Source organism: Pristiophorus japonicus, chromosome 28, assembly GCF_044704955.1.
Source record: "Pristiophorus japonicus isolate sPriJap1 chromosome 28, sPriJap1.hap1, whole genome shotgun sequence".
Taxonomy (NCBI): domain Eukaryota; kingdom Metazoa; phylum Chordata; class Chondrichthyes; family Pristiophoridae; genus Pristiophorus; species Pristiophorus japonicus.
In genome coordinates, this window is record NC_092004.1 from 15509238 (window position 1) to 15581326 (window position 72089).

Sequence of the window (72089 nt, forward strand, 5' to 3'; positions counted from 1 at the left end):
ATTCGATTATCTCTTATGGGGTGAATAGTTCACCCCAGACAGTCTGGGATCCTTAATACATGAATTTGCTTCACAGAGTTTAGCCCCACCTTCTGTACTCAGTAACTCTTTTTCGCAGCCAAAATGTTGTAGAATCTTAAAATTGATCTGCTCCTTTCCATAGATGTTTAGGGGATCTCAGGCTTCTGAAATTTCGGTCCATTTTGAATTCTCTTTCCTATGAGTCCAAACACTGTTGGGGGGGGGGGGGGGGGTGGGGGTCTCGCTGAATGCATTCCATTTTATCCCCTGCAGGCGTCGTCTGCCCCTTTAAACTCATTTTAAAAGCCCAGAAAGGAATTCTTCTCCTCTGCAGGGGAAAGGTACCAGGCATCTTTGCGAGATATTGGTAAATTCTACATTCCCCCCCTGTGATACCATGTCATTTATGGTATCATCTTACAGGTGAGCAAAGTTCCTGGCTCTCAAGAAATAACCTTCCCTGTAAATTAACTAAACTAATACCAAAATATGCATTACACTTATGCAACATCACCACAGATACACACTTTTCCCTTTACAGGTACAAACTTTATACGTTTACACCCTCCCAGCTTGGAGGGGGTTCCATCCCTACAATTGCATTTCAGCACAGTTACATTTCATTTCAATTGCATTATATTCACCAGCATGTAGCCAACGTACAACCACATTACAGAAGGAAGAAAATAGATTAAAATTAAACAACATCAATTGGTCTCCTGAGGTTTGTCCATCACCTGGTAATGTCTGGATCCTGTCTTTGAGAACTGCTCTCAGGCTGGCTGACACACAAGACAAACTCAAAACAATCACCTGAACATTACTGCAACATTACCCTCAATTCTAAACTAAACCTTAAAATGTAAAATGGTGCAGTCAGCTGCCTTAGACTAAAAATTAGACCTATGTACAACCGCCACCTGTCTCCGGGTGGCCTGGTAAGTCCCTGTCAGGCCCATGCCTTGTGCGGCCTGACAGCTGCCTGGATGCTAGGGTTTCCCTGCAGCCGGTGAGCTGGAGACCCTTGTCTCTGGGACAGCTCGATGATACTGCTCCTGTGAGACCCTCACCGCTGGAGGCGGCTGGCTGGGGGTCCCTACTCTGAGCGGCCTCTGTACTTCTGACCTTCGGCCTTTCCTGTCAGGCTGCCCTTCTCCTAGGGTAGAATCGCTGAGGCTCAGATGCCGGTGACCACGGTATTTTAGGCCGTGGTTTACGGAGGGTCCTTCTCAGGGCTTGGGTTACTGGGGGTGCGTCCGAATCCCAAACGATGTGTGGGATAGCCCCTCCAGTACTGCAATTCACAGTCCCGAAAGGCACGGTTTCTGAGCCTGCCACATTCCCTGTGGGCCCTCCACCGTCGGGGGCGGCCAACGGAGGATCCCTGTCCTGAGGACAGTTCACACATCCCGGCTGCCCTCTGTGCTTGGCTGACCCTGGGTTGTACAGCTTGCACTGGTTGATGTGGAACCACTTAGTACAGCGGGGCAGCTTTATGGCATCGACCATCGGGCTTGCCTTGTCGACAATGCTGTATGGCCCCATATATAATGCTTCAAAAATCCCGACCCGAGCATGGTTCCTCACCATGACCTGGTCCCCTATCTCCCATTCGTGGTGTTTGCTGGGTTCTAGCAGCAATCGGTTACTATGATGCTGTCTGCCCATGTTACTAGCAGCCTGCCAGTGAATCTGTTTGAGGTGTTCAAACAGGTTCCTGACAAACCAGTCCCAGTTCACCTCTCTGAACTGACCTTCTGTGAGCACCGGGGCTAGGACATGGGTGGGGGTCCGCATGATCCAGCCAGTCATGAGCTCGTATGAGGAATACCCGGTGCTCTTTAACTGGCTGGCTCGGAACCCCATTAGGACCAACGGTAAGACCTCCACCTACTTTTGGGGTGAGTATCCTGTCTCCTTCCGCAACCTTTCTTTAATGGTGTAGTTTAAAAGCTCCACATTACCCGATGACTGTGGATTGTGGGCAATGTGCCATTTCCCCTCAATGCCGAGCACCTTAAGGGTTGCCTGCATTACCTGCCCGGTGAAATGGCACCCCTGGTCCGACTCCACATACTGTGGGAGTCCCCACCGGGAGAACACTTCCCTCACTAGATTCTTAGCTGTCCCTAGTGCGGTGGCTGTTCGGCAGGGCAAGGCTTCAAACCATTTTGAGAACACGTCCACCAGGACTAGGCAGTATTTGTAGCCTCCCTGGGCGGTGGGTAGGGGCCCGATGTAGTCAATTTGGATTGACTGCCATGGTCCCTCTACCCTCCTGACGTGTCCTAGAGACTCCTTCCTTTTCTGGGGGTCAGGGTTGTTCGCAGCACACACCAGGCAGTTCGCACAGAACCCACGGACATCCTCCCTGAGTCCCGGCCACCATCCTGCCTGTTCCACCCGTTGCCAGGTGGTCTCAGGCCCGGGGTGTCCCGCTCCTGGACCCTCATGGGCCAGTTTTAGGAATTCCCCCTGGTGCTGCTGTGGCACGACCCATTGTCCTTCTTTAAACAGCATGCCTTCCTTAACGGTAATGGCTGCTGTGCCGTACGGACCTTCTACTCTCTCTCCTCTAGCTAGCGCGTTCAGGACAGCTTTCAGGACCGGGTCCTGTGCCTGATCTGTTTTTAAGTCCAGGGCCAAAGCTATCCCTGTACTCCCTGCTGCCCTGTTCTTATTCTTGACCGCTGCTATGCGGCCAGTGTCATAGGGGTCCCAGAACTTTACCGTGCGGGCACTTTCTTTGGCCAGTTTGTCAGCCTGTTGGTTTCCCTCTGCACGGGGTTCGGTTTTTGAATGGTCCTTCACCTTATGTATGTAGACCTTTCCTTCTTCCCTCACCGCTGACATGATTTTCTCCAGCAGGGGCTTGATTGCCAGGGGTCTCCCGTCAGCGGACGTGTATCCGCGACGGGACCATATAGCCAGGTACTCTGTACACGAATTGCAGGTGAGCATACTGTCCGAGCAAATCGTGTACGGGATAGGGAAGTCCTCGGGGTGGGACACCACGTACATTACGGCGGACAGTTCAGCATGCTGGGCGCTCATGATGCGGCGGAGCTTGATTACCCGGGCAATACCTGACCTTGGGTCATCGGCTTCGCACTCAGTGAGTCGTTTGCCAGCAGATACCATGCTGGACCCGTCCACGTAGATGTCCCGGCCTGTAGGGTGTAACCCAGCCCGAAGGCAAATGTTCACCTCCCATACCCCTTCTATGGAGCACCTGTGGGCTTTCCCTGGGTAGATTAGGTTGGCTGCGAGCCTTGGCTCATGGGGGCCTTCTACTCTGAGGTCCATCTGGGAGTGGAGCAGGGTCCAGCGAGCAATGCGGGCAGTGCTCACCGTCCCGTCCTTAATCATCCCATCTAGGAGCATCTGAATAGCTGTGTGATGGGTTAGGAGTGTTAGAGGAGACCCTCCCGTGAAGATCAAGGATCTTTTCACTGCCCAATGTGTGGCTTGGAAGTGTCTCTCACAGTTGGAGTACCCCTTCTCCACATCTGTGAGGATCCTGGAGGAGTAAACCACCGGTCTCAGCTGGCCGTGCCGCTCTTGAAGCAGCACTGACCTCAAACTGTCCCCGCTGGCTGCCACCTCCAGGAAAAACTCCTTTCCTACATCTATCGCTCCTGAGGCTGGTGCGGTCTGCAAGTCCTTCTTGAGCTGATTAAATGCTGCCTCGCAACCCTCATCCCAGTCCCACTCTACCCCCTTGTGTAGGAGCCTGAGCAGAGGGGCTGCGGTGGTTGCATAATCCTCAATGAAGTCTCTGCAGTACCCAGTGAGCCCTAGAAAGGATCTTACCCCATTCACTGTGTTGGGGGCTGGTAACTCCTGTACTGCCTCCCTTCTAGCCTTGTCTATGGCCCTTTCCCCAGCGCGCACAGTCAGCGCCAGGAATTTGACTTCCTTCTGGCCGATCTGTGCCTTATTCGGGTTTACTTTAAACCCTTCTTCTTTTAGCAGCTCCAGCAGCTCAGCCAGCAGTGGGCCATGCTCCTCCCCGTGATCGGTGAACATGAGCAGGTCATCCACATACTAACCAACTGCTGGGGTCTGCTAAAGCCCTTTAAACAGTTCGCCATGCATTGGTGAAAAATGCTGGGCTGTTGTGGAAGCCTTCGGGAAGACAGTTCCACGTGTATTGTTGGCCCTTAAAGGTAAAGGCGAACTTGTACTGGTCCTCCCGATTTAAAAGAATGGACCAGAAACCATTTGAAATGTCCAACACCGTGAAAGTGGTCGCGGATGCTGGAATACTCCCTCTGAGGTCCGCTACGGCTGCTACAGTGTGTGCACAGGCAGGGACATTCTTATTTAGCACTCGATATTTCACGGTGGCCCTCCATGATTTGTCCGGTTTCTTAACCGGCCACAGTGGAGAGTTCACATGGGTTGCTATCGGTCTTAACACCCCTTGCTCTACCAGTGATCCCAGCGCCGTTGTCAGGACTGCCTCTGCCTCCCTGGGGATGTTATATTGCTTTTGTGGTTGGGTCATGTGGTCCCCTTCTATACTAACTTCCACCCCCGTTACCCTGCCACAGTCATGTTTGTGGGTGGCGAATGCTGCAAGGTGTGCCCGTACATATGCCTGGTACTCCACTGGGGTGTTACTGACCAGTAATTCCATGTCATAACCCTCCTTTGGCTTCACGGTACACAACGTTCCCTTGGCCTCTTTTTCTGGGATCACCGCCACCTCACCTTCCCTGTCTGTCCCTGTGGCTCCCCATCGACAGTGGTTCCTCAGATCCAAAAGGATCTAGTGGCTAATGATAAAATCAGCCCCCAGGATACATTTTCCCTCCTGCTCCCATTTCATCAGGACACACTTCCATTTGGTTTTGAGTGTCCCTAACTGAATGGTGAGCGGGATGGGAAACGAACCAGTTTGCTCGTTGCCTGTGAACCCCACTAGACTGTACGGGACCCCGTTCGATAGAGGTGAGGTAGCTGGGTTATCTGCATGTACAATGGTGCAGGAAGCACCAGTATCTAGCAGGTAGGTCCCGTTCACTTTCCCCACCTCCATTTTAACGCACGGTCTCTTCCAGGCATCGTACTCTAGGGAACACAGGTACACAGGCTGCGCTGGCTCTAGTCATACACATGGGTGGGTTGGAGCAGAGGGATTTACCGTACCGGCCACTGTACCGGTTGCGGTAGCTACTGCTCCCAGTCCATTTACAAGTGTCTGTAGGGTGGCTACGAGTGTCTCATATGAGTCGGGTGTTCCTGCCCCGGCCTTACGGGCTGGGGCTGAAGTGGCCTTTCCCTTAGTCTCATTCCATGGGTTCCTACAGTCCTTCCTCCAGTGCCCACTTTTCCCACACCCAAAACATTCACCCCCTTTGTGGGGAGGGTTCCCACCTTCCTGATGCCACTCTCTCTTGCCTTGGCTGGGTTTAATCTGATGGACCTTCCCGCTCCGGTAAGCCAGGGTCAACTGTCCGACCACTGTCTCCTCGGTGGTTCTGGATTTCTTGGATCGAACCAGACCTGGGCTTTTGACTTTACTCCAGGTAAGCTGTTTGCCACCAGGCTGCGGAGCCAGTGAGCCAGCTCGTTAGGGGCCAGGTGGGCCCGGTCAAGAACCCCACTACAGGCCCTTTCGTAGACCGGCCACAACCTGTCGGCGAAAGCCTGTGGAGTCTCCCCATGGAGCTGTACTGTTTTCTCCACTCGGGAGAAAGGACTCCCGTCGTTCATACCCATGGCCTCTAGAACCTCCTCCTTAACAGGAGGGTACGTGTTTCGCCCCTTTCTGCTGTCTGCAGAGAGGGAATGGCACAGCTTGGTGTCCAGTGAGAGGAGCAACAGCTTAGCCTGCTCTGAATCATTGCACCCGTTAATATCCCCTGTGTGTTCCACTTCCAGGAAGTGTACCGAGGGATCCCCCTGTTGGGTGAGCTTACTTAGGTGGCCTATCATAGCGCTCAGTTTTTGGGTGTCATGGGGCCTATGAAATTGCTTACTAGGGGTCCTGCTGCCCCATTTGCACCAGGTGGGCCAAACGTCTGCTGCCGGACCGAGTGCATTGGCCCTGGTTCCAGCCCTCCTTGTATTGGCTTGCCTGCTTCCCCCTGCTACCAAACCGATTTAAAACTCGGGGCCGCCGGTGTTGGTAGTTCGCAATCGTTACCTGCCCTGCACTCTGGTTGACACCCCCGCTGCTCTGGGCTGTTCCCGGGAGCTGCAGGCGGTGACTGCGGGGCTTCTCCTTGCTCTACCAGGTATTCCTGGGCTAAACCCTGGTTTATCAGGCACACCATGCCTTTAGCCCGAGATAGAGCAAGGTTCAAGCCTTGGATTAGCTGCTGGCGGGGGCCATGGTCACCAGCCTCAAATTCCCTGGTACTGGCTACCTTATAGGCTACCTGAATGTCTTTCACCCTCTCCCCATAATCTTTAACTTGCTTGGCGAGGCAGGAATTATATTCCCGCAATGCAAGTTCGCTATTCTTGGCTTCAATAATCTGACACTGTAAAAGGTCCAGTTGGGTTTTGTGCCTTTCTTTAGTGAGCTCTCTACTTTCCTTTCACTGTCCCACCTCAGTCCACAGCCTTTCCCCGACTGTGTCCCTTGCACTTGACCTCTCTTCTGCCTGCCTCAATACTCCCTTTAATTTCTCATTCTCCTCATCTAGAAGCCGGATCTGTCGCTGAAGGCAAATTAGCCAAATGGCCTTCTCTATTGACTTTTTATGGTCCTTGCTCTCAGTCCATTGAGCTGCAGCATCTTCTGGACGCTCAACATAAAATAGATCGAGTACCCACTCCTCAGCCACATTTACCCTCTTAAACACATACGAGGAAATTCCCTCTTCCTTTTTGCTTCTTTTCATGAAACCACTCTCTCTCTTATCACGTCCCTTGCCCCAGAGGCCCTTGGTGGTCACCATTATGTAAGGGGTGGTTTTCGGAGGGCCAGCTTTCCCTTCTGACCTTAAATGAATCGCTCCCACACCCTTGGTTCTGGACACTTGAATTATAAAGGGGCTGTGACAGACTTGGGCAAACAATCGGTTTCAAGGTAGGAAGCAGGTATGGCTTTATTGTGTTTAAAAGGAAGTAAAAGGCACATCTTTAATAACACACACAGAATAGTAATAGAAATAGACACTAAGGGGTAGAATACGTTGAATAAATTGTCAACATACAGCCTATGGGGAAAGGAATACAGCTTAAACTCTAAATGGCGTAAAGAGGAGAATGCAGATACATTTACACGAGTTATCCTAGCCTCCCCCGCTCTCAATTCCCCTGACTAACTAAGTTATAGCTCTGGGGGTTCAGGAGCTATGCTCACCAATCGCTTTTGACAGTTGCCGGTGAATCGCGGTTTCGGGGTTCACTGCACTTGGCCATCTAGGCGAGCCATATCCCGGACGGAGGAGAGCACTTCAGACTGCGTAGTCTTCAGTTGGGGTGATGCGGTAAGTTGCGTTTTGGATGTATGGAGTAAGTACCCATTTTCTTTGGTTAGGAATAGTTTTAGTTAGTCCTTTTTGGTAATTTCTCACCCGTTGGTCGTTCAGAAGTAGATTGTAGAGTGGAAATAAATCTCGATCCTTCGGTTTTTGCTGAGTTGGTTTCGGTTGGTCGTTTCGCTGGTTGTGGTGGCCCGGGTTGTCAATTTGTTTGCTGAAAACCTTCCGTTTCGTGGGCCTCGTGCTGATTGCATGCTCGGTCGGTCCTTGATGATTTCTTGCAGTTTTCTCCACTACTCCATTTCTTCACTCCCCACCTCCGGCTGCTTGTGTTCTTTTCCTTGTAAAACTGGGAATAGATATATCCCAAAAAGGCTTCCTTATCTCCCACCAAATCTGGCCCAGCTCTTTGTTTCAAGGGAGCTGCTCATTAGTTTTGAGCTCTCTTCTTTGTCAGAATTTGTCGGGCTTGTTCAGCAGTAATTTGATTGAGTTGTGTCGTTTAGATAATGGTTGGTAATTTGATTATCTCTTAGAGGGTGAATTGGTGTTGCATGGTACCCCCAGACAGTCTGGGAACCTTAATACACGAATTTGCTTCACAGAGGTTAGCCCCATGTCATGTATTCGGTAACTCTTTTTTCGCAGCCAAAATGTTGTAGAATCTTAAAATTGATATGCTGCTTCCCAGGGATGTTTAGGGGATCTCAGGCTTCTGTAATTTAGGTACAAATTAAATTATCTTTCTTATGAGTTAAAACACTGTGGGGGCTCCATGAATGCATCCCCTTTTATCCCCTGCAGGCCTCGTCTTCCTCTTTAAACTCATTTGTGTCCCGAAGTTTGTCCTTCCATTTTAAAAGTCCAGAAAGGGATTCTGCTCCTCTGCAGGGGAACAGGTACAAGGAATCTTTACGAAATATTGGTAAATTCTACATCTCCAAAGCAAGTAAAGCAGTATTAAACATGGAAACCAAAACTGCACGCAGTATTCCAGGTCTTGCCTTACCAATCTCCTTTATAACTGCAACAATACTTCTCTGCTTTTCTACTCCATCCCCTTTGCAATAAAGGCCAAGATTCCATTGGCCTTCTGATCAATTGCTGTACCTGCATACTAACCTTTTGTGTTTCATGCACAAGTACCCGCAGGTCCAGCTGTTACTGCAGCACTGTGCAATTTTTCTCCATTTAAATAATAACTTGTCTTTGATTTTTTCTGCCAAAGTTGCACTTTCCAACATTATACTCCATCTGCCAAATTTTTGCCCACTCACTAAGCCTGGCTATGTTGTTTTGCAGATTTGTTGCGTCCTCCTCACACATTGCTTTTCCTCCAATCTTTGACTACGTTACACTCGGTCCCTTCTTCCAAGTCGTTAATATAGATTATAAATAGTTGGGGTCCCAACACTGATCCCTGCAGCACCCCACTAGTTACTGTTTACCAACCAGAGAATGAACCATTTATTCCGACTCTCTGTTTTCTGTTAGTTAGCCAATCCTCTATCCATGCTAATATATTACCCCCAACCCCGTGAACTTTTAGCTTGTGCAGTAATCTTTTATGTGGCACCTTGTCAAAATGCCTTCTGGAAGTCCAAATACATCACATCCCCTGGTTCCCCTTTATCCACCCTGTTCATTACATCCTCCAAGAATTCCAGCAAATTTGTCAAACATGACTTCCCTTTCATAAATCCATGCAGACTCTGCCTGACTGAATTATTTTTTTCCAAAAGTCGGAGGAGCAGTGACCGGAGGAGGTGTGAGCAGCGGCCTATAAAGGCCCAGCGGGAGTCCGGGAATCGGCGGCAGTCGGAGGAGCAGCGGCTGGAGGAGCAGCGAGCAGCGAGCTACAGCTGGTGCAGGGTCAAAAGTAAGAAAGAAGTCACAAGTAATCAAAGGGTGACGTCACAGCCAAGAGGGTAAGTGATTGGCTGGTTGAGTGGTGAGTAGTTTTCTGTTTCTTTGTCTTTCTTCTTGTTCTTAACAGCAAGAAACATTTGGCATGTTGCCAAATTAAGTAATCTAATGGGTAAGTCATGGCAGGAGAGCTCATGCTCCTCCTGTGCTATGTGGGAAGTCAGGGGCGCTTCCAGTGTTCCTGATGACTACATGTGCAGGAAGTGTATCCAGCTGCAGCACCTAACAGGCCGCATTGCGGCACTGGAGCTGCGCATGGTGTCACTCTGGAGCATCCGCGATGCTGAGGATGTCGTGAATAGCACGTTTAGTGAGTTGGTCACTCCGCGGGTAAAGATTACTCAGGCAGATAGGGAATGGGTGACCATCAGGAAGAGCAGTGGAAGGAAGGTAGTGCAGGAGTACCCTGGTGTCATCCCCCTGCAAAACAGATACACCACTTTGGGTACTGTTGGAGGAGATGACTCATCAGGGTAAGGCAGCAGCAGCCAAGTCCATGGCACCAGGGGTGGCTCTGCTGCACAGGAGGGCAGGAAAAAGAATGGGAGAACTAGAGTGATAGGGGATTCTATTGTAAGGGGAAAAGATAGATGTTTCTGCGGCTGCAATCGAGACTCCAGAATGGTATGTTGCCTCCCTGGTGCAAAAGTCAAGGATGTCTCGGAGCGGCTGCAGTGTATTCTGGAGGGGAAGGGTGAACAGCCAGCTGTCGTGGTACATATAGGTACCAACGATATAGGAAAAAACGGGATGAAGTCCTACAAGCTGAGTTTAGGGAGCTAGGAGTTTAATTAAAAAGTAGGATCTCAAAGGTTGTCATCTCAGGATTGCAAACAGTGCCACGTGCTAGTCGGAGTAGAAATTGCAGGACAGCTGAGATGACTATGTGGCTTGATGAGTAGTGCAGGGGGGAGGAATTCAAATTCCTGGGACATGGGAACCGGTTCTGGGGGAGGTGGTACCAGTACAAACCGGACGGTCTGCACTTGGTCAGAACCGGAACCAATGTCTCGGGGAGTGTTTGCTCGTGCTGTTAAGGAGGGGTTAAACTAATATGGCAGGGGGATGGGAACCGATGCAGGGAGATAGAAGGAAGTAAAATGAGTGCAGAAGCAAAAGATAGAAAGAAGAAAAATAAAAGTGGAGGGCAGAGAAACACAAGGCAAAAATCAAAAAGGACCACATTACAGCAAAATTCTAAAGGGAGAAAGTGTATTAAAAAGACAAGCCTGATGGCTCTGTGCCTCAATGCGAGGAGCATTCGTAATAAGTTGGACAAATTAACTGCATCAACAGCAATTAACAAATATGATATAATTGGGATTACAGAGACATGGCTCCAGGGTCACCAAGGCTGGGAACTCAACATCCAGAGGTATTCAACATTCAAGAAGGATAGACAGAAAGGAAAGGGAGGTCGGGTAACGTTGCTGGTTAAAGAGGTAATTAACGCAATCGTAAGGAAGGACATTAGCTTGGATGGTGTGGAATCTGTATGGATAGAGCTGCGGAATACCATAGGGCAGAAAACACTCATGGGAGTTGTGCACAGACAACCAAACAGTAGTAGTGAGTTTGGGGACAGCATCAAACAAGAAATTACGGATGCGTAAAAGTACAGCAGTTATCATGAGCAATTTTAATCTGCATAGACATTGGGCTAACCAAACCGAGAGGCGGGAGTGCGTGGTTGGTGAGGCCTATAAAAGGCCCAGCGGCAGCGAGAGGCGACGGCATTCCGAGAGGCGGGAGTGCGTGGTTGGTGAGGCCTATAAAAGGCCCAGCGGCAGCGAGAGGCGGCGGCAGTCCGAGAGGCGGGAGTGCATGGTTGGTGAGGCCTATAAAAGGCCCAGCGGCAGCGAGAGGCGGCTGCAGTCCGAGAGGCGGGAGTGCATGGTTGGTGAGGCCTATAAAGACCCAGCGGCAGCGAGAGGCGGCGGCAGTCCGAGAGGCGGGAGTGCGTGGTCGGTGAGGCCTATAAAGACCCAGCGGCAGCGAGAGGCGGCGGCAGTCCGAGAGGCGGGAGTGCGTGATTGGTGAGGCCTATAAAGACCCGGCGGCAGTCCGAGAGGCGTAGCCTGTGCAGCTGCAGCGGGGAGAGAAGGCAAAAAAGAAGTAGAAAGAAATCAAAAGGTGACGTCACAGCCAAGAGGATGAGTGATTGGTGAGTAGTTTTTCTCTTTTCTTTTTTCTCTTCTATATCAGTGAGTAACTTTTAACATTGTTGTTGCCAATTTAAGAGTATCTAAGGGTTAAGTCATGGCAGGACAGCTCGGTCGGGTGTTATGCTTCTCCTGTACCATGTGGTAACTCAGGGACGACTCCAGTGTTCCTGACGACTATATCTGCAGAAAGTGTATCCACCTCAAGCTCCTGACGGTCCGCGTTGCGGAGTTGGAGCTGAGGGTGGATTCACTCTGGAGCATCCACGATGCTGAGAATGACGTGAGTATCACGTGTAGTGAGTTGGTCTTACCGCAGGAGAAGGGTCCACAGCCAGCTAGGGAATGGAAGACCAGCAGGAAGAGTAGTGCAAGGAAGGTAGTGCAGGAGTCCCCTGTGTTCATCCCACTGCAAAACAGATACACTGCTTTGGGTACTGTTGAGGGGGATGACTCATCAGGGGAGGGCAGCAGCAGCCAAGTTCATGGCAGATTGGCTGGCGCTGTTGCACAGGAGGGCAGGAAAAAGAGTGGGAGAGCGATAGTGATAGGGGATTTGATGGTGAGGGGAATAGATAGGCGTTTCTGCGGCCGCAACTGAGACTCCAGGATGGTATGTTGCCTCCCTGGTGCAAGGGTCAAGGATGTCTCGGAGCGGGTGCAGGACATTCTGCAATGGGAGGAAGAAAAGCCAGTTGTCGTGGTGCACATTGGTACCAACGACATAGGTAAAAAAAGGGATGAGGTCCTACAAAACGAATTTACGGAGCTAGGAGCTAAATTAAAAAGTAGGATCTCAAAAGTAGTCATCTCGGGATTGCTAACAGTGCCACGGGATAGTCAGAGTAGGAATCGCAGGATAGCACAGATGAATACGTGGCTTGAGCAGTGGTGCAGCAGGGAGGGATTCAAATTCCTGGGGCATTGGAACCGGTTCTGGGGGAGGTGGGACCAGTACAAACCGGACGGTCTGCACCTGGGCAGGACCGGAACCAATGTCCTCGGGCGAGTGTTTGGTAGTGCTGTTGGGGAGGATTTAAACTAATATGGCAGGGGGATGGGAACCAATGCAGGGAGACAGAGGGAAACAAAAAGGAGCCAACAGCAAAAGACAGAAAGGAGATGAGGAAAAGTGGAGGGCAGAGAAACCCAAGGCAAAGAACAAAAAGGGCCACTGTACAGCAAAATTCTAAAAGGACAAAGCGTGTTAAAAAAACAAGCCTGAAGGTTTTGTGTCTTAATGCAAGGAGTATCCGCAATAAGGTGGATGAATTAACTGTGCAAATAGATGTTAACAAATATGATTTGATTGGGATTACGGAGACGTGGCTCCAGTATGATCAGGGCTGGGAACTCAACATCCAGGGGTATTCAACATTCAGGAAAGATAGAATAAAAGGAAAAGGAGGTGGGGTAGCATTGCTGGTTAAGGAGGAAATTAAGGCAACAGTTTGAAAGGACATTAGCTTGGATGATGTGGAATCTATATGGGTAGAGTTGCAGAATTCCAAAGGGCAAAACACGTTAGTGGGAGTTGTGTACAGACCTCCAAACGGTAGTAGTGATTTTGGTGAGGGCATCAAACATGAAATTAGGGGTGCGTACAATAAAGGTGCAGCAGTTATAATGGGTGACTTTAATATGCACATAGATTGGGTTAACCAAACTGGAAGCAATACGGTGGAGGAGGATTTCCTGGAGTGCATAAGGGATGGTTTTTTAGACCAATATGTCGAGGAACCAACTAGGGGGGAGGCCATCTTAGACTGGGTGTTGTGTAATGAGAGAGGATTAATTAGCAATCTCGTTGTGCGAGATCCCTTGGGGAAGAGTGACCATAATATGGTGGAATTCTGCATTAGGATGGAGAATGAAACAGTTAATTCAGAGTCCATGGTGCAGAACTTAAAGAAGGGTAACTTTGAAGGTATGAGGCGTGAATTGGCTAGGATAGATTGGCGAATGATACTGAAGGGGTTGACTGTGGATGGGCAATGGCAGACATTTAGAGACCGCATGGATGAACTACAACAATTGTACATGCCTGTCTGGCGTAAAAATAAAAAAGGGAAGGTGGCTCAACCGTGGCTATCAAGGGAAATCAGGAATAGTATTAAAGCCAAGGAAGTGGCATACAAATTGGCCAGAAATAGCAGCGAACCTGGGGACTGGGAGATATTTAGAACTCAGCAGAGGAGGACAAAGGGTTTGATTAGGGCAGGGAAAATGGAGTACGAGAAGAAGCTTGCAGGGAACATTAAGATGGATTGCAAAAGTTTCTATAGATATGTAAAGAGAAAAAGGTTAGTAAAGACAAACGTAGGTCCCCTGCAGTCAGAATCAGGGGAAGTCATAACGGGGAACAAAGAAATGGCAGACCAATTGAAAAAGTACTTTGGTTTGGTATTCACTGAGGAGGACACAAACAACCTTCCGGATATAAAAGGGGTCGGAGGGTCTAGTAAGGAGGAGGAACTGAGGGAAATCCTTATTAGTCGGGAAATTGTGTTGGGGAAATTGATGGGATTGAAGGCCGATAAATCCCCAGGGCCTGATGGACTGCATCCCAGAGTACTTAAGGAGGTGGCCTTGGAAATAGTGGATGCATTAACAGTCATTTTCCAAAATTCCATTGACTCTGGATCAGTTCCTATGGAGTGGAGGGTAGCCAATGCAACCCCACTTTTTAAAAAACGTGGGAGAGATTACAAGGAATTATAGACCGGTCAGCCTGACATCGGTAGTGGGTAAAATGATGGAATCAATTATTAAGGATGTCATAGCAGTGCATTTGGAAAGAGGTGATATGATAGGTCCAAGTCAGCATGGATTTGTGAAAGGGAAATCATGCTTGACAAATCTTCTGGAGTTTGTTGAGGATGTTTCCAGTAGAGTGGACAAGGGAGAACCAGTTGATGTGGTATATTTGGACTTTCAGAAGGCTTTCGACAAGGTCCCACACAAGAGATTAATGTGCAAAGTTAAAGCACATGGGATTGGGGGTAGTGTGCTGACATGAATTGAGAACTGGTTGTCAGACAGGAAGCAAAGAGTAGGAGTAAATGGGGACTTTTCAGAATGGCAGGCAGTGACTATTGGGGTACCGCAAGGTTCTGTGCTGGGGCCCCAGCTGTTTACACTGTATATTAATGATTTAGACGAGGGGATTAAATGTAGTATCTCCAAATTTCCGGATGACACTAAGTTGGATGGCATTGTGAGCTGCGAGGAGGATGCCATGAGGCTGCAGAGCGACTTGGTAAGGTTAGGTGAGTGGGCAAATGCATGGAAGATGAAGTATAATGTGGGTAAATGTGAGGTTATCAACTTTGGTGGTAAAAACAGAGAGACAGACTATTATCTGAATGGTGACAGATTAGGAAAAGGGGAGGTGCAACGAGGCCTGAGTGTCATGGTACATCAGTCATTGAAGGTTGACATGCAGGTACATCAGGCGGTTAAGAAAGCAAATGGCATGTTGGCCTTCATAGCGAGGGGATTTGAGTACAGGGGCAGGGAGGTGTTGCTACAGTTGTACAGGGCCCTGGTGAGGCCACACCTGGAGTATTGTTTACAATGTTGGTCTCCTAACCTGAGGAAGGACATTCTTGCTATTGAGGGATTGCAGCGAAGGTTCACCAGACTGATTGCCGGGATGGCGGGACTGACCTATCAAGAAAGATTGGATCAACTGGGTTTGTATTCACTGGAGTTCAGAAGAATGAGAGGGGACCTCATAGAAACGTTTAAAATTCTGATGGGGTTCGACAGGTTAGATGCAGGAAGAATGTTCCCAATGTTAGGGAAGTCCAGAACCAGGGGACACAGTCTAAGGATAAGGGGTAAGCTATTTAGGACCGAGATGAGGAGGAATTTCTTCACCCAGAGAGTGGGGAACCTGTGGAATTCTCTACCACAGAAAGTTGTTGAGGCCAATTCACTAAATATATTCAAAAAGGAGTTAGATGAAATCCTTACTACTAGGGGAATCAAGGGGTATGGTGAGAAAGCAGGAATGGGGTACTGAAGGTGCATGTTCAACCATGAACTCATTGAATGGTGGTGCAGGCTAGAAGGTCCGAATGGCCTACTCCTGCACCTATTTTCTGTGTTTCTATGTTTCTAAATACAGTGGAGGAGAATTTCCTGGAGTGTATTTGGAATGGTTTTCTTGACCAATATGTCGAGGAACCAACTAGAGGGCTGGCTATCCTAGACTCGGTGATGTGGAATGAGAAAGGACTAATTCGCAATCTTGTTGTGCGAGGCCTCTTGGGGAAGAGTGACCACAATATGGTACAATTCTTTATTAAGATGGAGAGTGGCACAGTTAATTCATAGACGAGAATCCTGAACTTGAGGAAAGGATATTTCAATGATATGAGATGTGAATTGGCTAGAATAGACTGGCAAATGAGACTTAAAGGGTTGATGGTGGATAGGCAATGGCAAACATTTAAAGATCATATGGATGAAGTTCAACAATTGTACATCCCTGTCTGGAGAAAAAAATGAAACGGGGAATGTGGCTCAACCGTGGCTAAGAAGGGAAATTAGGGATAGTGTTAATTCCAAGAAGAGGCATATAAATTGGCCAGAAAAAGCAGCAAACCTGAGGACTGGGAGAAATTTAGAATTCAGTCGAGGAGGACAAAGGGTTTAATTAGGAGCGGAAAAATAGAGTATGAGAGGAAGCTTGCAGGGAACATAAAAACTGACTGCAAAAGCTTCTGCAGATATGTGAAGAGAAAAAGATTAGTGAAGACAAACGTAGGTCACTTGCAGTCAGAATCAGGTGAATTTATAATGGGGAACAAAGAAATGGCAGACTAATTGAACAAATACTTTAGTTCTGTTTTCACGAAGGAAGATACATATAACCTTTCGGAAATACTTGGAAACCGAGGGTCTAGCGAGAAGTAGGAACTGAAGGAAATCTTTATTAGTTAGGAAATTGTGTTAGGTACATTGATGGGATTGAAGGCCAATAAATCCACAGGGCCTGATAGTCTGCATCCCAGAGTATTTAAGGAAGTAGCCCTAGAAATAGTGGATGCATTGGTGATCATTTTCCAACAGTCTATCGATTCTGGATCAGTTCCTATGGACTGGAGGGGAACTAATGTTACAACACTTTTTAAAAAAGGAGGGAGAGAGAAAATGTATAATAATAGACCGATTAGCCTGACATCAGTAGTGGGGAAAATGCTGGAATCAATTATTAAAGATGAAATAGCAGCACATTTGGAAAGCAGTGACAAGATCTGTCCAAGTCAGCAAGGATTTATGAAAGGGAAATCATGCTTGACAAATCTTCGAAAATTTTTTTAGGATGCAACTAGCAGAGTGGACAAGGGAAAACCAGTGGATGTAATGTGTTTGAACATTCAAAAAGCTTTTGACAAGGTCCCACACAAGAGATTAGTTTGCAAAATTAAAGCATATGGTATTGGGGGTAATGTATTGACGTGGGTAGAGAACTGGTTGGCAGACAGGTAGCAGGGAGCAGGGATAATGGGTCCTTCTCAGTATGGCAGGCAGTGACTAGTGGGATGCCTCTGGACTCAGTGTTGGGACCCCAGCTATTTACAATATACCTCAACGATTTAGATGGAATCAACGGAATTGATTGTAATATCTCCAAGTTTGCAGGTGTCTCTAAGCTGGGTGGCGGTGTGAGCTGTGAGGAGGATGCTAATAGGCTGTAGGGTGACTTGCACAGGTTCGGTAAGTGGGCAAATACATGGCAGATGCAGTATAGTGTAGATAAATGTGAGGTTATCCACTTTGGTGGCAAAAACGTGAAGGCAGAATATTATCTGAATGGTGACAGATTAGGAAAAGGGGAGGTGCAACGTGACCTGGGTGTCATGGTACATCAATCATTGAAAGTTGGCATGCAGGTACAGCAGGCGGTGAAGAAGACACATGGCATGTTGGCCTTCATAGCTGGTGAATTTGAGTATTGGAGCAGGGAGGTCTTACTGCAGATTTCAAGGGCCTTGGTGAGACGTCACCTGGAATATTGTGTATTAGTTTTGGTCTCCTAATCTGAGGAAGGAAGTTCTTGCTATTGAGGGAGTGCGGCGAAGGTTCACCAGACTTATTCACGGGATGGCAGGACTGACATATGAGGAGAGACTGGATCGACTGGGCCTGCATTCACTGGAGTTTAGAAGAATGAGAGGGGATGTCATAGAAACATATAAAATTCTGATGGTACTGGGCAGGTTAGAGGCAGGAAGAATGTTCCCGATGTTTGGGGAAGTCCAGAACTAGGGGTCAGAGTCTAAGGGATAAGTGGGAAGCCATATAGGACCGAGATGTGGAGCAATTTCTTCACTCAAAGAGTTGTTAACCTGTGGAATTCTTTGCCACAGAGAGTTGTTGATGCCAGTTTGTTAGATATATTCAAGAGGGAGTTAGATGTGGCCCTTAAGGCTAAAGGGATCAAGAGGTATGGATAGAAAGCAGGAAAGGGGTACTGAGCTGAATGATCAGCCATGATCTTATTGAATGGTGGTGCAAAACTGATACACAATATTCCAGGTGACGCCTCACCAAGGCCCTTTAAATCTGCAGTAAGACCTCCCTGCTCCAATACTCAAATTCCCCAGCTATGAAGGCCAACATGCCATGTGTCTTCTTCACCGCCTGCTGTACCTGCATGCCAACTTTCAATGATTGATGTACCATGACACCCAGGTCACGTTGCACCTCCCCTTTTCCTAATCTGTCACCATTCAGATAATATTCTGCCTTCTACGTTTCTATGTTTCTATGTCCTGCTACTGCTTTTTTTAATAATGGACGTCAACATTTTCCCAACCACAGACGTTAGGCTAACTGGTCGAAAGTTTCCTGCTTTTTGTCTTCCTCCATTTTTAAATAGGGGCATTAAATTTGCAGTTTTCCAATCTGCTGGGTCCTCCCCAGAATCCAGGCAGTGCATGTCCACAGATCCCTGAAAGTAGCAGGCCAGGTCGATAAGGTGGTTAAGAAGGAATATGGAATGCTTGCCTTTATTATCCGAGGAATAGAATACAAGAGATGTGGTCGGTGGGGCAGGTTTGGCCACTGCTGGAGTACTGCGTGCAGTTCTGGTCGCCATATTACAGGAAGGACATGATTGCACTGAAGAGGATACAGAGGAGATTTACGAGTCTGTTGCCGGTAGTGGAGAATCTTAGCCATGAGGACAGATTGGATAGGCTGGATTTGTTTTCCATGGAACAGAGCCTGAGGGGAGACTTCATTGAGGTGTATAAAATTATGAGGGGCCTAGATATAGTGGATAGAAAGGGCCAATTTCCCTTAGCAGAGGGGTCATCAACAAGGAGGCATAAATTTAAAGTAATTGGTAGAATGTTTAGAGGGGAAATTTCTTCACGCAGAGGGTTGTGGGGGTCTGGAACTCACTGCCTGAAAGCTTGGTAGAGGCAGAAACCCTCACCATATTTTAAAAGTGCTTGGATGTGCACCTGAAGTGCCGTAACCTGCAGGGTTATGGACCTAGAGCTGGAAAGTGGGATTAGGCTGGATAGCCTCTTGTTGGCCGACGCGGACACGATGGGCCGAAATGGCCTCCTTCTGTGCTGTAAACTTCTATGATTCTATGATCTCCTTCACAAAGAGTTGAGGTGCGTGTGAGGTGACTTGGGCACATCTTTCCTCACGTAACAACATTTCAAAGGCAACTCAACGACTGTAAAGCACTTTGGGACATCATGAGTTCCTGACAGACGCTGCAGAAATGCAAGTCCTTCTTTGCAAAATTCGATGCAAATTCAAAATTCGCGGCAAAATGAGGGCTCGTCCGCGATTTGAACCCGGCACCTCTCGCATATTTCAAATAACAACCCCGAAGCGAGAATCATACACCTAGACCAACAATCCAACTATGTAGTTTATTTGGAGATAAGGTGTAACCATTATTAAGCATTTTTAGTTTGTTGCTATTCCTGATTGGAGGAGCACATGAGACGGAATCAGTGACTTTGTCTTTTTGACATGTCTTCTGAAGTGCCGCACGGTCCCACTCCTGCAGTCAATGAGCTGTCGGGACGTTAATGTATCCATCATCATCATCATCATAGGCGTTCCCTCGAAACGAGGATGACTTGCTTCCACACCAAAAAAGGATGAGTTCATGATAGTATGGTGTTACTCCTCCCTGTACGATCCCCAAGTTTGGCCAGGGAGCGTACAGCCCCTTTGGTGCCTGACCTGATGGCCTCTGCTTTTCACTCAACAAGTGAGACACCATAAGTAAAGAATAATCGCGAGTTGACAGACAACCAAAAGTGGGAAGCTATTCTGATCCCGGCAGGAACTTCTATATTTCTGAAAATGTCCCACCAAGGTGGAATTGTGATCTCGAGAATCTTTCTCCCGATCTCAATTGTTTTCTGTTCTCGAGAATCGAAATGTTTTTGTGAGATTACTACAGCTGCTGGCAGAGCAGTAAGTTGTTCGGGTAGTGGGGGAATTTCATCGCCAAATGTACAACATAATCCTACAGGTTTGTGATGTTTTCTCTCATAGTGAGGTGAACAGTGGAGGGTTCAGGAATGGGGACAATCCGTTCCTGGGACACTTGAACTTCTGCCTCGGGTTTAAAGCAAAAACTGCTGTCACTGACCGGACACCAGAAGTGACCATGTTGGTAGTGGGGCGCACTGGTGGTGACACAATATGTCCCACCCCGATGTATGCTCCCTGTGGAGAGACATGGTTTTGTGCCATTACCTCCATGGTACAGTTGATAGACTGTGCACTAGCAGCTTTAAACCGACACTGTGGTTTAGAATAGGTGTTCAAGTGCTGGGGACACAGTATTATGTGTGCACCCGGAGAGGTCAGTACCTGTCACAGCGTGTTCCCACTTTATGACATCGGGTGGGACTGCTGTGAAATGAACATGTGCACCTCCTTGAATGACTCCAATGTTCTCCACCCTGTATACAGTGTGGCAAGGGCTGTCCCACCCATGACCGACATCCTTAGTACTATCCCCATGATGGTGTGATTAGAACATCGCGATCGACTGGGACAGGGTAAGTTTCAGAAGCTAGGCCGAGCTGGCACATGCTTCGCGAGTTACTGTACGGGTGGAGGTCTGCAAGGTGCTTGTTACTGATCCAGGAGGGGACTAAACCTTGTTTTAAATCCTCCAGGTTGTTGCGGCCCTCGCCCAACAACCATGCCCCGTACAGCACACACACCTCGTTCTGTGCAACCTGGTCAGAAGCATTCCTATCCTCCCGTATGAGTGCATTCCCTGCCTGTGCATTTTTTTCCAGCTCAGCCATGATTTCCTGTCAATGGATCATCATAGCCTGGTCCTCGTGTAGCTCCGAGCCTTCTCCTGTGTTTTCTTCTTTCATGATGTTTCTCAGTTGGTTCTTTAGATCATTTATCTGCATGTGTAGTTCTATATCGTCCAGGCTATTTATCACAGAGGATCCTGCATGATATGCAGTTAAAATGTCGTTCAAGGTGCCCCTTCTAGGTCTTCCCGTGCCCCTGGTGTCCCTAGCGTATAGGATGTATATATCTGTTTTGTCCACATTCTCAAATTCTAACTCATAAAAGTTCTTGAACATTTCTCTGAGTAGGGCCTGGTATAGCTGCTCTGTTTCCTTCGGGCACCAGTCAGGTATATGCACCTCGGTAAAGTTTAAAATAACTGAAGCTACTGCATAATGTAGCCCCTGGTATAACACCTTTTCGGTTGGTACCAATACTAATCTGTTCCCTGGTCACTTGCTGGTGGTCGGACACCTTTCTATTATTGTTCTCACTGACGGAGTCGTGGGCAGGGGTTTCTTAATGTGTGCTATAAGTTTGGTGGTGTTAATTGGGAGTGGGAAGTGTGGGACCACACACCTGTGTAGGCTGGAATCCCACCCCATCCCTTCCCCCTCATCTTGCCATTGCCTGGCAAAGGCGATTGATATGCCTGCAGGACAGATCTCCTCTGACCACCACATGAAGACATAAATTCCCTGTTCAGACTCCCACCACTTGTTCTAACACACCTTCCCTCCTCCCCATGTCCCCGTGATGGTACGGTACGTGTCATTCCCGAGTCTTTCCCAGTCAGAGTGCTGATCCTCCACATCCTTGCTCAGCTTCCTGAGCCAGCACCATCTACCCAGGGGAATCTTTCCTTTACAAGTCAAACATACACGTTTTCCCTCCGTGACACTGACCCACGCAGCAACGACCCGTATCCTGGGGCATGGAACGGAGGCCTCCCCAGAGGTAAACCCTTCCTGGCTGGAGTAGTGGGTGGAATGAGACCCCATCCACCCTGGCCACCTTCCCTCGTGGGCGCACACGGCGAGCTCTTCCACACCCGGGGTGCCACCCTCTGCAGTCACGATCGGTGCTCTCTCTCCTGAGACCATAAATGGAGGATTCTTCCACGTCTCCTCAGCTGTCACTGCTCATCCTTATGAGGGTGAGCAGGAACAGGACCCTGTTCATGTTGTTATCGATCTTGTAGTGCCTCTTTTACTGCCGACAAGGTGGGGTCTTTTACTTTCCCCACTACATATGTCACTATTTAGTCACCGGCTGTCGGCTGAAACTCTTAACTTCTATATTCATATAAACATCCTTATCCTATTCTACTCGTTTCACACCTTCCATACGTGTGGTTTCTTTTCGGTTGTGGTGCCCTGAAATCATTACACGCATAATCTACACTACGCTAGATTCTTACTAAACATACCTTAATACATATCGTATTATTTATGTACATCTGCCACCCATCTCCGGGTGGCCAGGTTAATTCCTGTCCTTCTCTTTTCATCTCTGGCCTCTGGGTTTCCAGCGGGGCCGGTAGTAGGTCGGACTGTACCGCAGGACCTGGAGTGTCCTGACCGGAGGAGGGTCTGAGTCCCACACTATTGGGGGAATGTCCCCTCCGGTGATACAGCACACTGCTCCTTTGGGGGTGGCTGCCTGGTTCATTTTTTCCCCTGGGGGTTCTGCCTGGTTGAGGGCCGTGGGCTGGGGACCCCCAATTAGTGGCTGGTCCACCACTATCTCTTCTGGGGCTCCCTCGTCGCCCGAGGCGACCGGCTGGGTGTCCCTGCTCGCAGGCTGGTCCCTGATCTTAGGTACCCTTTCACGGCAGGTCCCTCTCCCGGGGCTGAACCACTTAAATTGGGGCGCTGGTGACCACGGTGCCTTAGGGCGTGGCGTGCGGAGAGTCCTTCTCAGGGTTTTAACCCCTGGGGGTGCGTCCAAGTCCCAAATGATTGGGGGGATAGCTCCACCAGTAATTCAGTCCACCGCCCCTCTGGGTACAGTCTGTGGGTCTGCCATGTCCCCTGTGGGATTTCCACAGTCGGGGGCTGCTGGCTGAGGGTCCCTGCCTTTAACACAGTTCCCTGTTCCTGGCTAAACCTTACGTTTCGCTGCTGTCCCGGGGTTGAAAAGTTTGCACTGGTTTATGTGGAACCACTTTGTACGGCGAGGCATTTTCACGGCACAGATCATGGGGCTTGCCTTGTCGACAATGTGGTACGGCCCCATGTACAGTGCTTCATAAACCCCTACTCGAGCGTAGTTCCTTACCATAACCTGGTCCCCTATCTCCCATTCGTGGTGTTCGCGGGGATCTAACAGCAGTCAGTTGCTCCGATGCTGTTTTCCCATATTGTCAGCAGCCTGCCAGTGAATCTGTTTAATGTGTTCAAACAGGTTCCTGACAAAGCTGTCCCGGCTCCCTTCCCTAAGCTGACCTTCCGTGAGTACCGGGGCTAATACGTGGGTGGGGGTTCACCTGGCTCTGCCGGTCATGAGCTCATACGGGGAGTACCCCGTGATCTTTGACTGGCTGGCCCGGATCCCTATGAGGACCAGTTGTCGGACCTCTACCCAACTCTTGGGTGAGTCCCCTGTCTCTTTTCGCAGTCTTTCTTTGATGTTGCGGTTTAAATGCTCCACGGGCCCGGATGACTGCAGGTTGTGGGCGACATGCCATTTCTCTTTGAAGCTGAGCACCTTAATGGTCTCCTGCATCACCTGCCTGGTGAAGTGGCTCCCCTGGTCGGAATCCACGTACTGGGGTAGTCCCCATCGGGAGAACACCTCCCTGACCAGGATCCTGGCTGTTCCCAGGGCAGTGGCTGTTCGGCATGGGAAGGCTTCCACCCATTTGGTGAATATATCCACCAACACTAGACAGTACTGGTAACCTTCCTGGGCGGTGGGTCGAGGCCTAATGTAATCGACCTGGATCGACTGCCAGGATCCCTCTACCCTCCTGATATGTCCCATAGACACCTTCCTTTTCTGGGGGTCGGGGTTGTTGGCAGCGCACACCAGACAGCTGGCACAGAACTCGCGGACGTCTTCCCTGAGTCCTGGCCAACACCCTGCCTGTACCACCCATTGCCAAGTGGTCTCAGGTCCAGGATGTCCTGCTCCTGGACCCTCGTGGGCCAGCTGGAGGAATTCTCTCCGCTGTTGTTGGGGTACTACCCATTGCTCCCCCCTGAACAGCATGCCTTCTGTACGGGCCGTCTACCCTTTCCCCTTTTTCTAGCGTGTTCCGGAGAGTTTTAGGGACGGGGTCTTGGATCTGAACCGTTTTTAGGTCCGGGGACAATGCTACCCCTACCCTCCCTGTCATCCCAATCCTGCCCCTGACTGCTGCGATGGGGCCTGGGTTGTACGGTTCCTAGAGCTTGCCCGTGCGCGCACCTTGCTTGGCCAACATGTCAGCCTGCTGGTTTCCCTCGCTACGGGGTTCAGTGGTGGAATGTGCCTTCACTTTAGGTATATAGATCTTCCCTTACTCCCCCACGGCTGTCATGATCTTTTCCAGTCGGGGCTTAATTGCCAGGGGTCTCCCGTCTCCAGATGTGTATCCGCGACGGGACCAGATAGCCAAGTACTCCAGGCACGAATTGCATGTGAACATACTGTCCGAGAAAATCGTGTGTCGGGTGGGGAATTCTTCGGGGTGTGTGACTACATACACCACCGCAGACAGTTCAGCGTGCTGGGCACTCATCGTACTGGGGAGTTTAATCACCAGGGCAATGCCTGCCTCTGGGTCATAAACTCCACAGCCTGTGAGTCGTTCACCTGCAAATCCGTTCTTGAACCGTACACAAAGATCTCTCGGCTTGTGGGATGTTACCCAGCCCGAAAACCTATGCTAATTTCCCATACCCCTTCTATGGAACACCGGTGGGCGGTCCCTGGATAGATCATGTTGGCTGCGAGTCTTGGCTCGCAGAGACTCTTACCCCTTAAGTCCATCTGGGAGAGGAGTAGGGTCCAGCGAGCAATGCGGGCACTGCTCTCTGTCCCGTCCTTGATCCTCCCGTCCAGGAGCATTTGGATGGGCGTATGGTAGGTAAGGAGTGTGATAGGGGATCCCCTGTGAGGATCAGTGATCTTTTCACAGCCCAGTGAGTGGCTAGGAGGTGCCTCTCAAAGTTGGAGTATCCCTTCTCCACATCCGTGAGTATCCTGGAGGAGCAGACCACTGGTCTCAGCCGGCCGTGCCGCTCTTGGAACAGTACTGCACTCAGGCTGTCCCCACTGGCTGCTACATCGAGGAAAACTCTTTTACCCCCAACAATAGCCCCGAGAGCTGGCACGGTCTGCAGGTCTTTCTTGAGTTGGATAAATGCTGCCTCGCAACCTTCGTCCCATTCCCACTCCACTCCCTTGTGTAGGAGTCGGAGCAGAGGGGCTGCTGTGGCTGCACAATCCTCAATGAAGTCTCTGCTGTACCCGGTTAGCCCGAGAAAGATCTTACTCCTGTCACTGTGTCGGGAGCTGGTAACTTCTGCACTGCTTCCCTTCTAGCTTTGTCAATGGCCCTTTCCCCAGCGCGCACAGCCAGTCCCAGGAATTTTACTTCCTTCAGGCCGATCTGTGCCTTTGTGGGATTCACTTCAAACCCTTCTTCTTTCAGCAGCTCCAGCAGTTCAGCCAGCAGTGGGCCATGCTCCTCCCCCTCATCGGTGAACAGGAGCAGGTCATCCACATACTGTACCAGCTGCTGGGGTCTGCTGAAGCTCTTTAAACAGTTCGCCTACATTGATGGAAAATACTGGGGCTGTTGTGGAAGCCCTGAAGGTATTGCTGTCCTTTAAAGGTAAAAGCAAACTTGTACTGACCTTCTCTTCTTAAAGGTATGGACGAGAACCCGTTGGAAATATCCAGCACCGTGAAGGTGGTCGCGGAGGCTGGGATACGTCCAATGAGGTCATCCAACGGCAGCAACCGTGGGTGCACAGGCGGGGATGTTACGGTTGAGTACTCGATAGTCCACCGTGGCTCTCCAGGTGTTGTCCCGTTTCTTAACCGGCCACAACGGAGAGTTCACATGGGTAGCTATTGGTCTCAATACCCCTGTTTCACTAAAGAACCCAAGGCTGTTTCCATGTCTGCCTCCGCCTCCCTGGGGAAGTTATACTGTTTCTACGGTCGGGTCATAGGGTCACCATCTATGCTAACCTCAACCCCGTTTATCCTCCCACAGTCATGTTTGTGAGTGGCAAAAGCTGCAAGGTTTGACCTCACATACTCGTGGTACTCCATCGGAGTGTTACTGACCTGTGATTCAAGGTCGTAACACTCCTTGGCTTCATGGTACACACCTTCCCTTTTCCCCATTTTTCTGGGATAACCATCACATCACTCTCCTGTCCCATACATACTGACCCCGAAAGACAGTGGTTTCTTAAATCCACGAGGATCCCATGGCCTCGAATGAAGTCAGCCTCCAGGATCCCTCTCCCTTCCTGTTCCCACTTCATCAGGACACAAATCCATTTGGTGTGGAGTGTTCCGAAACGAATAGAGAACGGAACGGAGAAAGAGCCAACCTTCTCGGTGCCTGTGAAACCCACCAAGCTCTAGGGGACCCCGCTAGACAGAGGTGAGGCGGCGGGGTTATTTACATAGACAAGGGTGCTTGATGCACCGGTATCCAGCAGGTCAGTCCCTTTCACCTTTTCCACCTCCATCTGAACGGTCGGTCTCCCCCACGCATCGAACTCGAGGGAACACAGGTGGACAGGCTGTGTCTGTTCTAGTCACTGTTTTGGCTGGGATGGGGCAGATGGGATTTCGGTACCGGTGGCAGTGGCTACCCTCCCAGAGCCATCCAGCATTGTTCGCAGCTCAGTCAGAAATGTATCAAACGGGTGGGGAGGGGCTGGCTTCTCAGTCTCGGTCTTTTGGGCAGGGGCAGGAGAACTCTTCCCTGCGCTACTCTTCCATGGGTCTGGAGAAGGGACTCCCGTCATTACTGCCCATGGCTTCTCGAATATCTTCCTGGACAGCAGCACATGTCCGCTGCCCCCTTTTACTCTCGGCAGAGAGGAACCTGTACAGCTTGCTGTCCAGTGAGAGGAGGTGCATCTTTGCTATCTCGGCATCATCACACGCGTTAATATCCCCTGCCTGTTCCACTTCCATAAAGTGGACCGAGGTGTCCCCCTTTGGGGTGAGCTTTCCCAGGTGACTTATCATAGCCCTAAGCTGTTGGGTCGTGTGGGGAACCACAAACTGACTTTCCAGGGGCCCCAAACCCCCAGCACCGGTGGGCGGGCCAAACGTTTGATGCCGGACCGGGCACATTGGCCCTGGTTCTGGCCCTTCCTGTTCTGGCTCGCCTGCCCCTCCTCCCTGCTGCCAAGCCAAGCTGAAACTCGGTGCCACAGGTGGTGGTGGTCCGCTGTCCCTGTCCGCCCCACAACTCGTTCACCCCTCCTGCTGCCGAACCGCAATAGTCACCGGCACCACAGGTGGTGGTTGAACAGTTTCCTCCTTCTCTTCCAGGTTTACCCGGGCCGTACCCGGGTTTATTAGGAATACCTTGCCTTTTGCCTTGGACAGAGCAAGGGTTAAACTTTTGATTTGTTGCTGGCAGGGACCGTGGTCTCCTGACTCAATAGTGCTGGCTATTTTATAAGCTGCTGTACGTCTCTTAACTTCTCCTCCAACTCTTTTACTTGAAGGGTGAGGCGAGTGTTTTCCTCCCACAGTATCTTTTCATTATTCTTAGCCTCGGTAACCTGACACTGTAAATAGTTCTTGCTGTTTTTGAACCTTTCCATTCGCTGTGTCTTTCCATGTTTTAGTTTACGGAGTTCCCTCCACACCTTTCTTCTGCCATAGCCCTGTCATGTGATGCTTCTGCACATTCACATCGTTCAGCCTGCAGTGACTCGATGTTCTTATCTAGGAGTTGGACCTGTCGCTGCAGGCAGGCCAACCAAATTGCCTTTTCTACTGATTCCTTATGGTCCTTGCTGGGTGTCCAGGGCCGCAGCGTATCCTGGATGCTCAGCGCGCAACAGATCAAGCACCCATTAAATAAGAACATAAGAATTAGGAACAGGAGTAGGCCATCTAGCCCCTCGAGCCTGCTCTGCCATTCAACAAGATCATGGCTGATCTGGCCGTGGACTCAGCTCCACTTATCCGCCCGCTCCCCATAACCCTTAATTCCCTTATTGGTTAAAAATCTAATCTATCTGTGACTTGAATACATTCAATGAGCTAGCCTCAACTGCTTCCTTGCGCAGAGAATTCCATAGATTCACAAGCCTCTGGGAGAAGAAATTCCTTCTCAACTTGCTTTTAAATTGGCTCCCCCATCTTTTGAGGCTGTGCCCCCTAGTTCTAGTCTCCTAGACCAGTGGAAACAATCTCTCTGCCTCTATCTTGTCTATCCCTTTCATGATTTTAAATGTTTCTATAAGATCACCCCTCATCCTTCTGAACTCCAACGAGAAAAGACCCAGTCTACTCAATCTATCATCATAAGGTAACCCCCTCATCTCCGGAATCAGCCTAGTGAATCGTCTCTGTACCCCCTCCAAAGCTAGTATATCCTTCCTGTAGTAAGGTGACCAAAACTGCGCGCAGTACTCCAAGTGCAGCCTCACCAATACCCTATACAGTTGCAGCAGGACCTCCCTGCTTTTGTACTCCATCCCTCTCGCAATGAAGGCCAACATTCCATTCGCCTTCCTGATTACCTGCTGCACCTGCAAACGAACGTTTTGGGATTCATGAACAAGGACCCCCAGGTCCCTCTGCACCACAGCATGTTGTAATTTCTCCCCATTCAAATAATATTCCCTTTTACTGTTTTTTTCCCCAAGGTGGATGACCTCACATTTTCCGACATTGTATTCCATCTGCCAAACCTTAGCCCATTCGCTTAACCTATCTAAATCTCTTTGCAGCCTCTCTGTGTCCTCTACACAACCCGCTTTCTTCCCAGTAATCTTTGTGTCATCTGCAAATTTTGTTCCACTACACTCTGTCCCCTCCTCCAGGTCATCTATGTATATTGTGCACAGTTGTGGTCCCAGCACCGATCCCTGTGGCACATCACTAACCACCGATTTCCAACGCGAAAAGGACCTATTTATCCCGACTCTCTCATTTCTGTTAGCCAGCCAATTCTCTATCCTTGCTAATACATTTCCTCTGACTCCACGTACCTTTATCTTCTGCAGTAACCTTTGTGTGGCACCTTATCGAATGCCTTTTGGAAATCTAAATACACCACATCCATCGGTACACCTCTATCCACCATGCTCATTATATCCTCAAAGAATTCCAGTAAATTAGTTAAACATGATTTCCCCTTCATGAATCCATGCTGCGTCTGCTTGACTGCACTCTTCCTATCTAGATGTCCCGCTATTTCTTCCTTAATGATAGTTTCAAGCATTGATGAGTGACATTCACTTTCTTATACACATCGGCGGAAATCCTTTCTGTCATCTTGGTTCTTTCCTCCAAAACAGCAATTTCTGCATCACATCCTTTACACCAAAGTCCTGCCGTGGTCGCCATTCTCTCGGGGGTGGTGTGTGGGATCAGGTTCACATCAGACCTTCTGAGCGGATTGAATCGCTCGCACTTCCTGCGTTCTAGACTTTAGATTTATTTGGCGATGTGACAAAGAACAAGAGACAACTAGTTTTGGTGCAAAGAACATCAATTTTAACAAGGGTAAGAATGTACAATGTCAAGCTTGTAATTACTAGAATAAAAAAACACTTTACCAAACATTCATGGGGTTACAGAATAATAATACACCTCCCACATCCCAATGCCTAACTCTGACTAGGTCAAACTCTCGGGCAAACAGGGATTATGCTCACCAATCCTCTTATTGTCAGATGGCGGTGGTTCGCAATTTTGGGGTTCACTGGAGTCTGTAAGTTCTGCTTGCCATACCCTGAATGTTGTGAAAGACTTCTTGCTGCATAGTCTTCAGTTGGGTGGTGTCCGCTGATGCGGCAGGGCGCGTATTGGATTTATGGGTAAGTACCCACGTTCTTCTGTCAGAAATTGGTTTTAAAGTTCTTTTGGGTAATGTTTCACCTGTTGGTATCGAGGAACAGATAGTAGAGGGGAAACTTTCGAATCTTTGGTTTCTTCTTGAGGACTGTTTATCTTAGAATTTGTCGGTTGCGGTGTTTTCGATGTTACCACGTTGGCTGTGGTCAGTTGCTGCTGCGATGATGATGTCGGAAGTTACTGGGAACTGCTTTCTCTGCTGTGATGATGTTCTTTCTTCTCCTTCGGTAGCAGGGCAGTGTAGTCCAGGAGTGTCGTCGAGGCTGAAGATGTTGGAGCTCAGAAGACCTGCATAGGAGGCTGTGTAGCAAGCTCTCTGGAAGGCGTATTACAAACTGCTGCAGTGGTCTCTCTTCTTTTTCCCTCGTTCCCCTTCTCCTTCTTTCGTTAAAAAACAGGGCCCCAGTTATACTTTGGGAGCCGTTCTAATCTGCGCGCCAAATGAGCCCCGATTCTTTGATTTTAATTTTGGTGTTCTTGATATCTCTTTGTTCATATTTTGGCGGGCCCATTAATGGTAACCTGTCTCGGATGTGTCGATCTTTTGAATTTGTTTCTTTATCGGGAAAATTAGATTTTTGGTATTTTGAATGTCAGCCTCGGCCTGGATTTTCCATGCGGGCTGGATGGGCCATTGTCATTATGTATACGCTGGATGGGTTTCCTGCTCTGAGTGATGGCTGTCTATCTCTGGGTTGATTGTTGCTATGTTAATGTCTCCCGGGGAGATGGGTTTTCGAGTTTACACAATTCCCCAGACAATTTGTTCAGCTTCAATATCCCAGACAGTTTCAATACCCAAACTGGTTTCTTTGAACGATCCTTTAGTTCTCAGCCCTTTCCACACGGACCCAATCTGCCTTGTAAAATCCCAAATTCGATTAAAACTCGTAGTTTCTTCCAGTTAAGATCCCAAACTTTCTGGTTGATAGTTCTAAATTAAATTTCCTTTCCAATGAGTCCAAACACAGGGGAGGTTGTCCCACGAATTTTTGCCATCCTACTCCTGCACCTATTTTCTATGTTTCTATGTTTCGATGTTTCTATGTTTCAAAAACTTTGGCATGATTGGTTCCATGGTGTAATGGTGAGCATTCTGGACTCAGTAAACTAGTGATCTGAGTTCAAATTGTGGTGGAACCTCAATTCTTGCTGTCCCAACTGCTGAAAATTTGGGACAAACAAATGAAAGACACCTGGTGCTGGTGGGCAGTTTTGTTGCCTTTGTCAGTGTTGCTTGTTCTAGTTGTGAAATCATGTGTTCAATCATCAGTTACCTGTTACAAATCAGCGGAGGAGAAACCAGTTTTTTATCTAATGCTGCCTTTACCTGCACGATGTGTGCTGAGATTATCTGTGCAATATGCATTCAGCAGGATGAATAAAAGCAAAACTTTTGAAATGCAGGCACTGCATGTTTTGTACTCGACAAAATTTGCATTTTCTTTTCATGCCAAGCATTTTACATTAATGCATTGCAATGCCAATGCACTTTTTACCTGGCAAGACTGAAGTACAAGCTGTGATGAACAGTGTGAAACAGAAACAGCTACTTGAGAACCCATAGCCTCGATGGCACCTGTGTGAATTGCTCTGCATCGATAATTAGCAGAGCGTAAAGAGAGGAAACGGACGGTGTGGATGAGAAAAGGCCGAGCCAAATTGTAATGTTGCAGATGGTTTTGTTGTTTTTGAGAAATGTTTCAAAGATTTTGTCATGGTTGTTGCCATGGTGTGATGGTGAGCACTCTGGACTCTAAATTTAATGATCTGAGTTCAAATCTCAGTCGAACCTGAATGCTTGTTGTCCCAGCTGCTGAAAATTTGGGACAAACAAGTGAAAGACACCTGGTGCTGGTGGGCAGTTTTGTTGCCTTTGTCATTGATGCTTGATCTACAAGTCTAGTTGTCAAATCGTGTGTTCAACCGTCAGTTATCTGCTACAAATCAGCGGAGGACAAATCACTTTGTTGTCTAATGCTGCCTTTGTCTGCACAATGTGTGCTGAGATTACCTGTGCAATATGCATTCCGCAGGATCAATAAAAGCAATGCTGTTTGAAATGCAGGCACTGCATAGAAACAAAGAAACACAGAATATACTTGCAGGGGTAGGCCATTCGACCCTTCGAGCCTGCACCATCACTCAATAAGATCATGGCTGATCATTCACCTCAGTACCCATTTCCTGCTTTGTCCCCATACCCATTGATCCCTTTAGCCGTAAGGGCCACATCTAACTCCCTCTTGAATATATCCAACGAACTGTCATCAAAAAATCTCTGCAGTAGTGAATTGCACAGGTTAACAACTCTCTGAGTGAAGAAGGTTCTCCTCATCTTGGTCCTAAATGGCTTAAAATGTGTTCCATGGTTCTGGACTTCCCCAACATTGGGAACATTCTTCCTGCATCTAACCTGTCCAGTCCCATCAGAATTTTATATGTTTCTATGAGATCCCATCTCATCTTTCTAAACGCCAGTGAATAAAGGCACAGTCGATCCAGTCTCTCCTCATATGTCGGTCCTGCCATCCCGGGAATCAGTCTGTTGAATCTTCGCACTCGACAAAACGTTTTCTTTTCATGCCAAGCATTTTACATTAATGCATTGCAATGCAAACGCACTTTTGACCTGGCAAGACTGAAGTACAAGCTGTGATGAACAGTGTGAAACAGAAACAGCTACATGAGAAACCATAGCCTCGACGGCATCTGTATGAATTGCTCTGCATCGATAATTAGCAGAGCGTAAAGAGGGGAAACTGATGCGAGACATGAGAAAAGGCCGAGCCAAAGTGTAATGGTGGCGATGATTTTGTTGTTTTTGAGAATTTTTTCAAAGATTTTGGTGTGGTTGGTTCCATGGTGTAATGGTGAGCACTCTGGACTTTGAATCCAGCAATCTGAGTTCAAATCTCAGTGGGACCTCAATTCTTGTTGTCCCAGCTGCTGAAAATTTGGGACAAACACTTAAAAGATACCTGGTGCTGGTGGGCAATTTTATTGCCTTTATTATTGATGCTTGATCGACAAGTCTCGTTGTCAAATCCTGTGCTCTGTGGGAGCACAGTCCCGCATTGCTGAGCTCTTTGCTTCAGCACGCAGCCTGAAGTTTGGATTAAAAAACAGGAAGATTGAAGTTTGGATGGAAAAGAGACTGTTCGACAATGTGGTGCCTTCAGCCAGTGAGATCAGCAACTGGTCATTGTCTGGATGTTATATATTTCAGTACCTTGTTACGGTGGGAATAATGGAAATTCAGGACTAAACGATTTGACGATGTCTGTATGTTCTGTATTTGAGTTTAAACTTGTTACTATATAATGAGATCTATAGGTTAAACACGCAATATTAAGTCTGTCTGTTAAACGATTCAGAAAGCAGTTCGTCTGGATTGTCTAAATGCAAAGAATAAGAGTTCAAAGGCTTTTTCAGTATAAAGATGACTGCAGTATGGACTGCAGAGACACAGACATCAGAGACACTAGACATTTGCAAGGTGTGTGTCTCAAGCAGCCACGGAAATCGAAGCAAGCTGCCTTTGTGAAGTGTTCTCAGTAACTTTCATATTTGGTTTGCTGAGTATGAATGTTTAACTAAAAGATCCGATCCTGCCTTTACTACAACGGAGTGTGTGCGGGTAATTCGACGTTAAAAGCAACGAAGTGAAAAGAGCAAGACAGCCGTTTACAACATGTTGGTGACCCCGACGTGATTTTCAAAAGTTCGTTAGCTCATTCGAAGCCCCCGACATGAAGCAGAAAGTTGGTTGAGTTGTTGGAAGAAGTGTTTCCCACACATCAGTTCGAGGGGTGAGCATTCTCTTAATTGTCGTGATTAAAGGGATCTTCAGTTAGTAATGGGAGGCTCAGGGGATATTCCAGTTGAAGTCTGGTCATTTCTTAATGAGTGGATTGAGTTGAAAGGGGGAACTTATGGGATAAGACTGGAAACAATGACAGGATGATGGAGAGAGACACGGCAGTCCTTAGTGGAGAGTGTCCAGTTAAAAAAGATTAAAGTGTTTGGCTTCCACACATCCACAATGAATGTCCCACCCTTTACTTGGGAAAAGTACAACTGAGAGTGGACAAGTTCCATCCCGGTCAGAGCAATCTGAAGCTTTAACTGACTGACACCCTGGTTTGAGATGTCTTGCAGTGTGCAATTGCGTCAGTCTCTGTGGCGCAATGGGTTAGCGCGTTTGGCTTTTAACCGAAAGGTTGGTGGTTTGCGCCCACCCAGGGACGAAGCATTTAACTGTTTTTCCCCGTGGATTCGGTGCTGCACGATTCCAGGTTGTCATTGTGCGTTTTGGCTGCGCGAATATATTCCACAAACATTGCCAGCTGTGCTGTTATCCAGTGAGTTCCCACTCCAATACTTTTATGAGCATTCAGTTTGAGTGTATACAGACTCGCTGAGAGTCGGCACGGGCTCGACGGGCCGAATGGCCTTCCGTGCTGTATTCATTCCATGATTCTATAAGTTTGTGGCACATTTCATAGTGTGGGTGGAAGCAGAACATTTCAAAGGGACATGGATTGAGTCGGCAAAACTAGAGGCATTTGATTCAGGAGATTCGGGGGGCACGGAAATTCGGAAGTTTAATGACTTTGAAAGGAACATTTTTGTTTTGTGCAGTTACGGTCAGAGAAATGTTTGTGAAAGGATTTTTTTGAACAGAGGAATGCAGCATTTAATCTTCTGCCTTAACACTTCTTCCTGGGTGTCGGGGTCACATTTCTTTTCGAGGTTATTCTTCTCAAAAAGGAGTTAGATGTAGTCCTTCAGACTAGGGGGATCAAGGGCTATGGTGAGAAAGCAGGAATGGGGTATTGAAGTTGCATGTTCAGCCATGAACTCATTGAATGGCGGTGCAGGCTCAAAGGGCCGAATGGCCGACCTCTGCACCTATTTTCTATGTTTTCTATGTTTCTTGAAATTATATTTCCTTTGGTGTTTCACAATAACCAGACCTTTGCTCTAAAGTCTTTCTCACTATTTCCCCAGTCTCCTGTTGATGTTACCAGAAATGAACATTTTGAACCAGACACCGAAAACACACTGTGCAAAATGGGACATGCTTTAACAGTTAACGTGGGGCTCGAACCCCCAAATTCGAGATTAAGATTCTCATGCTCCACCGATTGATCTCACGGGGCTTCCACCAAATAGACGTTTTTGTCATTGATTGCAGCCAGGTGCCTGTTGGCTCCGCCCCAGTTGTTTAAACTTGCTGTCAAATAACTGCCAGGATCTTCTTGAATGGTGGACCAGGCTCGAGGGGCCGAATGGCCCACTCCGGCCCCTAATCCTTACATGTTTATGACCTTATGACCTTTCACAGGAGAACAAACTCGCCCCTGAGCATGCATGAGGAGAAAGCTCCAGAAAATATTCCCACCCGGTGAGCTTTCGCGTGTGAGACGAACGTGTTAACCGCTACACTGCGGAAACATCTCCACTTTCAGCACCAGGTCAGGCGGAAATGTTAAGCGAGCAGGTGAACTGCTGAATCCCACTTTGAAGGAGTTGATCGTGGTGTCAAACAATGAGTTTCACTTAATGATTAAAAATAAGAAATGTCAGATTTAAACACAGACCTCGAGAGAAGACTGCAACCTGAACACAGCACCTGAGACCGCTCGGCCATCCTGACTATTTAATGCTGTATGTGGCCATCTGCAGGTTGATTTTGAACTTTTGTATCCTGTCACATGAAATAAATGAGGGCAGCAGGCGTATCTCTGTCTGACACCGGGGAAACAGTGAGACAAACCTTGGAGCAAGGGTCTGGTTATTGACAGACAGCAAAGAATATATTAATTCTGGAAGAACAATATCTAAAAGTACAGTAACCCTGATGTGATTTAAACACGCTACCTTCGGAACTGAAATCAGTCACGCTACCATTGCGCCACGAGGTCTACATCATAAGACTCAGATGTTCGTCTATATGAAGGTGTCACAATACAAGGAGCTTTAAAATCTCCGCCCATTCCCACCTGGTGTCAGAAGCAGCTCTCACCTCCCAGTCACTGTATGTTTTTTTCTTAAACTTTTGTGTTGTTTTCACGGGAAAGCATCATTAATTAACCCCTCACCTTCTTTTGCTCAATGAAAGAAATGCTAACTGACGGACAGTCGATACTTCAATCATTTGTCCTGTGCGTTGGGGAGCGGGCAGGGAAGTGGACCTGAGTCCATGATCACATCGACCATGATCGTATTAAATGGTGGAGCAGGCTCGAGGGGCGTATGGCCGACTCCTGCTCCTATTTCTTATGTTCTTATGTTCTTCTGCATGTTAACCCATTTTACACACTGTATTTTAGGATCTGGTTCAAAATCTTCATTGCCTATGACATCAGGAATCTGGGGCAACTTTTGTCAAATTTAACAGCACCAGTTATTCCGACCATGCACAGAAAATAGAATCAGTAGTGAAGATAAAATCCTACGATGCTCATTTTCAGATTCAATGCAGTAGTATTTCAAATAAATTTTAAGAATTTTACAGTGAAAAGATTTGGAAGTGTTATTGCATTTGTGTCTTTAATTAAACTTTGTGGCGTCTGACTCCCGTTCATGCCTCTGCTGAATAAGAAAGGAGAGTTTGACGTTGACCAGACTGCACTGCCCCTGATATTTGTGAGCTCATCCTTTATATTCAGTGGTTTCTCGCCCTTTGATGGGCTGCAGTGTAGCGGATATCACGTTGGCCTCACCCGCGAAATGTCCCCGGTGAATCCGTTTTCTCTCACTGAAAGTTATCTATTTATTGAAGTGAAATAAAGAGCACTTAAGGAATAAGGGATCACTTTTGCCAGGAGAATAAATAGCAACTGAAAACAGCAAATGCTGGAAATCTCAGCAGGTCAGGCAGCATTTGCCAGGAAATGAAACTCGCCTCTGATTGTTCCTCTATAGCAAGTTTAAATATAATGCTCCTTCCCGGGATCGAACCTCATACCTTTCATGTGTAATGCAAACGTGATAAGCACACGTGATAACCACGACACTGCAGAAACCTCTGGCACAGCTGGCACAACAGAGGGGAGCTGACCAGTGAGCTCCCTCTGTGCTGATCAGGAATGTGTTGGCTCACCTGAAACAACTTCTGTCCCACACTGAAAGTTCTCAATCCTTCTTCTCCGCTGCCCTTTGCAGAAATGTCACGGATCACCCAGCCACCGTGTTCACTTCCACATCCTCACAGTGGGGCCACAGAGGCTCCTACCGTCTCCCCGCGATCAGCGAACTCGCCCAGTTTACAAAATTAAACCCGGAACACGTGCTCGGCAAAGGGCAGGAGAAGCCAGATCGTCTGTAAGATCGGTCGATGACAGAAAGTATTGGTATTCATGGTGATTACAGCAATTATTAATCGTCTCACAGAACTCAATTATTTTTACGCAATGAATTGATCGACAATTGAAACCAGGTTAGTGCACCGGATCTTAACCCCTCGACCACTAGGGAACAGTTATGATACATGTCGATATATTTATATATATTTATATATGAACCGGAATATCAGTGGCTAGCTGCCTAGACCTCATGGTGCAACGGTAGTGCGTCTAACTTTGAGTGAGAGAAATTGTTCCACAGTGACACCCATTTCATCTTTTGTTCCCTTTTAAACACTAGAAACTGAGACAGGGGGAATAAATAGAGAAATAAAAGCACAGGGATATAGACAAGAGGAAGAGAGAAGGGGAAAGATACTGCCCCCACCCAGAACTAATGCAGAAACCCCTCTGCTGCGCTCGGGGTGGCCACCCACAGCCTGGATACACTAACGGGAGAACACCAGCGGCAGGTCGGGGCCATAAAAGGAACGGCGAGCGGCCCTGGGAGCAGCTTGGAGGTCCCGGAGACTACTCCAGGGAGTAGCGCGAGCTGGTGCAGGAGGGCGGCGGCAGCGAAGAGTGACGTCATCAAGGTCCAGGTCGGTGATTGGAGCGTGGGCAGGTGCAGCAGGAGCGGCGAGATCGGGGCGAAGGAGCGGCGAGAGACTGTGGAGGGATGTGATCAGGGCCCGGGGAGGTATGAGTTCGGGGCCAGTGGCCCAGGGGCAGCACGGGCCAGCCCACACTGCGATATGTGTGTGCACTGAGTCCGTGCAGCAGAACTGGTCTCCAGTCGACCTGCTTAACCCTTGCCACTGGACCAAGACCAAGCTCTGTCAAGCCCATTTGATGGCTGGGGTGCAACGGCCATCACAACTAAAAAAAATCCACGCACAGGCATCTTCCACCGTTTGGCATGTAGTTCGGGTCCTTCATTAAAACACCTGTGAACTCGGCGTGGAAGCAAGTCATCCTCGTTTCGAGGGACCGCCTATGATGATGATGATGATGGATACATTAACGTCCCAACAGCTCATTGACTGCAGGAGTGGGACCGTGCGGCGCTTCAGAAAACATGTCGAAAAGGCAAAGTCACTGATTCCGTCTCATTTGCTCCTCCGATCAAAAATAACAACACACACTAAAAATGCTTCAATGATGGTTACACTTTATCTCCGTGCAGCCTCTACAGTCTAAAGACACCACAACGGTAGTGTGAATACATTCTTCCCATCAAAGTTCTATTTGTGCTACTTTGTTGTGGCAACTCTTGATTGCAGTCACCAAGATATCCCTTGAGATAGAGGGTAAAAATCATTCTTTTCCTTTGGCAATGCTTTTAAGAATCTGAGAAGATTTGACTGGAGGTTTATTAACAGATAGCACTTCGTAAGGCCTTTATCTCCATATTTGCTAAGCAGTTGGCTCGTTGGTCTAGTTGTATGATTCTCACTTTGGGGTTGTTACTTGAAATTTGCGAGAGATCCCGGGCGAGCCCTTTTTTTGCCGTGAATTTTGAATTTGCATCGAACTTTTGCAAAGAAGCACTTGCATTTCTGCAGCGTCTGTCAGGAACTCATAACGCCCCAAAGCGCTTTACAGCCGTTGAGTTACCTTTGAAATGTTGTCACTTGAGTAAAGATGTGCCCAAATCACCCCACACGCATCTCAACTCTTTGTGAAGGAGTTCATAGAATCATAGAAGTTTACAGCACGGAAGGAGGCCAATTCAGCCCATCGTGTCCATGCCGGCTAACAAGAGGCTATCCAGCCGAATCCCACTTTCCAGATCTAGGTCCATAACCCTTCAGGTTACAACACTTCAGGTCACATCCAAGCACTTGTTAAATGTGGTGAGTGTTTCTGCCTCTACCACCCTTTCAGGCAGTGAGTTCCAGACCCCCACAACCCTCTGCGTGCAGAAATAAATAGGTGCAGGCGAAGGCCATTCGGCCCTTCGAGCCGCACCACCACGGAGAATGAAACAGTTAATTCAGAGACCATGGTCCAGAACTTAAAGAAGGGTAACTTTGAAGGTGTGATGCATGAATTGGCTAGGATAGATTGGCGAATGATACTTAAGGGGTTGACAGTGGAAGGGCAATGGCAGACATTTACAGACCACATGGATGAACTGCAACAATTGTACATCCCTGTCTGGTGTAAAAATAAAAAAGGGAAGGTTGCTCAACCGTTGCTATCAACGGAAATCAGGGATAGTATTAAAGCCAAGGAAGTGGCATACAAATTGGCCAGAAATAGCAGCTACCCGGGCACTGGGTTTGATTAGGGCAGGGAAAATAGAGTACGAGAGGAAGCTTGCAGGGAACATTAAAATGGACTGCAAAAGCTTCGATAGATATGTAAAGAAAAAAAGGTTAGTAAAGACAAACGTAGGTCCCCTGCAGTCAGAATCAGGGGAAGTCATAACTGGGAACAAAGAAATGGCAGACCAATTGAACAAGTACTTTGGTTCGGTATTCACTAAGGAGGACACAAACAATCTTCCGGATATAAAAGGTGTCAGAGGTTCTAGTAAGAAGGAGGAACTGAGGGAAATCCTTATTAGTCGGGAAATTGTGTTGGGGAAACTGATGGGATTGAAGGCCGATATATTCCCAGGCCTGATGGTCTGCATCCCAGAGCACTTAAGGAGGTGGCCTTGGAAATAGCGGATGCATTGACAGTCATTTTCCAACACCCCATAGATTCTGGATCAGTTCCGATGGAGTGGAGGATAGCCAATGTAACCCCACTTTTTAAAAAAAAGGGAGAGAGAAAGCAGGGAATTATAGACCGGTCAGCCTGACATCAGTAGTGGTGAAATTGATGGAATCAATTATTAAGGATGTCATAGCAGCGCATTTGGAAAGAGGTGACATGATAGGTCCAAGTCAGCATGGATTTGTGAAAGGGAAATCAAGCTTGACAAATCTTCTGGAATTTTTTGAGGATGTTTCCAGTAGAGTGGACAAGGGAGAACCAGTTGATGTGGTGTATTTGGACTTTCAGAAGGCTTTCGACAAGGTCCCACACAAGAGATTAGTGTGCAAAGTTAATGCAAATGGGATTGGGGGTAGTGTGCTGGCGTGGATTGAAAATTAGTTGGCAGACAGGGAGCAAAGAGTAGGAGTAAATGGGTACTTTTCAGAATGGCAGGCAGTGACTAGTGTGGTACCGCAAGGGCCCTAGCTGTATACATTGTACATTAATGATTTAGACGAGGGGACTAAATGTAGTGTCTCCAAATTTGCAGATGACACTAAGTTGGGTGGCAGTGTGAGCTGCGAAGAATATGTTATGAGGGTGCAGAGTGACTTGGATAGGTTAGGTGAGTGGGCAAATGCATGGCAGATGAAGTATAATGTGGATAAAGGTGAGGTTGTCCACTTCGGTTGAAAAACAGAGAGACAGACTATTATCTGAATGGTGACAGATTAGGAAAAGGGGAGGTGCAACGAGACCTGGCTGCCATGGTACATCAGTCATTGAAGGTTGGCATGCAGGTACAGCAGGCGGTTAAGAAAGCAAATGGCATGTTGGCCATCATAGCGAGGGGATTTGAGTATAGGGGCAGGGAGGTGTTACTACAGTTGTACAGGGCCTTGGTGAGGCCACACCTGGAGTATTGAGGAAGGATGTTCTTGCTATTGAGGAAGTGCAGCGAAGGTTCACCAGACTGATTCCCAGGATGGCGGGATTGACATATCAAGAAAGACTGGATTCACTGGAGGTCAGACAAATGAGAGGGGATCTCATAGAAACGTTTAAAATTCTGGCGGGTTTCGACAGGTTAGATGCAGGAAGAATGTTCCCAATGTTGGGGCAGTCCAGAACCAGGGCTCACAGTCTTAGGATAAGGGGTAAGCCATTTAGGACCGTGATGAGGAGAAACTTCTTCACCCAGAGAGTGGTGAACCTGTGGAATTCTTTACCACAGGAAGTTGATGAGGCCAATTCACTAAATATATTGAAAAAGGAGTTAGACGTAGCCCTTACTACTCGGGGGATCAAGGGGTATGGCGAGAAAGCAGGAATGGGGTACTGAAGTTGCATGTTCAACCATAAACTCATTGAATGGTGGTGCAGGCTAGAAGGGCCGAATGACCTACTCCTGCACCTATTTTCTATGTTTCTACATTCCAATAAGATCATGGCTGATCATTCACCTCAGTACCCCTTTCCTACTTTCTCTTCATACCCCTTGAGCCCTTTTGCCATAAAAGCCACAGCTAATTCCCTCTGGAATATATCAAATGAACTGGCATCAACAACTCTCTGCGGCAGAGAATTCCACAGGTTAACAACTCTCTGAGTGAAGAAGTTTCTCCTCATCTCGGTCCTAAATGGCTTACCCCTTATCCCTTCGACACTGACCCCAGGTTCTGGACTTCCCCAACATCGGGCACATTCTTCCTGATTCTAACCTGTCCAGTCCCGTCAGAATTTTATAAGTTTCTTTGAGATCCCCTCTCATTCTTCTGAACTCCAGTGAATACAGGCCCAATCAATCCAGTCTCTCCTCATATGTCAGTCCTGCCATCCAGGGAATCAGTCTAGTGAACCTTCTCTGCACTCTCTCAGTAGCAAGAACATCCTTCCTCAGATTAGGAGACCAAAACTGAACACAATATTCCAGGTGAGGCCTCACCAAGGCCCTGTACAACTGCAGTAAGACCTTCCTGCTCCAATACTCAAATCCCCCAGCTATGAAGGCCAACATGCCATTTGCCTTCTTCACCGCCTGCTGTACCTGCATGCCAACTTTCAATGACTGATGTACCATGACACCCAGGTCTCGTTGCACCTCCCCTTTTCCTAATCTGCCGCCATTCAGATAATAATCTGCCTTCACGTTTTTGCCACCAAAGTGGATAACATCACATTTATCCACATTATAGTGCATCTGCCATGTATTTGCCCACTCACCAAACCTTTCCAAATCACTCTTCAGCCTCTTAGCATCCTCCTCACAGCTCACACCGTCACGCAGCTTAGAGTCACCTGCAAAATTGGAGATATAACACTCAATTTGTTCATCGAAATCATTGAAGTATATTGTAAATAGCTGAGGTCCCAGCACTGAGCCCTGCAGCACCCCACTGGTCACTTCCTGTCATTCTGAGAAGGACCCATTTATCCCAACTCTCTGCTACCTGTCTGCCAACCAGTTCTCTATCCATGTCAATACATTACCCCTAATACCATGTGCATTAAATTTGCACACTAATCTCTTGTGTGGGACCTTGTCAAAGGCCTTTTGAAAGTCCAAATACATTACATCCACTGGTTTTCCCTTGTCCACTCTCCTTGTTCCATCCTCAAAAAATTCTAGATGATTTGCCAAGCATGATTTCCCTTTCCTAAATCTTTGCTCACTTGGACCGATTTTGTCACTGCTTTCCAAATGCTATGCTGTTTCATCCATAATAATTGATTCCAGCATTTTCCCCACTACTGATGTCCGGCTAACCGATCGATAATTACCCGTTTTCTCTCTTCCTTCTTTTTAAAAAAGTGGTGTTATATTAGCTACCCTCCAGTCCATAGGAACTGATCCAGAGTCGATCGACTGTTAGAAATGATCACCAATGCATCCACTATTTCGAGGGTTACTTCCTTAACTACTCTGGGATGCAGACTATCTGGCCCTGGGATTTATCAGCCTTCAATCCCAACAATTTCCAGAACACAATTTCCTGACTAATCAAGATTTCCTTCAGTTCCTCCTTCTCGCTGGCCCCTCGGTCCCTGAGAACATTAGGAAGGTTATTTGTGTCTTCCTTCGTGAAATCAGAACCAAAGTATCTGTTTAACTGCTCCGCCATTTCTTTTTTCTCCATTATAAATTCACCTGATTCTGACTGCAAGTGACCGACGTTTGTCTTCACTAATCTTTTTCTCTTCACATATCTATGGAAGCTTTCGCAGTCAGTTTTTATGTTCCCAGCATACTTCCTCTCATACTCTATTTTCCCACTCCTTATTAAACCCTTTGTCCTCCTCTCCTGAATTCTAAATTTCTTCCAGTCCTCAGGTTTGCTGCTTTTTCTGGCAAATTTATATGCCTCTTCCTTGCATTTAACACGATCCCTAATTTCCCTTATTAGCCACGGTTGAGCCACCTTCCCCATTTTATTTTTTCTCTAGACAGGGATGTACAATTGTTGAAATTCATCCATGTGATCTTTAAATGTTTGCCATTGCCTATCCAGCGTCAACCTTTTAAGTCTCATTTGCCAGTCTATTCTAGCCAATTCACATCTCATGCAGTCGAAGTTACCTTTCCTTAAATTCAGGTCCCTGGTCTCTGAATTAAATGTTTCAATCTCCATCTTAATAAAGAATTCAACCATATTATGGTCACTCTTCTCCAAGGGGCCTCGCACAACAAGATTGCTAATTAGTCCTTTTTCATTACACATCACCGAGTCTAGGATAGCCAGCCCTCAAGTTGGTTCCTCGACATATTGATCTAGAAAACCATCCCTAATACACTCCAGGAAATCCTCCTCCACCGTATTTCTACCAGTTTGGTTACCCCAATCTATATGTAGATTAAAGTCGCCCATGATAACTGCTGTATCTTTATTGCACGCATCTATAATTTCTAGTTTGATACTGTCCCCAAACTCACTACTACTGTTTGGTGGTCTGTGCACAACTCCCACTCGTGTTTTCTGCCCTTTGGTATTCCGCAGCTCTATCCATACAGAGTCCACACCATCCAAGCTAATGTCCTTCCTTAATATTGCGTTAATTTCCTCTTTAACCAGCATCGTTCCCCGACCTCTTTTTCCTTTCTGTCTATCCTTCTTGAATGTTGAATACCTCAGGATATTGAGTTCCCAGCCTTGGTCACCCTGGAGCTATGTCTCTGGAATCCCAATTATAACATATTCGTGAATTGCTGCCTCTGATTGAATTCATCCACCTTATTACGAATAATCCTCGTATTGAGGCACAGAGACTTCAGGCTTGTCTTTTTAATACACTTTGTCCCTTTAGAATTTTGCTGTAATGTGGCCCTTTTTCATTTTTGCCTTGTGTTTCTCTGCCCTCCACTTTTACTTTTCTTCTTTCTATCTTTTGCTTCTGCCCCCATTTTACTTCTTTCTATCTCCCTGCATAGGTTCCCATCCCCCTGCCATATTAGTTTAACCCCTCCCCAACAGCACGAGCAAACATTCCCCTAGACATTGGTTCCGGTCCTGACCAGTTGCAGACCGCCCGATTTGTACTTGTCCTATCTCCCCCAGAACCGGTTCCAATGTCCCAGGAATTTGAATCCCACCCTCCTGCACTACTCATCAAACCATATATTCATCTGAGCTATCCTGCATTTCCTATTCTGACTAGCTCGTGGCACTGGTAGCAATTCTGAGATTACTACCTTTTAATTTAATTCCTAGCTCCCTAAACTCAGCTTGTAGGACCTCATCCCATTTTTCCCTATATCATTGGTGCCTATATACACCACGGCAGCTGGCTATTCACCCACCCCCTTCAGAATGCGCTGCAGCCACTCCGAGACATTCTTGACCTTTGCACCAGGGAGGCAACATACCATTCTGGAGTCTCGATTGCAGCCGCAGAAACATCTATCTGTTTCCCTTACAATAGAATCCCCTATAACTATAGCTCTCCCACTCTTTTTCCTGCCCTCCTGTGCAGCAGAGCCACCCATGGTGCCATGGACTTGGCTGCTGCTGCCTTCCCCTAATGAGTCATCTCCTCCAACAGTACCCAAGGTGGTGTATCTGTTTTGCAGGGAGATGACCGGAGGGGACTCCTGCACTGTCTTCCTTCCACTGCTCTTCCTGATGTTTACCCATTCCCTCTCTGCCTGAGTAACCGTTACCTACGGTGTGTTCAATTCACGACATCCTCAGCATTGCGGATGAATCCGTGCGCAGCTCCAGTGCCGCAATGAGGCCTGTCAGGAGCTGCAGATGGATACACTTGCTGCACATGTAGTCAGCAGGGACACTGGAAGCGTCCCTGACTTCCCACACAGCACAGGAGGAGCATGACATGTGTCTGAGCTCTCCTGCTATGACTTAACCATTAGATTTACTTAATTTGGCAACAATTCCAAAGTTTCTTTGCTGCTAAGAACAAGAAGAAATCAAAGAAACATAAAACTACTCACCACTCAACCAGCAAATCACTTACCCTCTTGGCTGTGACGTCACCCTTTGATTACTTTTGACTTCTTTCTTATTTTTGACCCTGCACCAGCTGTAGCTCGCTGCTCGCTGCTCCTCCAGCCGCTGCTCCTCCGACTGCCGCCGATCCCCGGACTCCCACCGGGCCTTTATAGGCCGCTGCTCACACCTCCTCCGGTCACTGCTCCTCCGACTTTTGGAAAAAAATAATTCAGTCAGGCAGAGTCTGCATAGATTTATGAAAGGGAAGTCATGTTTGACAAATTTGCTGGAATTCTTTGAGGGTGTAATGAACAGGGTGGATAAAGGGGAACCAGTGGATGTGGTGTACTTGGACTTCCAGAAGGCATTTTGACAAGGTACCACATAAAAGATTACTGCACAAGATAAAAGTTCACGGGGTTGGGGGCAATATATTAGCATGGAGAGAGGATTGGCTAACGAACAGAAAACAGAGAGTCGGAATAAATGGTTCATTCTCTGGTTGGCAATCAGTAACTAGTGGGGTGCTGCAGGGATCAGTGCTGGGACCCCAACTGTTTACAATCTATATTAACGGCTTGGATGAAGGGACTGAGTGTAATGTAGCCAAGTTTGCTGATGATACAAAGATGGGAGGAAAAGCAATGTGTGAGGAGGACACAAAAAATCTGCAAAAAGACATAGCCCAGGTTAAGTGAGTGGGGAAAAATTTGGCAGATGGTGTATAATGTTGGAAAGTGCAAGGTTATGAATTTTGGCAGAAAAAAATCAAAGAACAAGTTATTAGTTAAAAGGAGAAAAATTGCACAGTGCTGCATTACAGCGGGACCTGGGAGTCCTTGTGCATGAAACACAAAAGATTAGTATGCAGGTACAGCAAGTGATCAGGAAGGCCAATGGAATCTTGGCCTTTATTGCAAAGGGGATGGAATATAAAACAAAGAAGTCTTGCTGCAGTTATACAGGGTATTGGTGAGGCCAGACCTGGAACACTGCGTGCAGTTTTGGTTTCCATATTTAAGAAAGGATATAGATGCTTTGGAGGCAGTTCAGAGAAGGTTCACTAGGTTGATTCCGGAGATGAGGGGGCTAACTTATGAGAAAAGGTTGAGTAGGTTGTGCCTCTACTCATTGGAATTCAGAAGATTGAGAGGTGATCTTCTGGAAACGTGTAAGATTATGAGGGGGCTTGACAAGGTGGATGCAGAGAGGATGTTTCTGCATACTAACCTTTTATGTTACATGTACAAGGACCCCCAGGTCCCTCTGCACCGCAGCATTTCGTAATCTCTCCCCATTTAAATAATTATTTGCTTTTTTATTATTGCTACCACAGTAGATAACCTCATATTTCCCACCTTTTACTCCATCTGACAAATTTCTGCCCACCCACTGAGCCTATCAATATTGCTTTGCAGATAGTTTGCGTCCTCCTCACAACTTGCTTTCCCAGCTATCTTTGTATCATCAGCAAACTTGGCAACATTACAAACATGCAGAGCACAGAACAAATTATTGACATATTGACTCTCCCTCAGTTAGTATTTCATTCATTGTGCAAAAGAAAATTATCGAATCATTAATTATGTTATCCCATGAAAGCAAAATAAAAGTTTAACGAAAATAATTGGCACATTTGAAAGGAACATTTTTGTTTTGTGCCGTTTCGTTCAGAGAAATGTTTGTGAAAGAATTTTTTTCAGAAAAAGGGATTCAGCATTTCAGCTTGTCGCTGAACACTTCTCTCTGGGCACTGCACTAGGCAGCAGTTTCCGTAGTGTAGCGGTTATCACGTTCGCCTCTCACGTGAAAGGTCCCCGGTTCAAGCCTGGGCGGAAACATTATTTTTGAAACAAAAACTGGTTTTAAATGTTCATTGCTCATGTGACTATGGCCTCCTTCTGTGCTGTAAACTTCTCTGATTCAATGAAGAACATTTAAAACCAGTATCCTAAAATACAGAGTGTGTAAAATCAGAGAGGGAATAAAACTTCCTCAATGATTAAAGTTTCACAAATTATTAAAATGAAGTTGTTGAAGTTTCGACTGACCCTCAGTGATCATGTTAGTATTTCTTTCATTCTGCTCAACAATGCTATCGGTTAATACCAGCAGATCTAAGCCGCATTTCAAACCCGGAAACAACTCATTCATTATTCACCCTTCCCAGTTCCAGTGCACAGAGGGTTATTTATACTTCATCCCAGAAACTCAAGTCCAACTTCTGACATTCCTTATTTCTAATTACTAACTCATTTATTTTGATACCACTCTGAAGTGCTTTGGGTCATCTATGTAATTTAGTTAAATTACTTCACTTTAATTAAAAACGGTGGTCGCAAAATGATTTTCCTAACTGGGAATCGAACCAGGGAAGCTGAAGGGATCGAAATGGTTTTGTGAAGCATTTGAAGATGCTCTCTGAAAATCTCACACTGCTAATTTAAAAACACGGTTACGATTTGTTTCAGTGTGAAAGAAGGGGATTGCAATGACAACAAAAACACCAGGCAGTGACTGCATTAAGACCAATTCAAACTTTTCACAAAGTTGGTATCACAAAGTAACAGCTGAGCTAAAGTTGGCACTGACCAATGGGTAAAAACATCTCATTATAACCGATAAGCTCACAAATATCAGGAGGAGTGCAGTCTGGTCAATGTCAAACCCCTCCTTCCTTATTCAACAGAGACATGAATGGCAGACAGACGCCACAAAGTTTAATTAAAGACCGAAGTACAAGTCACATTTAATTTCCAAATCCTTTCACCATAAAATTCCTTCACTTTATTTCAAATCTTACTGCGTTGATTCTGAAAATGAGCACCATGTGATCTTACCTTCAATACTGATTCTATTATCGGGGCACGGTAGGAATTACCGCTCCACTTTTGAGCCCAATTTGACAAAAGTTGCCCCAGATTCCTGGTGTCGTCAGCAATGAATATTTTGAACCAGACTCCTAAAATAGTGTTTTTTTACATGAGTTCACAGGATCTGGGTGTCACTGGCAAGGCCATAATTTATTGCCCAACCTTAATTGCCCTTGAGAAGCTGGTGGTTGTTGTGTATCTGTAAAGCATGCACTCCCATGTTCCGCCACTAGGGAGCTCAACCCTTGAAGTCCCACGGGATCTCAGCATCCCTTTGGAGCACTGTATATAAGCCGGCCCCCAAGGCCTGTTCCTCACTCTGGAGTGTCTTATTAAAGACTGAGGTTACTGTTACTTTAACCTCCCTGTGTGCAGCCTCATCTGTGTTAGGAACACAATAACTGGCGACGAGAATAAGAATCCAACGCAAAGATGCAGCAAACTGTGGGCATCCTGGAGAAGTTCTCGGAGGTAGCAAGCTCGGAGGAAGCTTATGTCGAACGGCTAGACTAGTAATTTGTAGCCAACGAGCTGGATGGAGAAGGAAGCGCTGCAAAAAGGAGAGCGGTCCTCCTCACAGTCTGTGGGGCACCGACCTACAGCCTCATGAAGAATCTTCTGGCTCCGGTGGAACCCACAGATAAGTCATATGAGGAGCTGTGTACAGTGGTTCGGGAGCATCTTAACCCGAGGGAGAGCGTGCTGATGGAGAGGTATCGGTTCTAACGTGCCAGCGATCTGACGGTCAGGAAGTGGCGAGCTACGTCGCCGAGCTCATGCAACTTGCAGGACAATGTGAGTTTGATGGCTGCTCGGAGCAAATGCTCAAATACTTTTTTGTACTGGGCATTGGCCAAGAGACCAGCCTGCGAAAAATTTTGACTGTAGAGACACCGACCCTCAATAAGGCCATTGCAACAGTACAGGCGTTTATGTCCACCAGTGATAACACCCAACAAATCTCTCAGCACACAAGTGCTAGCAATGTTCATAAATTAACTGGAACTGTGTTTGCAAGCAGAAATGTACAGGGCAGAAGCCACGAGTCTGTAACTTCCAGCAGGCCTCAGGTGATCCAGATGACTCAGAGTCCCCAACAAAGAATAAATGCAAGGCAATTCACAGCTTGTGGAGGCTTCCATTCAGCCTATTCATGATGCTTCAAAGGGTATGTTTGCAAGTGCTTGTGGAACAATGGAGCACCTCCAATGAGCTTGCAAACGAGCTGCAAGCTCTGCAAAACCTGCTAAGCACCACGTGGCGGTGGAAGATCGGTCCATGGTGGATCAAAGCAATTTAGAGCCTTCGAGAGAGGAGGCAGATGCTGAAGTACACGGGGTGCACACATTTTCGACGAAAAGCCCACCTATTATGCTGCACGTAAAATTGAATGGCTTAGCCGTAGCCATGGAACTGGACACTGGCGTCAGCCAATCCATCATGAGTAAAAAGATCTTTGAGAGACTGTGATGCAACAAGCCATTCAGTTCAGCCCAGAGCCCCATCCACACGAAACTGAGAACATACACCAAAGAGCTTATCACTGTCCTGGGCAGCGCCATGGTCAAGGTCACCTACGAGGGCATGGTGCATGAACTGGCACTCTGGATTGTCCCGGGCGATGACCCCACAGTGCTTGGAAGGAGCTGGCTGGGCAAAATCCGCTGGAACTGGGATGACATCCGAGCGCTATCACATGTCGATGAGGCCTCATGTATCCAGGTTCTTAAAAAATGTCCTTCCCTTTTTGAGCCAGGATTTGGAAACTTTTCCGGGGCGAAGTTGCGGATCCACTTGGTCCCAGAGGCACGACCCATTCACCACAAGGCGCGAGCAGTACCTCAAATGATGAGAAAGAGAGTGGAAATGGAGCTGGACAGGCTGCAACTCGAGGGCATCATCTCCCCATAGGAATTCAGCGAGTGGGCCAGCCCGATTGTTCCAGTACTCAAAAGTGATGGCACAGTCAGGATTTGCGGCGATTATAAAGTAACTATTAAACGTTTCTCGCTACAGGACCAATACCCGCTACCTAAGGCAGACGACCTAATTGCGACGCTGGCAGGAGGATAGACGTTCACCAAGCTCGACCTGACTTCGGTTTACATGGCGCAGGAAGGCCAGGCTCACCCAGCAGCCCTGGAGGGCTAACAACACGCCAGCCCAGCGAGGGCACAGCCAGCACACCAGAACAGACATTTGTACTGAGGCGGCCCACCAGGGAAAGAAAGGCTCCCGACCGCCTCACCTTGTAAATAATTTTCAATTTGACTTTGCAGGGAGTGATGCTGTGTATCTGTAAAGCATGCACTCCCATGTTCCGCCACCAGGGAGCTCATCCTCTGAAGTCCCCAGGGATCCCAGCATCCCTTGGGAGCACTATATATAAGCCGGCCCCCTGAGGCCTATTCCTCACACTGGAATGTCTTATTAAAGACTGAGGTCACTGTTACTTTAATCTCTCTGTGTGCAGCCTCATCTGTGTGAGGAACACAATAGTGGTGAGCACCATCTTGAACCGCTGCAGTCCGTGTGGTGAAGATGCTCCCACAGAGCTGTTAGTGAGGGAGTTCTAGGCTTTTAACCCAGTGACGATGAAGGAACGACCGATATATTTCCAAGTCAGGATGGTGTGTGACTAAATCTAACAATGGCTGGTGTCACAGGCACCAAATATTTTAAAGCAAGGTCTTAAAATGCTATGTGTAAAATGGGAAGCGATAATAATTCATGACATGCAAAGCCTGTTTAAAATGGGACTGTATAAAATTAATGTGAATATTTTTCTGCCTGACAGGGTTTTGGAAGCAGATTTAATATTAACTATCCAAAGGGAAATATCGTTGAAAAAGAAACATTTGCAGGGTGCTGGGGAATGGGACTAATTGGAAATTTCTTTCACAGAGCCAGCACAGGTAACAACATAAGAAATCAGAGTAGTAGTAGGTCATACGGCCCCTCAAGCCTGCTCCACCATTCAATAAGATCATGACTGATCGTTGATCTCAACTCAACGTTCCCCGCTCGAACTCCCGATCCCTTGATTCCCCGAGACTCCAAAAATCTATCTTACGCAGCCTTGAATATATTCAGAGACTCAGCATCCACAGGCCTGTGGGGCAGAGAATTCCACAGATTCATAACCCTCTGAGTGAAGAAATTCCTTCTCATCTCTGTCTTAAATGGTAGACCCCTTAACCTGAGACTGTGCCCCCTGGTTCGAGACACTCCAGCCCGGGGGAAACAACCTCTCAATATCTACCCTGTCAATCCCCTTCAGAATATTGTGTGTTTCAATGAGATCACCTCTCATTCTTCTAAACTCCGGAGAGTATCGGCCCATTCTGCACAATCTCTCAACTTAAGACAGTCCTCTCACCCCAGGAATCAATCTAGTGAATCTCTGTTGTACCTCCACCCAGGCAAATATTTCCTTCCTTAAATAAGGAGACCAAAACCGTGCGCAGTACTCCAGGTGTGGTCTCACCAGGGCCCTGTACAATTGTAGCAAGACTTCCTTACTCTTGTACTGTGGGCTATATATTAGGTACTATGGGCCGAGTGCCCTTTTTTTTTGCTGATTCGACGGTTGAATAAAAAGTCATTAAAATTTGACAGTTGCTCTGGAAACATATTTGTATTTCCTTCAGTGTACTCCTTACTCTTCAAGGGCTAGATTTTCCCCAAGCAGTTTTGTCGGCGCACTGACCTCAAGCGCACCGACTTTGCGCGCTGGAAACGGCTCGGGGAAAAACTCGCCCCATCCTGGCCGCTGTGTACAGTCCCCGGAGTCCTGGCGTGGTGTCGATGGTGAAGTGGGGGGCGGAGCCAAATGCCTGCGCCGAAAACACTGCCGGCACCTTCGCGCATGGGCAGTAGGGAGAGAAAACTTGGCACTCTGCCATTTTTAAACAGTGTCAAACCCGAAGAAAAGCACAGCAGCTTTCAGCTTCTCCGGTCACTCGGCAGGCTCTCCCCCCGTCCCTCCCCGATAAAACGCACAGCTCCAGCAGCTGCAACTTCTCCGGTCCACAAGCTCACACTTCTCCGGTGTGTCTTCTCTCTCCTATCCCCGGGATATAGGGACCGAGTGTAATGGTGCCAAGTTTGCTGATGGTACAAAGATTGGTGGGAAAGTAAATTGTGATACAGCAAAGAAAATCTCAATTACGGAAGAACAATATAGAAAAGTACAGTGACCCCGACGTGATATAAACACGCAGCCTTCTGATCTGGAGTCAGACACACTACCGTTGCACCACGAGGTCTACAGTGCAGAGTGCCCATATTTGTATACATGAAGGTTCCTGAAACACAGTTTCATTTACCCTGCATTGGTGCAATGAAAGGGCTTTAAAATCCCCGGCCACTCCCACCGTGGGTCAGACAGCATCAGAAGCAGTGCCCACCTGTCACTCACCCTCTCACGCCCGCTTTCATCACCTGCTGTCGCGGACTGCAGCAAATCCAGTTCATCATCATCATAGGCAGTCACTCGAAGCGAGGATGACTTGCTTCCACGCCAAAAAAGGATGAGTTCACAGGTGTATCAATGATGGACCTAATATTCCAGATCCCGAACTGCATGTTGAAGGGTGGAAGATGCCTGTGCGTGGATTTTTTTAACATGTGGTGGCCGTTGCACCCCAGCCATCACACGGGCTTGACAGAGCGAGGTCTTGGTCCAGTGGCAAGGGTAATCCAAGACGACTGGAGACCAGCTCTGCTGCACGGATCTGGTGTACACACATATCGCAGTGTGGGCTGGCACGTGCTGCCCCTGGGCCCCTGGCCCTGAACTCACACCACCCCTGGGCCCCGATCACATCCCTCCACAGTCTCTCGCTGCTCCTGCTGTACCTGCCCACGCTCCAATCACTGACCTGGACTTTGATGACGTCACTCTTCGCTGCCGTCGCCCTCCTGCACCAGCTCGCGCTGTACCTTGCCGTGGTACACCACCACGCTGCTCCCAGGCCGCCGCTCACCGCTTTTTTTATGGCCCTGACCTGCCGCTGGTGTTCTCACGCAGGTCGGGGCCTCCACGCTGCTCCCAGCAAATCCAGTTACACGCTGTGTCACCGCACAATTCTCAGCTGTGATTGTCAGCTGACTATATTTAAAGCTATCGCAGAGGCTGCAAGCAGTGTTCCCTAGTAGTCTAGTGGTTAGGATTTGGTCTTCTCACTGCCGTGGTCTGGGTTTGATTCCTGGTCAGGGAAAGTATTTTTACAGAGCAAATTGACAAAAATAATTCAAGTCTGCGAAATAATGAATAATTGTTTCAATCATCATTAATCCACCCACATGTGTTGCACACTGAAGGAAATACAAATATGTTTGCTGAGCGACTGTCGAATTTTAATAACTTTTCACACAACCGGAGAATCAGAGGAAAAACAGGATATTCGGCCCATAGTACCAAATATATAGCCCATAGTACAAGAGTAAGGAAGTCTTGCTACAATTGTACAGGGCCCTGGTAGACCACACCTGGAGTATTGCGCACAGTTTTGGTCTACTTATCTGAGGAAGGATACACTTGCCTTGGAGGTGGTACAACAGAGCTTCACCAGATTGATTCCTGGGATGAGAGGACTGTCTTATGGTGAGAGATTGTGTAGAATATGCCGATACTCTCTGGAGTTTAGAAGAATGAGAGGTGATCTCATTGAACCGGACAATATTCTGAAAGGATTGACAGGGTAAATGTTACGAAGCCTGGCTAACCCAGTCGGTAGAGCATGAGACTCTTACTTGCAGGGTGGTGGGATAGAGCCCCAACATTGGGCGATTACTTTTCCTGAAACTTTTATGTTGCTTTCAGAGGAAAACATCATTAATGAACCCATGATCTTCTTTTGCACAATGAAAAGAATGCGAATTGAGGGAGTGTTGATAATTTAATCAAATAATGAAAGCAGCGCCTGAGATAACTCGGCCATCCTTACTGTTCGATGCTGAAGTTGCAAGTTATTACTCTGGAACGTTTCAGACCGGGTACTTATTCACTGTTGCTGGAAGGCCCAGTGACCGGGATACTCTCTACCCCGGGGTTTTCCTGAGCCTGTGCTCGTTGCACGGGGAGCTTTTGCCTGGGTCCGAGGGAGCTTGTATCCCAGGGATGGACAATAACCCTCTGAGCTCTGGAACTGGAGAAAAGCAAATGATTAATGAGTTGTTTGCGGGTTTCAAATGCAGCTTAGAGCTGCTGGTATAAACCGATCGTGCTGTTTCACAGAATGAAATAAATGTGAATAGAATGCTGAAACTTCAACAACTGAACTTCAATATTTCATGAAACTTTAATCCTTGAAGAAGTTTTATCCCCTATCTGATTTTACACAATTGGTATTTGAGGAGACTGGTTTTAAATGTGCATTGCTCATGCAACAATGTGTCCAAAACAGCTTTTATTCAATTTTATTGCAGACAAGTTTTTGCTTGAGAAATAATGTTTCTGCCCAGGCTTGAACCAGGAACTTTTCACGTGTGAGGGAAATGTGATAACCGCTACAAGACAGAAACTGCTGCTTAGCTCAGCGCCCAGAGAGGAGTGTTCAGCAACAAGCTGAAATGCTCAAACCCTCTCTCTGCAAAAAGTTCCTTTCACAAACATTTCTCTGACCTGAACTGCACCAAACAACAATGTTCTCCTTTCAAAATCATTAAACTCCCCAATTTCCACGTCTGCAATTTTAAGGACAAGGACTGAAAGCGCTTTGCGATCAGAAAATTGCAGGAAACCCCTGTGGTTAATGACAGGGCTTTTAATGGTTGATTTCCATACACACCTTGTGTTATGTATTTAACCCTTGGCCACCTGTATCACACCACCACCAGAGGGCCTACCTGTTGGAGTCCCAAGGGATCCCATGAGGTACCTGCACTCTGGTGTCTTACTACAGGAGCTAAGGTCACAATTACTCATTGTTCACAGTACTCAGTTTCATCCTTTATTATGAGCTTATCAATTGGCGACGAGACAATGAAAAACCACGTGAAAATGCAAGGAACAGTTGGTATCCTGGAGAAGTTCTCAGAAGTGGACGATTGCGAAGCCTTCGTGGAGAGAATCGACCAATACTTCGTGGCCAACGAGCTGGAAGGGCACGTAAACGCTGCCAAATGAAGGGCGATCCTCCTTACCGTCTGTGGGGCAACAATCTCTGGCCTCATGAAGAATCTTCTAGCTCTGCTGAAATCAACAACTAAATCCTTTGAAGAATTGTGTACTCTGGTCCGTGAGCATCTAAATCCTAAAGAAAGCGTTCTGATGGCGAGGTATCGGTTCTACACGTGCTAACGGTCGGACGGCCAGGAAGTGGCGAGCTATGTCGTCGAATTAAGGCGCCTCGCAGGACATTGCAAATTTGACGGATTCCAAAACAAATGCTGAGAGTCTTTTTGTGCTTGGCATTGGCCATGAGGTAATCCTTCGCAAACTGTTGACTGTTGAAACTCAGAATCTGAGCAAAGCCACAACGACAGGTCAGACAATTTCCACCATTTCCTTTAAACCCAATAACGTAATTTATTTCTGGTGGACTGGATGGAGGAACATGATCCATGCAAAAAATTGTTATTACATGAAATGAATGTTCCTAAAAGTATTAGAGTGGGAACTCACTGGATAGCAGCACAGCTGGCAATGTTTGCAGAATATATTCGTGCAGCCAAAACGCACAATGACAACCTGGAATTGTGCGGCACCAAATAACAGTTTGATGCTTCGCTCCTGGGTGGGCTCGAACCACCAACTTTTTGGTTAATATCCAAACGCACTAACCGATTGCACCACAGAGACTAAATTAAATGTACATTGCAAGACATTCCAAACCAGGGTGTCAGTCAGTTAAAGCTTCAGATTGCTCCGACCGGTATGGAACTTGTCCACTCTCAGTTGTAGTTTTCCCAAATAAATGGAGGGACATTCATTGTGGATGCATGGAAGCAGTCTGGTCCCGGACACTGCAGACACTTGCATGTCACCGCCAACCAGATCTCCCACAACCGGTGTGATCTACCTTCCAGCCTTCCGGTGCCTTGTCTGTGACGAAATATTCCGATTGTCCCGAAGCCAGTCTTATGTTTTAATTAATTTTCATCTCCTGACTGCAGATATTCCTGTGATTAAACCCAAACAAAATGCTGACAGGGACAGTTGGATTCATCATATCTTTGCTTGGTGAAATTTCAAAGATTGAAAGCGACGCACATCAACTCCAAACCTCGTCACCTACTCGCTAACCACGACACGATGCTCCCGTGAGATGGAAGCCCAGTTGCAGTTTCAAGCTTGAATGCAGGTACAAGCAGAACTCATTCAAAGAAAGTCTAAGTCCCTGAGGCATCTGATTATTTGCACCGAATTCCTTCGCAATGAGTTGAGGTTAGTGTGGGGTGATTTGGTCACATCTTTCCCCATACTACAACACTTCAAACATAACTCAACGGCTGTAATGCGCTTTGGGACGACATGAGTTCCTGAAAGGCACTGCAGAAATGTAAGTCCTTCTTTGCAAAAGTTTGATGCAATTTCAAAATTTGCGGCAGAATAGTGGGCTCGGCCGGGATCTCTCGCAAATTTCAATTAACAAGCCAGAAACGAGAATCATACCCCTTGACCAACGAGCTAACTTTTTGACAAACCTGGAGATCAGGTGTAATTTTATAAAAGCATTTTTTGTGTGTAGCTAATCTTGGCAGAAGGAACACATGGGATCGAATCAGTGACTTTGCTTTTTCGACCTGTCTTCTGAAGCGCCGCACGGTCCCATTCCGATAGTCAATGAGCTGTTGGGACGTTAGTGTATCCAGGCTGTGGGTGGCCACCCCGAGCGCAGCAGAGGGGTTTCTGCATTAGTTCTGGGTGGGGACAGTATTTCCCCTTCTCTCTTCCTCTTGTCTATATCCCTCTGCTTTGTTTTCTGTATTTATTCCCCGGCCTCATTTTATGTGTTTAAAAGGGAACAAAAGATGAAGTGTGCGACACTCTGGAACAATTTCTCTCACTCAAATATATCTATTTAGTGAAGTGAAATAAAGTGCAATTAAAGAATAAGGGAGAAGCCACTGTCGCCCTTTTGACAGGAGAATAAACTCGCCCATGGCTGTTCATCCACAGCAAGTTTAAACATAGTCTTCCTGCACGGGATCCTTCCACGTGGAAAGCAAACGTGATAACGGCTCCACTGCGGAAACCGCTCTGACCAGAAGTACAGCAGAGGGCAGCTGACCAGTGAATGCCTTCTGTGCTGATCGGGAATGTGTTGGCTCACCTTAAAAACTTCTGTCCCTCACTGACAGCTGTCAATCCTTCTCCTCCGCTGCCCTTTACACAAACATGTCACTGATCCCCACCGACCTCCCCACATCCCCATCGTGTTAACTTCCATGTTAGCACAGTGGGGCCGCGGAGACACCTGCTCTCTCCCTGCGGTTAGTGAACTTAGTGCATTGTCCTGGTACATTTTATGTATAGTTACAATGATGCGCCACTGGGGGCGCTGTGGTGCGAGACCCAAAAGTTCCTGGAAGACAGAGTATAAAAGGCTGCCCACCACGCCTGAGAGGCACTCTGGAGTTACACAATAAATGACTAAGGTCGCAGCAGTTACTACAACACCAGACTGTGTAGAGTCAGTGATTTGAGTGCTGCATACACCACAGTAACCTTGTTACATGCTTCTCTAATTTCCTCTTAGATGCCGTCCCCTACATTACCATTACTGTTTGGACGCCAATAGACAACTCCCACCAATGTTTTAGAAAGATAGAAACATAGAAATTTACAGCGCAGAAGGAGGCCATTTCGGCCCAACGTGTCCACGCTGGCCGACAAAGAGCTGCATAGCCCTTGGTCAGCAGCCCTAATGGTTACATATAAACCTATGAATGATATATACATGCCTCGTGTGAGTTTGTAACAAGGTGCAGTGACACTACATCTGGCGACGAGAAACGGGAATCACTGAACCACGAGGATGGCCACCGGTGGCACAGAGGAACGCGACTGTCTGGGTGAGGACTGGGACGACTTTGTGGAAAGACTCCAGCAGAGCTTTGTCACAAAGGACTGGCTGGAAGAGACAGAGGCTGACAAGCGGAGGGCGCATCTACTGACCAGCTGTGGTGCACAGACGTATGCGCTGATAAAAGACCTGCTCGCACCCCAAAAGCCAGTGGACAAGTCTTTCGAAAAGATCAGCCAGCTGATCAGTGAGCATCTCAAGCCGGCAAGTAGTGGACACATGGCCTGGCACCAGATCTACTCTCACCGGCGTCTGGCGGGTCAAAACGTCTCGGACTTGGTGGCGGAACTGCGGCGTTTGGCCAGTCTCTGTAAGTTCTCCGATGCCTGCAGGGGGGAGATATTAAGGGACTTTTACATTGAGGGCATTAATCATGCTGGCATTTTCAGGAAGCTTAAAAAGACCAAGGACCTGACTTTAGAAGGGGTGGCGTTGATAGCTCAGACCTTTATGGCAGGGAAAGAGGAGACCAAGCTAATTTACACACGCAGCCCTGGTTTTAACGTTGCGATGAACCAGGAAGTTAATATTGTAAAGTGATACAGAACCTGGAACACTGAACCGCAGGCAGGCAAGGGGAATTCGACACCGCCCAGGCAGACAGGCAAGGGAAATTCAACACTGCCCAGGCAGCAACAAGCTCCAGGGTGGGCCCACAACAGGGACAATGGAAAGGGGATCGGCAATTCATGTCATCACGAGGAACAATGCATCCCGTGATGGGACCATTCAGAGTGCTTAGAAACAGCTAAACGGGCCATCAGAGAGGAATGCCTGGGAATAGTCCTTTTGTTAACAGCAATAACACACTGCCAAAAGCTGCAGGTTCCAGCTTTATACCTGTAGGATTTGTAATGTCAGTGGACACTTGGCCAGGATGTGCAAAAAGGCAGTAGCGAGGTTAGTCTGCGAGACAGAGGAACCAGACGACGGGTCTGCAATGCAGGATGAGGCCTGGGGAACAACCATGGATGCGGAAGTTCAAAGAGTTCATGTGGCTGACGTCCACAGCTCATACACTAAAACGCCACCCACGAAGATGAAAATCTTACTGAATGGCATCCCGGTGCACATGGAGCTGGATACGGGAGCTAGCCAGTCTCTCATGAGCGCCCAACAGTTTAAGAGACTATGGTCACACAGAGATAGCAGGCCGAAACTGGAACGCATTGAGACGCAGCTACGTACGAACACCAAAGAGATCATCCCAGTGCTGGGCAGCGCAAACTTGATGGTAACGCATAATGGATTACAGAACCGGCTGCCACTCTAGATTGTTCCGTAAAATGGCCCCGCACTTTTGGTAAGGAGTTGACTTGCTGAGATGTATTGGAAATGGGGGGATGTGCACGCCATTTCATCCGTGGAGTGAAGTTCATGCTCGCAGATCTTGCAAAAATTCGAGTCACTGTTTTAACCCGGTGTCGGTACGTTCAAGGGCACTAAAGTAGTGATACGCACACTCCGGACGCCAGACCAGTGCACCACAAAGCCAGAGCAGTGCCATACGTGATGCGTGAGAAAATTGAAAGTGAACTGGACAGGCTGCTCAGAGAGGGCATAATTTCGGCCATTGGATTCAGCGACTGGACAAGTCCCATCGTTTCCGTCCTCAAAGCAGATGACTCGGTTAGGAGTAGTGGCGCCTACAAAGCCACCATCAACCGAGTGTCGCTGCAAGACCAATACCTGCTTGCGAGAGCAGGTGGAAAGCTGTTCACGAAGCTGGACCTCACTTCGGCCGACATGACTGAGGAACTGGCGGAAAATTCCAAGCTTCTGACCACCATCACGACGCACAAAGGATTATTTGTCTACAACAGGTGCCCGTTTGGCATTCGTTCGGCAGCGGCTATCTTTCAGCGAAACATGGAAAGCTTGCTCAAGTCCATCCCTGGAACGGTCGTATTCCAAGACGACATCCTTATAATGGGTCGTGACACCGAGGAACACCTCCGCAACCTGGAGGAGGTGCTATGCCGATTGGATTGGGTAGGTTTGCAGCTGAAAAAGGCCAAGCGTGTGTTTTTGGCCCCAGAGGTCGAGTTCCTGGGCATGAGAGTTGCCGCAGACGGGATCCGGCCCACTGAATCAAAAACTGAGGCGATTCGCCGGGCGCCCAGTCCCGGCAACACGTCGGAGTTGCGATCATTCCTGGGACTTTTGAACTATTTTGGGAACTTTCTGCTGAACTTAAACACATTTTTGGAGCCATTACACATGCTCCTCCATAAAGGTTGTGAATGGTTTTGGAGGGATTGTCAAGAACGGGCTTTCAATAAGGCGAGGAACCTGTTGTGTTCCAACAAACTGTTGACTTTGCATGAGCTCTGTAAAAAACTGGTTTTAACATGCGATGTATCATCCTACGGAGTTGGGTGTGTATTGCATCAGGGTAACGATGACGGCCGACTCCAACCAGTGGCTTACCCCTCCAGGTCGCTCTCCCAGGCAGAGCATGGATATGGCACGGTGTGAAAAAGATGCACCAGTGCCTTTTCAGCAGACAGTTCGAGCTAGAGACGGATCACAAGACGTTAACATCCCTGTTGTCTGACACCAAGGTTGTCAACGCTAACGCGTCAGCTCGCATACAGCGATGGCTGCATATGACTACACCATACGGCACCGGCCAGGCACCGAAAATTGCGCTGACGCATTCAGCAGGCTTCCACTGGCCACCACCATGGGGGCGTTGGAGCAGAGCACCGAGATGGTCATAGCCTTTGAGGCTTTTGACACTGCGGGCACCCCCATCACAGCCTGACAGATCAAACTCTGGACCAACAGGGACCTCCTCCTATCCATGATAAAGAAATGTGTCCTGACTGGGAATTGGGCGCCCGCACACAGGGCGTGCCCCGAGGAAGTCAGGCTGTTTCAGAGACGGATGGATGAGCTCTCCATTCAAGCCGACTGCCTGTTATGGGGCAGCTGGGTAGTCATGCCCCAGAAAGGAAGGGAAGCATTCATCAGGGAACTCCACAGCGAGCAGCCTGGCGTCGTGTTAATGAAGGCCATTGCCCGGTCACATGTATGGTGGCCGGGGATTGACTCAGACCTGGAACACTGGGTTCGCAAGTGCACGATGTGTGCCCAACTGGGCAATGCCCCCAGGGAGGCTCTACTCAGCCCATGGCCTTGGCACACCAGGTCATGGTCACGCATTCACGTAGACTATGCGGGCCCATTCATGGAGAAAATGTTCCTGATCGTAGTCGATGCATACTCGAAGTGGATCAAGTGCGTCTTAAGAGAAGTAAAGGCAGGGATAGATGATGCATTGGTTGTAATTTACCAACATGCCCAGGATTGTGGGGAGGTCCCAGCTGATTGGAGAAGTGCAAATGTAATTACCCTATTTAAAAAGCGAGGTAGACAAAAAGCAGGAAATTATAGACCAGTTAGCCAAACATCTGTGGTTGGGAAAATGTTGGAGTCCATTTGGTGTATTTGGACTTGCAGAAGGCATTTGACAAGGTGCCACATAAAATGTTACTGCACAAGATAAAAGTTCAGGGGTTTGGGAGTAATATATATGCATGGATAGAGGATTGGCTAACTAACAGAAAGCAGAGAGTCGGGATAAATGGTTCATTCTCGGGTTGGCAATCAGTAACTAGGGGAGTGCCGCAGGGATCAGTGCTGGGACTCCAACTATTTACAATCTATATTAATGACTTGGAAGAAGGTATTGAGTGTAACATAGCCAAGTTTGCTGACGATAAAAACATGGGAGGAAAAGCAATGTGTGAGGAGGACACAAAAAGCCTGCAAAATGACATAGTTAGGCTAAGTGCGTGGGCAAAAATTTGGCAGATGGAGTATAATGTTGGAAAGTGTGAGGTTATGCACTTTGGCAGAAAAAAAAATCAAAGAGTAAGTTATTATTTAAATAGAGAAAAAATTCAAATTGCTGCAGTACAGCGGGACCTGGGAGTACTTGTGCAAGAAACACAAAAGGTTTGTACGCAGGTAAAGCAAGTGATCAGGAAGGCCAATGGAATCTTGGCCTTTATTGCAAAGGGGATGGTGTATAAAAGCAGTGAAGTTTTGCTACAGTTTATCAGGGTTTTGGTGAGGCCACACCTGGAATACTGCGTGCAGTTTTGGTTTCCATTTTTAAGAAAGGATATACTTGCTTTGGAGGCAGTTCAGAAAAAGTTGCTTCCGGAGATGAGGGGGTTGTCTTATGGGGAAAAGTTGAGTTGGTTGGGCCTCTATTCATAGGAATTCAGAAGAATAAGAGGTGATCTTATCGAAACATATAAGATTATGAGGGGGCTTGACAAGGTGGATGCAGAGAGGATGTTTCCACTGATGAGAGAGACTAGATCTAGGGGGCATAACCTTAGAATAAGGAGCCGCCCATTTAAAACTGAGATGAGGAGGAATTTCTTTTCTCTGAGGTTTGTAAATCTGTGGAAGTCGCTGCCTCAGAGAGCTGTGGAAGCTGAGTCATTGAATAAATTTAAGACAAAGATAGACTGTCTCTGAACCGATAAGAGACTAAAGAGTTATGGGGAGTGGGCAGGGAAGTGAGATTGAGTCCATGATCGGATCAGCCATGATCGGATTAAATGGCAGAGCAGGCTTGAGAGGACGTATGGCCGATTCCTGCTCCTATTTCTTATGTTCTTATGTTCTTATGAATCTACCTCAAGCACAGTTGCAGAAATGAGACCAGAGATGAGCAAACATTGCTGTGCGTGCCCTGGGGCTCAACCTTACACTATTGGTCCATTCTGATGGGGTCACAACCATTTCTGATGCTGCAGGTGGGCAGCGTGGCCAATAGTCGCTCGGAGAAAGAATTGAAACCCTGGTATAACTGATACACCTGACTGCAATCCATATAGCCCATGGTTAATGCTTGGAGCTGAACCCCGGCAATGGTGCTGTGTAAGGGAGATATTACAGGCTCAGACTCCCAGTGTTAAGCTTCACCCGTTGGGAGCTCATAATGGGAATCTGAGGCATGGAGGGTCCGTGCACCCTGTCAGCAACACACATTTATACATTCTACACTTCAATCCGTATTATTGATCATTAGCTTTATGAACAATCATTGTAAAAGCAGTTTAACAATCAACCCATAGATACACGACTCAATCAATTGTGAGCTCACCCTCACCAGTGAGGTCATCACCTGGCTGGTCATGTGACAGCTCGAGTCACAAGACGTCACAATGAAATTCGTGACTTCACAAAAGCAGGAAATAATGACACGGTGCCTTTTCCACATAAAGCTGTCGGCTGCTTGGTCATCCAGCAGTTAAACTTTGTGTTTGACCAGGAGGAGAAGGAGGGAGAGAGTTTTTCAAATAATTTTTTTCAAAGCAATCAACCAAAAGCTTTAAAGCATTAAATTAATTCAAGACCATCGAATTAGGAATCTACAAAGAAAGGTCTGCATAGGACGGACATCTCTGTGTGTGAGAAGTTCCATTCACAGAAGAGAAAGAGCCCGTGTTCGGGTCGAGACAAATAAAGGTCGAAATATCAAATCGACAACATAACAGCAGCAATACTGGTGATAATTGGTGAGTAAAAGCAGAGAGCTCTGTGTTGTTACAAGTCTGTTTATCACTAGGACACATTGTGTGATACAAGAGAAGTGATTGAATTCCAACAAAATGGTGACAAACAGAATAAAGTGTTCGATGGCCATGATTATCAGTCTGTTTTCTGATGAAGATGACTTTGTTCCAATGAGATTAACTGAGTCACTGCAAGAACTGGGAAGGATCAATCATAAATACGTCCTTACGTACTGCCATAAGTATCTGACCAAAAACAAGTTGCAGCCGGCCCCACGTTGGGCCTTACTAACGGCGATCACGTTGGTAATAAAGGATAACCTTGGACACTTACACACACGGCTGGCTAAAAAACTGAGCAACTTGACTTTGATGAACATGATCAGATCAGAGCATGTTGACCATTAGGAAGCGACAAGTTGCCTCCTGATTAGTCTGGGTGCCAGGTTTCCCATTGAAATTTTCAAGCACATCGAGTCGGGGTGCCAACCATGGACCCAAGCATATTTCTACATGGTGCTGACACTGGCAAGGCTGTGTAGAGCAAACGTGCATTGCTTGGTACCTCGGCTCAAGCCTGTCTTGAGAAACATGCTCCCCACACTGCATGGAGTAACTGATGGGGAAATGAAGTGGACTCTCTGTGTTTCATTGGGGCTTTTTAGTGAGAGCATTCAAATGTACCTGTCAAACCCAGAGGGGACCAGAAAACCTAAACTTGAGAAGAAGATGTTCTTTCATGAGATTTCTGCGGCTTACGATCTGCTTTTGAATTCCTGGCTGCCCATGAAAGAGCCCAAGGTGAGCAGAGCAATACTAGAAACAGTCGCCCAGATAATCCAGCTACTACCCAATGACAAACTGGACAAGGAGCTCCACAGCTTAATTCCAACCCTTCTCTTGGTGTACCAGGAAACCTTTCCCCATGTTGCTGTCACTCGGTGTCTGTGCAGTGTCCTGCGCACTGCCATCGAGAGGAACAGTGAAGTACTCGTGACACAACTGCAGATTCTGCTGATCACTTTCCATGAGCAGATCTGTATTGTGATGGAACAACCCCAAAACACCTTTTCTGAGAAGCAGCTAAATGAAATCCTTTGCTGCTTCAGAGTTCTAGCTCCGGCATTTAGAAGCCAGATGCTAGAGATCCTTCGGATGCAACTGGCAATTGACAATGAGCAAATTCAACTCGGGGCACTGGCCGTGCTGAAGTACCTTCTCGATACTGTCCCTTCAAACATGGAGAGTCAGAAGGATCAGATTCTGAATTGTGTGCGACGATCACTTTTAACTGGGAGTAACAGAGTGAAGGGAATCCTTGCCCAGGTAATATACACCATGGCCTGTCACAATTACTTGGAGCGAGAGGGAGGAAAGCAGCTGGTGGAATTTATCATCCAACAGTGTGCTCTGCCCACCGAGGAGAACGAGGAGAGTACTGAAAGCGAAGAGGAGTTCTGCAGCGTAATGGCGGTCGTGGTTACGGTTAAGGATTTAAGGAGACAGTGCGAAGGATTGCTGAAATTGATGGTGGGAACTTTACCGATTGGCGATGTCCTCTGGTCCTACCTACTGGAGTTTGTGATCACAGTAAAGTACACTGAAGCCTTTACAATAGTCTGTGGTTCCTCACATTGCGTTGGAATAAAGAGACTGATGGCCAGCAATACACAATTTGTTCTTAATTACTAGGACTATCCAAATCTTCCTGAGCCTCGTACACTGCTGACGAGGCTATTGATTGTGTCTTCTTCTCTGTGCCATGGAAAAGGCAGAGGTGTTCCTGCTCTGGGCTTACTATATCTCCTGGCAATGGACATCCACCCAGCAACAGTGAGATTATGGGACAAGGAATTCCCAATATTATGTAACTTTCTGGAGGAGAATTCAGAGAAGCCCAATCTCCAGAATGAGTGGGAAGAGAAACTGTTGGGGGTTGTGTCCCAGACTCTGGAGGCAATCGCGGATAAGGTGTGGATCACCCAGCTCATTGCAGAAATGACCCACTGCATTCACACCTATCGCCTGTATCCAACAGAGAGGGCTTTTCTGTACAAGTGTTTAGGGATAGTGCTCCGACTGACCCAAACAAAGACATCGTCAGTAAAAGTCTTCATCAGATGCTTCAGAGTGTTGAGCAAAATGAAGATTTCGAGAGAGACAGGGTAGCCGCTGGAATTGGTGACTGTGCTGTAACACACTTAGATACCACGCTCACCACACTGAAGGCTTTCATGGAGTTCAATCGTTTGTGCATATCAGGTCCCTTTCACCAGGTTGACAATCACATAATGAAAGTTAAAAGCACGCTCATTTTATGCTATGGGCAGATTATGTCACTTTGTCCTCGGGACCTCATTCTGCCCAGAATCGAGACCGACATTCTGCACAATGTGTTGGCTCTTTTCAACACCAAGATGTTTGGACTGAAATCCAAGGTGAAGGACTTGACACTGAAATTAAGTTTGACAAACACTGTGACACTGTTGGCCAAAGCTCTCCAACCCAGCGAAGATCACCCACCCTACACTCTGAGCAGAAAGGCAGAATTGCTGAGCTGCATGCAGGAGCTGATCACTGCCGAACCAAAGGAGATATTGAGCACTTGGGTTCGAAAGTCTGCCATGGACGCCTGTGCAGCCCTCATCAAACTGCAGCCTTCACTGAGCAGTGAGACTGAGCTGATTAGCATCTGTTTGAATCGTGTCTTCAGTTTGCCAGATTGGGAGAGCAGCACTGCCGACCAAAGTACAAACATGGACATGGCAGAGAGACAGAAGCTTCACACCGACACAATGGCCTCGGTGCAGGGTCTCCTGAAGCAATGCTTACTTTTGGATCTGTCTCCTGATGGGCTTCATTCTGTATTTAAAACCATGGAGACTGAGATCCAATCCACACGGGACCATGAGCGAGAAAAGGCAATGGAGTGCACATTACAGCTGGTGACATTTTACCTGGAGAAACTGCAAGTTAGCAATAAGGTGCCATCCCATAACTTGGTGAGGATTATTGAATGTTTGGGGCTTCAATGTGCAGATCCATCGCATGTTGTAAGGGAGGCAGCCATTAAAAGCTTGTATGGATTGCTGTATATCCAGTTACACCTTGAAGGCTTTCCAGTGGGTCATCAAGATAAGGAAGTGGAGCATCTGAAAGCCATCAAAGGCGGAATGAAGCAATTTACCAGTCAGGCCCTCTTTCAAACCTGCACTGCTGTCGGTAACGTTTTATCCAAGTGCATAGTCCATGAGCAGTTGAGCACGCTATTCTTCACAGTCTTTAAAGGGCTGACAGACAAGCACCGGAACATTTCCTGCACAGCTTCTATTGTGACAAATGTCCTCATTACAACACGTGGAACCACCCTTGCAGACGTTTGGGGAACAATCAAAGTATTGAGCCGTCACTTGCGTTCAATTACTGAGCCGCGGGTGAGAAATGCAGTGACGCATTCAATCTCCATTCTGGCCTCACACCATCTGCCAGCAGTTTTGTCTGCTCTCCTCACTTACCCCATTCCATTTGATGGATATATTTGTGACATATGGCGATCCCTCCTGACACGTAATGCATTAGCACCGGCCAAATTCTTACTGAACAACATCAAATCATTGTATGATGACGGCAGATATTGCCATGTCACAGATACAAAAGATTCAGCAACTCAGCAGGCTTTAGCTGTCCTCTGTGCTCTTCGTGATGTGGTATGTGAGCCTGACTCAGGGCACGAGATAAACATTCTCTACCCCCAGTTAGTCAGCACCCTTCTGATTCATCTCAGCTTCAGTGTCTGGGTTCGCTTTCCGACCAACTTTCTGACAATTCCAAAGGCTGGGAACACCTTCGGCCCTGCTCTAAGACTGAATTATGCCGACGCTTGCCATTACTCAGCTGAGATTATTCGAGCTGTCCTGTCACAGGGAAAGGGAGATGATCGCATCATGAGAGAAATGGGAGGTTGGGATCTCATCGTGAGCCCAATAAAGTACCATGAGGGGGTTACACTGCTGGCAAGCACATTGACCGCGTGTGCTGCCCCGCATCTGATCAGCATTGTGGAGCACCTCACTCCTTGCCTTGTCAACATAGGAGAGAGTCAGAGGATCACAATAGCTGCCTTCTTTGGGGAGCTTTTAAATCATTCCGTGGTGTGGGACTTGTTGCTGATGGATACCCTTCTGGAGAGTTTGTTTCGATGTTTGCTTGATGAGTCCCCAATTGTCCAATGGCTTGCTGTACAAGGTTTGGGAAATGCTGCAATTGGAGCTTCTCAATGGATAGACACATACTGCACCAAACTGTTGTCCACAATGTTATCTGTGATTGACCAGAAGTCCAAACCCGAGAATCTCATTGCAGTTGAGGCAATGTCGAGCATGTGCAAAGTTCTGGGTCAGCTCCAGGAGGATTATACAAATCCCATTCTTGGTGATGTAGCACTGGCAGTTCAGCCTTACTTGGAACATCAGCATGAGACAATGAGAGCTGCGGCGTTTAACGTTCTTGGCAAGCTAATAAGATTTGGGAGTGTGCAAATGAACCCTCCACATATGGAGCACATCAAGTCCACCTTGATCCGCTTGCTGCTACATCTCAACGCTGAGAGCATTGAAGTCACCAACGTCTGCAAATCCGTGCTGAATTCCTACGCTCCAGTAATGGAGTCAGCAAACATATCCAAGCAAGATGTTCCAAGAACTTTCCTCGGAGGAGACCACCCTGGATTATGAGAACTATTTAAGCAACATCTCCAGGCACATTGCCAAAGATTTGGACAACCAGATCCCCTTGTACATAAGGAGCTGTGCCGCCTTCCTAAGGAATGTGCTTCCTGCGGTCAGAGGGAACGCATTGACATTCCTCGCTTTCCTCATGTACAATGCCCCACCACATTATTACACATCACAGTCTGCAGCTCAGATTTGTGAGCAGATTATTGCCTTGCTGTCAGATCACGAGCAAGATGTCAGAACGAAAGCAGCCAAGGCGATGCGATACCTCTACATGTATTAGGGACCATCAGAACAAAATTATTGTAATGTATGCGTTCGTAGTGTGTTTGGAAATGAGTCTGAAGTCCAAAAATTCGCAGACCCAAAATAGGCAAAAGGGGGAAAGGGGAGGGGGAAGGGATTTGGCCGCGGCATGGGGGGGAGGGAGATGGAGAGAGATCCTGGGCGGGGCATCGGGGGAGGGGGAGGAGGGAGTGATCCTGGGCGGGGTATCGGCGGAGGGGGAGGGGGAGGGGGATTGTAAGAATGGCAGGCCGGGATGGGCGGGGGTGAGGTGAGAATCGTTGCCTCGTGAGGTAATCGGAAACTTCGGGGGAGGAGGGGATTTGTAGGCCTCATGGGGGTAATGCGAGGCCTGTGGGTTAGGGGGGATGGGAGCCCTCGGAGGTGGATTGGAGGCCTTGGGGGAGGTCTCCTATCATGGGGCGGGGGTGTGGGTGAGGCAGGGATGCTGGATCGGCACTTACCTCCTGGATCCAGCAGGTCTCGCTGTACTTTCTCTGGTTGATTCCCCGAGGCCTGTGAAACCCGACCAGCCAGGGTTACATTTGAAATGGAGGTTAAATCTGAGGCATGCCAGCCGCATTATAATATTTAAATGAACCCCCCACCTCCTATGAGCAGGTTGGCTGCAATCCCCCCGGGCCCGCCCACATTAAACCGGCAGTGGTCGGGAGAGGGGTGTTACTCCCTGTGGGGAAGGGTCTATCTCCTGTCAGATCCCCTCCCTCCCCGACAGCCCAGTGGCGATTGAGGACTTGCTGTGGGCACAAACTCAGCGCCCACCACCCCTTGGTACAGTTTGTTGTACCAGCAACATGTTCACCCACCTGTCTCAGGGAATCCTCTCTTATCCTCAGTTTGGTGAAGCAGAAAGCAGAGTCCACAAAGAACTCCGTGTACTTCAAAACCTAATATCCATCTGCAAGGAGCGGGTGGGCTGTGTGGGGAGCACTGTCTGTTTATTCTCTGTCACTATCAAACATGGCTGCAAACCCTCCCTTGGTTGATTTCTGCCTTTCTCAGTGTTTATTGTGTAATCTAACTTTCTACCAATAACCTTCATAAATAAGCTGCCTGTAGGCTAGACATTGCCTGGAGATCGCCCGCGCCCGATCCTACGCAGTATTGAAGCTGTTGGGTCTTTCCCACGGCCGGAATGCTGCTGGTGCGCGCTCCCGAGGTTTTCGGATGGTCCATGTCGACGGCGGCGATGCGGTGCGGGAGCGGAGCGCAGCGGGGCCAAAGTCGCGATCAGCTTTCCTGTATAAAGGGAAGCTGAACCGTTGTGTGACAGGGCCGCAAACGCTTGTCTGCGCATTCTCCCGCCATTCTCCCGCCATTCTCCCGCCATTCTCCCGCCATTCCGGGGTCAAAGCTGACCCGTGCATGCACAGGCAACAGACGGACCGCACTCAACAGTTTAAATCTGCAGAGGTTGGTGCGTCTCCGTGGGAGAGGGGCTGGGAGTGGAGGGGAGGGATTCGGGGGGGGGGGGTGGGGAGGGAGTGGGGGGAGGAGGGAGTGAGGAGGGAGTGGGTGGGGGAGTGGGAGGGAGTGGGTGGGGGTGAGGGAGAAAGTGGGTGGGGGGTGGTGTTGCAGTGGGAGTGGGTGTGGGGTTGGGGAGAGTGAGTTGGGGGGAGGGGGAGAACGAGTGACTAGGGGGAAGTGGGAGAACGAGTGAGTGGGGAGGGCGAGAACGAATGAGTGGGGTGAGGGGGGAGGGATAGAACGAGTGTGGGGTTGGGAGGGGGAGAACGAGTGAGCGGGGGGGAGGGGGAGAACGAGTGAGTAGGGGGGAGAACGAGTGAGTTGGGGAGAATGGGTGGGGAGAACGAGTGAGTCGGGTGAGGGGGAGGGATAGAACGAGTGTGGGGTGGGGAGGGGGAGAACGAGTGAGCGGGGCGGAGGGGGAGAACGAGTGAGTGGGGGGGAGAACGAGTGAGTGGGGGGGAGGGGGAGAACGAGTGAGCGGGGGGGAGGGGGAGAACGAGTGAGTTGGGGGAGGAGGAGAACGAGTGAGTGGGAGGGAGTGGGAGAACGAGTGAGTGGGGGGAGGGGGAGAACGAGTGAGTGGGGGGGAGAACGAGTGAGTGGGGGGAAGGGGAGAATGAGTGAGTAGGGGAGGAGGGGGAGAACGAGTGAGTGGGAGGCGGACAAGTGAGTGGGGTGTGGGGGGGAGGGGGAGAATGAGTGAGTAGGGGGGGGACGAGAGGGGGGTTGGGGGAGGGGGAGGATGAGTGAGTGGGGGAGGGGGAGGGAGAGTGAGTGGCGGGGAGAGGGAGAACGAGTGAGTGGGGGGGAGAACGAGTGAGTGGGGGGGAGAACGAGTGAGTGGGGGGGAGGGGGTGATTGAGTGAGTGGGGGTGGTGGGGAGAACGAGTGAGTAAGGGGAACAAGTGAGTGGCGTGTGGAGTGGAAGGGGAGAATGAGTGAGTGGGGGAGGGGAGGGGGAGAGTGAGTGAGTAGGGGGAAGTGGGAGAACGAGTGAGTGGGGGGGGAGAACGAGTGAGTGGGGGGAGGGGGAGAACGAGTGAGTGGGGGGGAGGGGGAGAACGAGTGAGTGGGGGGAAGTGGGAGAACGAGTGAGTGGGGGGGAGGGGGAGAACGAGTGAGTGGGGGGGAGGGGGAGAACGAGTGAGTGGGGGGGGAGGGGGAGAACAAGTGAGTGGGGGGGAGGGGGAGAACGAGTGAGTAGGGGGAAGTGGGAGAACGAGTGAGTGGGGGGGAGGGGGAGAACGAGTGAGTGGGGGGGAGGGGGAGAAGGGAGAGGGGGGAGAACGAGTGAGTGGGGGGGAGGGGGGAGAACGAGTGAGTGGGGGGAGCGGGAGAACGAGTGAGTGGGGGAGGAGGGTGAGAACGAGTGAGTAGGGGGAAGTGGAAGAACGAGTGTGTGGGGGTGGAGAACGAGTGAGTGGGGGGAAGGGGAGAATGAGTGAGTGGGGGGGAGAACGAGTGAGTGCGGGGAGGGGAGAACGAGTGAGTGGGGAAGGGGAGAATGAGTGAGTAGGGGAGGAGGGGGAGAACGAATGAGCGGGGGGGAGAACGAGTGAGTGGGGAGAAGGGGAGAATGAGTGAGTAGTGGAGGAGGGGGAGAACGAGTGAGTGGGGGGGAGAACGAGTGAGTGGAGGGAAGGGGAGAATGTGTGAGTAGGGGAGGAGGGGGAGAACGAGTGAGTGGAGGGGAGAACGAGTGAGTGGGGGA

General features: G+C 48.1%; 3 non-coding genes across 3 annotated transcripts; all 3 read left to right on the forward strand.

The window, feature by feature from the left end:
* Positions 1–32773: 32773 nt before the first annotated feature.
* trnaq-uug (transfer RNA glutamine (anticodon UUG)) lies at positions 32774–32845 on the forward strand. Its single transcript has one exon. It is a non-coding gene; the product is annotated as a tRNA-Gln (tRNA).
* Positions 32846–34093: 1248 nt separating this feature from the next.
* trnak-uuu (transfer RNA lysine (anticodon UUU)) lies at positions 34094–34167 on the forward strand. Its single transcript has one exon. It is a non-coding gene; the product is annotated as a tRNA-Lys (tRNA).
* Positions 34168–47190: 13023 nt separating this feature from the next.
* Positions 47191–47263, forward strand: trnae-cuc (transfer RNA glutamic acid (anticodon CUC)). The gene has a single exon. It is a non-coding gene; the product is annotated as a tRNA-Glu (tRNA).
* The last annotated feature ends 24826 nt before the right edge of the window (positions 47264–72089 follow it).